Genomic DNA, 72089 nt, shown 5'->3' on the forward strand with positions numbered 1-72089 from the left:
TCACTCTGGCATTAACATGCATTCACAATAATGATAACAAATACAACAAGTCAAAGGAGATATTTTTTTGCAAGCAACATACGATTGATAATTAGCGAATATATCAACAAAAAATACGGACAAATTGACCTACACAGAGCAGCAGACATTTTTTACAGTTATAAAAGAACCAAAAGAAGTGTCCAAAAGAGTCTGTGTCTGAAATCATGAGTGTCTTTCAGCATGCGCCACCACCTTTGAGGGCACGTTCAAGGCAACAAGTGTTGAGAAAACTCCATTTAGAATAGAGTTCATTTTACATTTTGCGTGCCGTCTTCTGTAGCACTTCAGGAGTTTGCAGCCTTGTTCTGAAACGCTGAGTGAATCTTTCTTAAGTTCTGTCGGACTCTAACAAACTCCATCAACTGGGCCTCCTCCTGGACCTTCTCCTCCTGCTCCTTCTCCTTCTGACGAGAGAAAAGACGTATAAAAGATATAAAGTATTACCTTCAGAGAGGCTACCAGCTTTTAGGAATGACTAAAAGTAAAAAGCTTTCCTGCTACCTGACACAGGTGTTGTAAGTAAACTGGATGTATTACCTCAAGTTGTTTCTGCTGGCGTCTGAGCAGCACGTCCTCCAGGGGGCTCCTGCTCTGTCCCTCCTCCTCTTGGTCGCTCTGCACCCTCTTCCTCCTCTCCAGCGCCTGCTGCAGTTCTGACCTGCTGCTCAGTGCCAGACCCCTTAGCCCATAGAGGAAGAGACGGAGCTGATGTTAGATAAGGTGGAGAAGTCAAAGGACAAAGCTTTCTCAGATGAGCTTTTTTGACTGAAAGCTCTGAAGGCTGATTGTCACTTTATTATAGAGCTGACTAATCTCGGAACCCATCGACTGTCGTCTAACGACGACACAGCCTCTAGGAGTGACGGTGAATTTTGTGGGCATTCTGGTGTAGCCAGCGTTTAGCAATAAGGACTCAGGCCCAGACTTCCTTCTCCGTGTGCTGCATTGTTTACAGTCCAGTGAGCAGCTCGAGAAGCGACCGTGTGTTCAGATCAAAGTGAAATTCTCCCATCAGATGTGTCTGCTAAATAAACTCCGTCATCTCTTGGTTCGTCCCATCCCCCGGAGGAGCGCCCGTTCATCTGTCTGTGCTGAGTCTCAGTCTCACTGTAAACAGGAAGTTACACAGAGGCTGCACTCTGGCTTACTGCAGCGGGATGAAGCCCAAACAGAAACAGATTTTCTTGTGATCGACTTTAATTAACGGCTCTTCAGTTTGCTGAAAGAACAACATCATGATGCAGATTAGGAACAACATGAAGCTTTGTCAGGTCTGTCCTCAAGAGGAGAAGGAAACTACTTTAACATGAGACGGAGGGCGGAGCCACCATTTATGATGCATTCAAGGAAGACAGGAAATCTGAATGCTGAGCAGCCTTCGTGACAGCATCAGTTGAATTTTAGATCTAGAACAGGTTGTTAGCTGTTAGCTGTTAGCATGCAGATGTCTGTTTATAGAGATTAATAAGAAGCTAAATCGTCGTCAGATGATGCTAATGGGAGCCGGGATGTCATTAAGACGGATTACGCTCCGCCTGCTTTTGCTCTCCACACGGACTGTTCTTCCTGCATACGCTGCAGCCTGATACGTGATTGACCAATACTACTTGGACTACAAGCGTACTACATGCTTTTGTCTTGCAGGGATGAAAATAACGTTGCTTCAAATGACTTCATCTTAAATGACAAGAAAAAAGTGAAACGTGTGTCCATGTCAAGTTTTCTGTAATGTATTTTTGTGTCTAACTGCTGTGAGTCTGTGTCACATCATCCACGTTCCTTTCATCGTTTATTTATGTGTCGTTTAATCTTCTCTGACGGTGCAAGTTTTAATCAATGTTCTTTAAATGTGACCTGTTGATATCGTCCATCTAGTGGACATTTGAAAGTGATCGTATTTTTGACCTTGGATTGTGTTCTTTGTGTGAATTTGTTTGAGAAGGTATTTTGTTTTGTTTCTGGTTTAAATTTGTCGAGTGTGCGGATTAACAGATAAACAGGCAGCAACACAAACATCTCTCCCTTTCACTTGTTCAGCGCGGTGCTTCAGGACACGCTGATAGTGGAGCCGGATCAGTTCTCCTATTAACATATCACTTTACACAGATTCGTGCTCCCGGCGGCCTAACGGACTGCAGCGGCATGGAGAGAAGGTGTATGATTGCAAGTTTGAGACTCTCATGTATTCTTAATGACGCCTGCTTTAGAGAAGAATGGCTCAGGAGAGAGGCATGGGATGCATTCTGATGATGGACACGAAGCAAAGAGTGAAACAAAACGCTGTCAGTTTCATGGGACCTGATATTAGAAAGAAATCATGCTTGTTAGAAATTAAACCACATCGCAGTCCATCTGCTCATATTATAGACCCTTCTGTGCTGGTGCATGTCACCTACTTCTTGTGGGCCAGCAGCAGTTCCTTGTGAAGCTCGTTGTGAGTCCTGGACGTCCTGACAGGGTTTGACTGACCTGAAGAGGCCTCAGCTTTCACTCCATTATCTGAGAGAAAACCATTTAGATAAAATGATCAATGTCATTAATCAACACACTGTCTCTCCTTGGTTCCATCCATCCATTATCTACACCGCTTATCCTGTTCAGGGTCGCGGGGGGCTGGAGCCTATCCCTGCTGTCATTGGGCGAGAGGCGGGGTCACACCCTGGACTGATCGCCAGTCAATCACAGGGCTGACACACAGAAACAGACAAACTTTCACATTCACACCTACGGACAATTTAGAGTCACCAATGAACCTAACCAGCATGTCTTCAGATTGTGGGAGGAAGCTGGAGTACCGGAGGGAACCCACGCATGCACGAGAACATGCGAAAGGCCTAAACCGGCTGTGAGCGCTAACCACTGCACCACCGTGCAGCCCTTATATGTGGTCTTATAAAGCTATAACTATTTCTTGGTGAACAACAACCAGTCGGAAAACTTTGTACAGCTTCCTGAAGTTAATAACATTTTATCTGCAGATGTCAGAGACACTCTGTGTCAAGATGTGGCTCAAACATCCACTAAACATGAAGCTGGCTTACACTTTTCTGTGTGCAGGTAGTTTACTACATTGTTATCCTTCTTCCTGTCTTTATGCTAAGCTAGGCCAACGTGTCTTATCTATATGCTTAAACCTACGAATGCATTCTCAACCCCTGGTCTTTGGGGTAAAAGTCCTGGATTATCAGACCCACCCTTCGCCCAAACACAGCTCACTTAGCCAACTATATCAGTCTTTTCACTTCACCTGACTTCCTACATGCTGAGCGGCTGAAGCAGTGGCTCACAGTGATATTGCTGTCAATGGGTCGAAATTGTCTCGTGATTAGTGGTTTATAAACGTACTATAACGCAGCTCCTCACCGTGCCTTGACTTCAGCACCAACAGCAAAGATATGAGATTGGTAGTTTATAATTTTCTGGGCTGTTGCATAACTGAAGCATGTTTCTGAAGACAGAGGAAGGCTCTGCTCTAACCAGGTATTCCTCAGGTATCATGTTACAACATCCCAGAGGACTGACCTCTTCTGTGATTGCTGCTCTGCGGTTGATTGTTGTTTGTCATCCTGTTTCTTGAGGCCAGATGGACTTCCAGGTGTGCGAGATTATTGTGATGACATGAATCATTGAGGGACATGTTGGTCTGTGGTTGAGTTGTGTTCTGTTGGAGTAAGAAGCCCGGGCCGGGGACGGGAGGGTTTGGACGTTGAGGAAGACAGAAGGACGGTGCGTTGGAGGTGGATCTCAGTGCATGAAAAGGCTTGATGGAGGGCAGCACCTGAGGACCTGGCGTGGAGCCCCAGCTCCTGCTGCATGCTGGGTAGCTGCTGGAGGGAGGGGAGAGGAAAAAAGGGGTGATGACAAGAGGCAATCATCTCTTATCATGAGATTGAAATCAGAAACCAGGGCAGAAGGAGACACAGTGGTGCTGAAAGAGAGGAAGGAAGTCGTTGGCTGCCCCATAAACACTGTCAAGTCAACTATTAGCTAACGTCGGAGCTGCTGGGGCATTTCTGGATCAAGTTTAGAGAACTGATGCTGCCATTCCAGTCTTTCCATTCTCATTCAGGTATTTGCTGTTTTTTGAGTCTTTAGTCAGGAGACCCAGAGTCACTCAGACGGTTTTTAGCGGGAGCCGAATAACTCAAGAGCTGACCACCTCTCCAACACAAACAGAACCAATAATTCGACTTATTAAAACACTGAAAGCTTCACATTAAAAATCAGTGTTTCTCTGAAGCTCTTTGGCAGACGCGGCACGCCAGGAGATGCTGTGGGCTTGTTTGAAGCAATCCTTGCCATAGATTGCTAAGCACCTACAGTGTTCATTGTAATAGTAACTCCTCCGAACTGACCCAGTTATTAATATGCTAAACATTGAATATGTAAACACTGTTTCTCCGACACGCTTCAGTAGACAAAGGACGTGAAGAGAGGCTGGGAGCTGAGCTGCTGCTAGCTTGTTCGTAGGTGCTCTGCTTGTTTTTAGCTCCCTGAGGGTTTTACCATGAGCCGAATGCTCTGCAGAAGTCTCCTCTACTCTAAACCTTGGTGGTTAAAACTGCTAAATTTACTTATTGTTGAACAGTTAATTGTTTCTGTGGCCCTCTTCGGCAATGCTTTGAAGTTGCAAGCTGAGCTGTTGCTAACTTTAGCCTACTATCTGTCTTAAATCCTTCATTAAAGTGTAATTATATAATAAAAACAAAGATTACATAACTTGAGACAATAACATAGAAGTAAAGTACACTTGTGTCTTAAAGGTAAAACATGAGACTCGTTCAGGCTGATAAACTCTGAAGCTGAAATACAAGAAACCAATATTCTAACGTGTGTATTGATGAACTAAATCCCATGTGAGACAAAAGCATTAGTCGGGTACAACCTCAGTAAGCAAAGGTGCATAATTCATGTGTCAGTAAGTAGGTACATATGTAAATGACTTATAAACATGCTGCATAACAAAGATTGAAGATAAAACTGCCATCTATCTCTGTGATCTGGTGAGGAGGAGAGAGGCCGGAGAAAAGACAAGGTGTACGATTACAGAACAAGATAAAGATAATGAAAGACTTTCTGCATAACAAGTGTCAAACTGTGCAGAAGAATAACACACTAGTGGTTGCATTAACGGCACAGACGCCTTTTCCTTATAGAGAGAGTTAGTTATAACACTAATTATTCACATGAAGGAATTTTTACAAAAATAATGAATTCCATCGGCAAATTTAATCCTACAAAATAAGCTTGTTAAAATATATAGTCCTTTCTGCAGAGGAGGAATGTGTCGATGAGCTGCCTGTAGCTCTACAGACGTCACCTATGCTGCAGTACAACCTAAAGAAAAATGCACACAGGCTTCAGTCCTACCTGTGATGCTCGGGTCCTTCATGAGAGGCTGCTGTCTGAGAACATAAGCCATCGTGTGGAGCGGACAGTCAGTGATACTATTGAGAGCAGTGTTACATGAGAGGCCTGAATGTGGGACTCGCTTACAGTCCGGCCCCTCGTGTTCACAATCAACAGGCTGATACTGTTTAACAAGAAGGACTCAGCAGCACAAAGATGTGTGCTGTTATGCACGAACAGCTCAGTCATATTATTTTAGAAATACAAACAACTTGTGTTTTTATGTTTATATGCATATACTTGATCAAAATGTGATTATTTGTCTTTTCATTTTAATTTTAGAGCGTGTGCAGTAGAGATCAGCTCGTGGAGCCGTAGTATTGACAGACCTTTACCTTGTCCTTACCGTGTCGGAGCCCTCAGGTGGCCTTGGCGTGTTGGAGCCCTCAGGTGGCCTTGGCGTGTTGGAGCCCTCAGGTGGCCTTGGCGTGTTGGAGCCCTCAGGTGGGCTCAGTCTGCAGCAGAACAGCTTCTTGTGTCGGTCTGAAGCAGATGTTCACGCTTATGGAAAGTTCAATGACTGTAGTGTTAGTGTTAGTTACGTCTCCTCTCGCCGTTCCTCCTCTACTCTGCAACTCGGGAACAGAACGCTGCAGGAGCCCCATTTGTCAACAGAGCTGTCAATCATGAGGTCACACCCCCTTTTTATAGAATCAAATAACTAATTAAAAGTAAACTTGTGAGAAAAATGAACACTTGGACATAAATCAGCATGATAAGAACTAACTATAATGACAGAAACCATGTTTGAGAAAAATGTATTTGACGTGTATTTTGATTTTATAGTTTGACTCATGTCCCATCTGTTAACATGGAGGAGGTGGGCTTTATGAGCTATACTGCAGCCAGTCAGCAGGGGGCGATAGAGAGGGTTTGGCTTCACTTTCAGGGAGCTGTCATGTCGTCCATCTTTTTATACAGACTATAAAAACAAGTTTTTCAAGTTACAGGTGAGAAGTTATCTCATGAAACAAATGTTCCAATACAATATCTGATTTGAAACGTACATTAAACGATAATATCACTACAGATGTTTATGTTCTTTACTGTCTGTTGCTTCCGTGAGTATTAAAGGGAAAGACTTATTTGTCACTTTGAGTGAGAACAGCTGTATAAATGTCTCAAGTGTATTTTTGTCTGAGAAAATCCCTAAAAACATTATTGTAATCAGGTTCATCTCAGGTTAGAGTTTAATCTGCTAAACAACTAAAGTTTAAGGCCTGGGTTAATAACAAGGCAAGTCCATCTGCTATTGAGTTGCATTGTGGGAAGTGTAGGATCTTAAATATAATGTGAAGTGTGCTACGTACACATTTTAAAGCTTTCTCTCTAACTTGCATTGCTTCAATTTACCCCATGTATTTAAAACTCACAGACTGCTGATGACATAAAGGACCAGTGTGAAGGCTTTAGTGGCCTCTAGTGGTGACTTTGCAGATTGCAACCAGCTGACAACTGCTCTCCTGACTCCCCCCTTTCCAAACCTGTTAAAGAACCTTCAGTGGCAGTGAAACTGACAAACGACGGTCTCAAAATCCAGTGTTTGATTTGTCCATTCAGGGCTACAGTAGAAACATGGTCGCCTCTATTGAAAAAGACCCACCTCCTCTTTTCAGGTACCAAAAACACGCCAGTGTTTATTTTTTAGGTGATGCCTCATTATTTTTCAATATTATTTTAACTAACAACAAAGATGTTTTCTTCTGATTCCTTCAACAAGAATAAATCCAAAGTTAAATATTTGTTCTTTTAAATAATAAGATCTTCATTCTGTGGTTTCAAGTCTGAATGCTGTAGAATTGTGTCGTCATTTGAGGAAGTCTCCAGATGAAACTCTGCTCCCACTCGAGCCGACCTTTCAGGTCACGATTTGACAATTCAATCTGAGTGAACTTTGACACGAGACACTGAGAGGGTCTCCAGTTTCAGTTTGAGAGGAGGGGGGGGGACTGCAGGTGAAATAACATAAGCAGCAGGTAGAAAAGAGGCTGCCTCCTTCCAGTGAAGACAAGCTCAGTTACAGAGATTAAAGGTGGTTATATGTTTAATAAGAAGCGGCATGATTCCAACTGTCGAGGACTGCTGTTAGTCTGATAGCCATGCAGGCTCCTGCAGGTTATCTTCAGAACCAATCCAAATTATTTCTTGTTCCCTTCTTTTGGCTGTAACGTGAAAGTAAATTCACAAGGTGAGACTTTACCGTGTTTGTTTCAGTTGTGATGACGTAGGTGAGGACAGCGGACGAGCAGCAGAGGAGCAGCCCCGCCTACTCCCCAAATAAAGTATCCCGAGCCATAAAGACAGAGAGTCGCGTCAGTGAAGCTCCAATATGCTCCACGATCCGCCATTGCGATGTTGCAACTCTCTCTATGGCTGTGAAAGTACCGTCACTCACTCAGTCACATACAGACCCGTGTGTACAGCTGACCGGCAGTCAGGCAAAAAGGTTGGGAACCACTGAGATAGAGCTGTGGTTCCCAACCAATCCCAGTGGTTGATTGGTGCTAATTTTAGCCAATAAAGATTTGGAATGAATCACGTTATTGCTCTGGTGTACGTGTGTGCGGGCTGGGGGGGACTCAGCCTTTCTTAGATACAAGCAGAGGGGGCTCCAAGGAAAAAAGGTTGGGAACCGCTGAGCTAGAGGAAGTTATTTTTAATGCCCGTAAGCATTGTTTACAGCCTAAAGACCAAAAGTTTATGGCCAGAGGAAGGGGAAAAAAAGAAGAAAATATTCACATTTCTGAAGATCATATCAGAGAATTTGGACATTTTTAATTCAAAGAATTAATCAAAAAGATTATTTTTTAATTAAAATAGTTAATTTCATAGATAATCTCATAGTTAACTAATGGATTAATCGACAACACAAAAACATTTTTAAACCCTGAAAACCCCCAAACGTCCTCCCAGCTGGGATGAAACATTTGATATTTCATGAAGAACATTTCAGTCACAGCACAGAGAGCCACGACGACAACAACGCTGAGGCGGCTTACATATAATCTTACAAAGAACGAACCAAAAAGTTTTCCCCTCACACATTTACATTAAACGGATTCAAAACAAACACAAGTACAACAATTCCAGGTTTAAAAAGAATTCAACTTAAAGACACAAAAATACGGAAGCCCTAAGCGGTCATGAGATGTTATTTACTCAGTTTTCCCGTGATAACGAGCAAATATCTCGACTTATATATCTCTTTACATCGGTATAACAAAGCTGGTTTTCCCATTATAAATTACTCACATCATGGAGTAAATAAAATGTATGGTTGCATGTCCGCTTAGGGCTTCCGTACACTCAGATTTAGATGATTTAAAGTAAACACTAAAGATCGTACAAACATGTGATTACTGGTGAGTTTGAAGAATCATCCATTAATGAATAAACATGTTTCATAAATGCTTTTAAACACATGAAGCACGAGGCCACACAGTTAAACATGTAGTAAAACATACGATAACCAACAGACGACAAAGGATGGTGTAAAATTACTGCTTTACTTCTCTTGTTTGGAATCATTTGTACAAGGGAATTTTCTAAAATATACAACAACATGATCAGTTCATCACAATACAACATCCTCAAAGCAAATAAACACTGAAATTCAGTTTGTTTGGTGCTGCAAGCGTTAAGCTCTTATTACAAATAGAGTTCAGTCTAGTTCCGCCCTACTGTAATGTGATTGGCTGGTACTGCAAGACTTTGATCCAGGAAACTGTTTTTGTCTGTGTGAGAAATGGGAACTCGACTTCATATTTTAACCCAGACCATGACGGTTTCTTATCCTAACCAAGTTGTAAACCAGTTGCAGTTTAGTTATTTTAGGCACAAATACGACCTGGTTAGGTTAGAAGAGATAAGTGTACTCTGTCCTGGCTAAAAAGCTTCCAGGCCCAGACAGGAAGCTTTGAAGCAATAATTACCAGCCAGCAGGAGCTTGGAAAATACTGTTTGGGGTTAGGGTTTGAGTATCATGGTCCACTCTTAACAGGGAATGATCCCTGTTAAGAGTGGACCATGATACTCAAACCAGGAAACAGGAGGAAATTATTTTGCAACACTGAACAGATCACATGACACCGAACCATCTGAGAGGGAATGTGAGGAAGACTTTGACATCAGAGACAGAATTAGGAATTAGGAGCAGCTGTTTGGTCAACTGGTCATTTAGTAAGGAATTAAAGGAGCAACTTTATTTCTACAATAAAGCAATGTGTTTGCAGTGACCCATACTTGTGTGAAAGACGAGTTTAATGGTATGGATTATGTGTTAAATAATTGGCAGTTTGTTGTCTGTAAAATATACAGTGGAACAATCATTTTGCTGAGTTGTTGTCAAACATCTATGAGAACAATCCGCCTGGTTGTTCAAAAGGTTTAATCCAGATAATTATTCTACCTTTTTCTATCCAGGATCAGGATCAGCTCACTGATGTCCTGGTGTTTCAAAGATAACTGGATAGGATCAACCTGATCTAGAAACAGACCTTTAAAGATTACCAGTGCTCTCAATTGGACTTTGTCCACAGGGGGGCGCCAAAACCCACACAAAGTCAAAGATCCTGACGGCTGCTTTAATTTAAATATTTTAGGTTTGATATTGACGCTATTTGGTGGATTATTTTATGGGGACGAAATCCTTTATTTTTTCCACAACCTGCATGTTGCAAGTCTGCATCAAAAGTCTACATCATCTATTATGTCACGTTAGCGATTCAACAATTCAAAATATAAAAAACGTGTTCATAAACATCACTGTAAAAATTGTGTTTTGTTTGACCTACTTTAGTTTTATTACATTTGTTCCTGTGATCCAGTTTGAAACCTCCCTCTGCTTGGATCAGGGTAATCCTGATTTTTTTGGATCACGTTTTTCCTCCTACGGAAGCCCTAAGCGGATATGCTTCCACACATTTTCTTTACTCCAAGTTATTTCCGGTTGTTTTGTCCGGATCTCAACTTATTTATCTCGTTATCTGAGATAACAAAGCTGGTTTTCTCGTGATAACGGGATAATTTTCTGTCGATCTAGAAAACAGACCAACAGGCTGCTCACTGTGATGTTACTGAGCAGGACATGCCATGCTGCCTCACCCACAATGAGGGAAGTTGAGCCTGTTTCTGTTTGTTTTGTGCTTTTGCATCTCGAGTTAGAATCATCTGACGTTACGATGATGCAGCGTTGCTATCTCGAGATAAATACCATGAGACTTCAAGAAAACCACCGGAAATGACTCGTTATCACGGGAAAACAGAGTGATTAAATGTATGGATGCATGTCCGCTTAGCGCTTCCGTACACAACAGACTCAAACGTTTTCGAGAAACACAAACTGCAGGTTTTATCGGGATACATAAAACCAAGATTGGATCACCTTATCGTATCGGATCATTCTTTTTTTCTTTTGCACAACCCGTTCTGATACCGTTAATACGATCAGATTACCTTTGAACTGTGGGGCCCAGCAGGATTAACAATTAAACTTTCAGAGACAGAGATATGCTGTTAAATTAAAGCTAACAGATAAACCACCTACAGGAAATGACCGAGTAAATGCAAACTCTTTGTTTAAAAACAGATTGACCTGATTAAAGACAACACAAAAAGCTCCACAAGCAGGAACATACACAAATACGGAGCACGGGAAATGAACTGATTGGCATCTCTGAAGAAGAAGTGACACTCTTCTTCTCTGCACTTAAAGAGGAAGCACTATTCACATCTCACATCTCTGCAGGAACTCACACTTCCCCTTCCGCTCATACTGACATGTTCTGTCCACACCCCGAAAAGGTCAACATTCACATTACTCATGGTGTTACAGAGAAATATGTGAAACAGTGTGAGCCTTTAAACACCATATATGGTGTAACAGCTTTAATGGCACGTGTGATAATCTGTGTCAAACCTTCAGGCCCATCAAAGGGAGGGGGCGTGTCTTTAAAAAGGACAGTTTGCATAGTTTTAGCTGTCATTTCTATATATTAACCTTCAAACAACAAATCTTGGTTTTTAAATCCAACTATGGGACAAACACAACCAGGAAGTAGCTCCTCCGCCATGACGACGGTTAACTTTCAATCTGAAGTGGACGAATGTAATGTTCACAGAAAAGGAATAAATCACCAGAACTAGAGAAGAAAAGTTTTACAAACAAAAATATATATTTAAAATGTGTCTGTACCTCACAAGGCTCATGCAAAACATCGTCCACAACCACCCCACACCACAACTATTAATATATACTCAATACCCATCGTACAAAAATACAGAGCTGACAGTAAAAAAGGAAGAGCTCAGCTTTTTGTTCAATATTTAACAATACCTGTGTGACAGATGGATTACATGTACGCTAATCATCACAGTGGATTTGATTAAGTAAAAGACAAGACAGTGAAACAAGTGCATCCATCACTAGTCTAAGCAAACATGTACCCTGCATTCATGTGGTGTCGGAATCATCCGGAAGTTCAGGACTGGGGAATTCACGTTGTTCCGACTTGACCCCTCAGGTCGGAACAACAGCTTGGAAAGTCTGAGAATATTTCGGAACGTTAACAAACTTATATTACGCAGGAACACGGCAGGGTAAATGTCCGGCTGATGGTCAAAAACTTTCATGAATTCACACAATGCATGTCAATGTTTTGCACACGTGTAATCTGATATGGTTTTAGGTTGCAACAGTTGGTTGCTTTCAAAAGTGACGAAGATCACCTCTTAGAATTAACAGATATAAAAGCGTCCGTGCTGTTTCAACATGACACCTTTCACACCCTGGCAGCGGGACCATCCAGGGAGCACTTGACTATGGAGCAGGAAGTGCATCCTGGGTAATATTTTCTGCTGTTTCCAGGTTTAACATCCAAAGACAGCAGGCACTAGGTGACGAGACTGAAAGCATCCTGAAAAAGGCGTCTTGTTTAAGGTCTGAGCGAGACAATTTATACGATGCTGGAAGGCCGACTGGAGTAAGAGATGTAAAAACGTTTCCACTGCAGCTGATTAAACTTGGAGGTAGGATTTTACTGCTCTCGTAAGTCACAGTGACTATTTATGCTGGATGCCTCAGAGTCATGTTTATATTACAGTTAAAAAATCGTCTCTTTGGTGTTGGGGACACAGTGGTGGGTGACATACTTTAAGAACAGTCCATTCATTCAGCTCAATACCACAGACTGTATATAAGAAATGTAAGAAGCCTCTGGGTCTCAAACACAGACTGTATAAAAAGGTGGCCGACATGACGGTTCCCTGAAAGTGAAGCCAAACCCTCTTTATCGCCCCCTGCTGACTGGCTGCAGTATAGCTCATAAAGCCCGCCTCCTCCATGTTAACAGATGGGACATGAGTCAAACTATAAAATCAAAATACACGTCAAATACATTTTTCTCAAACATGGTTTCTGTCATTATAGTTAGTTCTTATCATGCTGATTTATGTCCAAGTGTTCATTTTTAGTTTACTTTTAATTAGTTATTTGATGCTATAAAAAGGATGATTGACAGCTCTGTTGACTAATCGTTTTCCTGCAGCGTTCTGTTCCCTAGTAGCAGAGTAGAGGACGAGCGGGGAGAGGAGACGTAACTAACACTAACACTACAGTCATTGAACTTTCCATACCTGCAACGTTGACCTCTGACCAACTCAAAGAAGCTGTTCTGCTGTTAAACACGCCGGCCGGTCGGTTCATTTAAGTGTGTTCTGGTTAGCGGAAGTGGCTACGGCGATCTCTACTGCGCAACTCTGGCTCCAGACGTCACCATCTCAAGATGGCAGCACCTATCACAGGGGCTATTGGGCATCAATTTCGCACAATGAGAGCAGACTGAGACGCGGCGTCCAGCTCTCTATGCAGTCACTGGTCTCAAAAGTGAAGCTAATTAAGTCTGCATTCTTTCCAACAGCCAGCAGGGGGCGATTCCACTAGTTGACTTGTAGTTAAGCTTGATTTATGACCTCTGAGTTTTTGGTCTCAATCTCTCTCAAGTCTGCATTTTTGTAAGTTACGGTCCCACTTGGAGTCAAATAGACGATAACACAGGGAATACTTTATGGTGGCAAGTCACTACCAAGGTGGCATGTCAATCAGGATAGAGGTGTAGGACTGTTTATCTATCCTGCAAACGTGCAGCTTCTAAACAGTAGTCAACACATAAAAGGCTGACGTCACAGTGGCTACTTCCACCTCGTATATACAGTCGATGCTCGCTCCACTGCCCAACCTGGAGTCCTGCTAAAGTCAACTTAAATTGAAGATCTTGCCACTAAGCTACAGACCAAAATTAATATATAATTCAAGAGACATAATCAATGATCCCTTTTTTTCTGCATAAGCACAGACAGTGCTGATTGATCATAACGTATTCAGTCCTTTGTTTCATAGACCAGTGACCAGCCCTTGTTAGTCTCAGGACTACCACTGTCTGACACACACGAAGCATTCAAACACACATGGACAAACTGACAGTGTAAGTGCAGCACAGAGAGCGACCGGTCCTGAGAGGAGGGGGGTGGGGGGGATGGGGGTGGGGGCATTAGGGTCACTTGAAGGCCGACTGCAGGTTTTTGAAAGCAGCCCGTCTCTGTTTCTGCTCCTCGGCCTGCTTCTTCTTGACCTCCTGCTCCTGGCGGATCTCTGCTTCAAACCGGTTTGACTCATTGATGGCCTGCACCTGTCAGACAAACACACACAGCTGTCAGGAGGGGACAATGCAGCTACAGTTAAGTTCAAAGCAAAGAGCTGAGAATCTAAATCTAATCTAAGGCTGGAGAGGGCGACGTAGGGCTTTGTAAGGAAGCAGCAAGTAGGCAGAGTTGTGTCAGCCCTGTTATTGACAGGCTCCAGCCTCGCCTGCACCCCTTACAGATAAGCAGGTATAGCTAACTGATGGAAGGATTCATATTAACCCTTTGTCCAAAGCCCAGACATGTATGAAAACCAGGCAGTAACAGTCTAAGGCACCAATTCATCCACTTCATCTTCCACTTATCCAGGGTCAGGTCACGGTGGCAGCAGACTAAGCAAGTTACAACCCTCTGCCTATTAACATTTTCCAGCTGTTCCTGGAGGATCCCGGGGCGTTCCCAGGCCAGGTGGGATTTATAATCCCTCCAGCGAGCTCTGGGTCTGCCCGGGGTCTCCTCCCAGTAATCAGTCCCTTAGAGATGCCATATCTTGAAGTTGTTTCAGTTTTTCTGCCTGCAGGTCCGCAGGTTCACAACACATATCACATATAATTAAATTTTAATCGGACTGTAGATGAAATAAGACCTTCTATCTTCAAACAGCTGCTGACATTACGTGCAGAGATTTGCCATATGTTCCACATTACACTTTTTCTTCATTACACTATAGCACACGCTGCAGCTGCCCTTACAAAGTATGCACTTTGCAGGCTGCACAGACACGCTACTTTGTCATACAACATAGTTATCTTTGATCCTCCTGCTCATGTTTCTGTTAAAGATCTCACGGTGCTTCAGTTGATGTTACTTGGTCAGAAGTAAATAAAGCACGCTGGCATCCTGCTAAATGTTTTTATGGCACACTAAACTGTTTGAATGGTTGTTGGAACCACCCTAAACATGAGTGAAATGGTGCACGGTGCTTATTAGTGACAGGTTCAGCTTGTAAATCAACTTCTGAAGCAGAGATGAGCGCTGACATTTTATTAACCAGCCAAAAACAATGTGGGAATCCGCACACGCCTGTAAGTCATTAAATAAGACTTGATGTTAACACGGTTATTTCTTCATGTCAGTTCATCCGTCTTAAACATTTTCATTTAGATTTTTTAGTTAGTTTCTTGTTAATAATCCGTTTTTTAATTGCATTTTTTCTTGTATTGTAAACAGTTGTGTTTTTCTTTCTTATGCATTTCTAATGGAACAAGACATGATCGGTTTGAATCACAAATCTGTCACCACAAGCCACACAAGGGTAACATTTCACTCAAGCAATACAGCAACCGAAAGCTACGTTCTCCTGTGTGTGACCTCCAGGATTTCGCTTGGTTTCTCTGTGATTGTTGCGGCCTTATATGCCCGACTTCACAGCAGCTGTTTTACAAAGTTGCTTTGCAAGTTGTGACGTTTTCAGGCTTTTTTTCATGTGTAACACATGACCCATCCACCGCGAGTGAGCTCCAATAAAGCCATCTATTGGCTGAGCAACTGTTTGTATTCATGACATCACTTCTGTGACAAGACGCCAAATAAAATGTGTAAAAGTTAAATGTAAGTCGGCATGAAATACCCATCTCTCCCTGCGTGTGCACACTACAATGCTCTCCAAGTGAGTAAGTGAGAATCCACACATTATTACATTTACACTGCTCTACTCGTTATTTTCGTTATATAACAGCATTGATAAGAGACGGGGGATTACTGTGTTACTGTACAAACAGTATTTGAGATCAGTAGTGACTCACATTTGTAACAGAGCCTCTGGTTGGTGGAAAGATAGGAACACAGCCTCTGATTGGTCAGTAGACTCAACACAAGGCATCAGGAAGTGGCGAAAGGGACGGCTAACAGCTTTCAAATGATCACCAGCAGACATTAAGTATTTGATTTAGTATTATGGTTTTACTGTAAAGTGCAGGGAAAAAAGTGATTCACGAAACTTGCAATATCACATCTTCCTAGAGGGACTGCTAACTGGCTGGTCTACACTCAGAACTCCACTCAGGACTTTAATATGCTGCTTCTGCTTTGCAGCTTGTGGAGACATTTTTGTTTTTAATGTGGAAAAAATGATATTTCTCTTCATGGTTTCCTGACAGACATTTGATTCCATCCGCTGCAGCAGAGTGCTCCTCTTCTTCTAAAACAACATAATAGTGTGTTGACTGTAATGAAACATCGACTGTGTTGTTATATAAGAAATTTGGAGTCGGCTTACTTTGGCTTCAAAGAATGTCTTGGCTCCTTTGACTCCCTCTTCAGAGACATCGATTTCAGAGAGGCGAGCGAGGGCGCTGAGGCCGCTGTCCTCTGCCAGCTCTCCTGCTGCTGCTTTCCTGAAGATCAGCAGGAACTGAGAGGACAGGAAGAACACAGAGACATTTATGCACACAGACGGAAAATCTCACATCCTGGGGCCGACTCATAATCTGGATTTCTTGTTTCACCTCTCTGAAGCTGAGCTTGTTGTCCAGGTCCTCGTCCACCTCCTTCATCATGTTCTTCAAGCCGAGATGCGTCTGTGGAGCTCCGAGCTTCTCCATCATCAGCTTCAGCTCCATCATGTCGATGTAGTTGTCTTTGCCAGCATCATACCTAAACAAAATAAATAAAGAAGAAAATAGGGATGTACAATTAATCGAATATTCATCCCGATCACGATTTTGACTTCCCACGATTAATTAATTGATTGACGGTGATATTGATGTTTAAAATGCTCCACCCGTAGAAAACTCTGCTGCACATCAAACCAAGCGTCCTCTAGAACTAACAGCCCCTCCACCAGGGGGCGATGGAGAGGTTTGGGCTTCACTTTTTGGGGAGCTGGCATGAGTGCCTACCTTGCAGCGGGAGTTTAGAGTGGAAGAGTACACAACAGAGACGGTGTTTCGGTTCAACGAGTGACCATGTTAACTGGAGACTTTGGTTGTCGTGGTGACAGCAGCTGTTGAAAACAGGAAGAGAACACGAAGCTGTCCTCGTGAATGCCTCTTTGTTGTTTTTCATTATGATCGCAAAATACGCTTCTGTGTTACGTCTTTGAAGTGTTTGTGCAAACGTGTCATGAGGGCACATTTTGAACGCTGCTTGTTGTTACGCTAAAACATGAAGAGAGAAGGTCACATGTTAAACCAAAACATCGGTCCCCCTGAAACGGCTCGTCAGCGCTTGTTTGGAGGGATTTCAGGTTTAGGGCAACAAAAAATAACATGCAAAGAGGTCATGAAACCTGCGTCTGTGTGCAGCATGATGAGTGTACGAAGGCCGAGAGGAAGAACGAGCTACTCCCCGTCCTCGTCCAGTGTCAAGTCAGACACCCATAAGAAAGACGCTGCGCAGCGCGACACCCTATCCACCTAAATCCCAAAGACACACTGAAATTACCCATGATGCACCAAACTCAGGTAAAGAACCTGATTTGAAGTCTTAGTTTGATGCTAAATTTGTATGAGCCTGAATGCAGCACAAAATGGAACCGAAAGCGTTGCTCTGTTTATTTAAATGTGAAAGTACAATAAAAAAATGTGTCCCTAAAATGAATTAATAATCATGATTAATAATCGGGATCTCAGTATTGATTAAAATAACCGTGATTATCATGTTGGCCATGATCGTGCAGCCCGAGCAGAAAACTAGTTTGTTGCAGCTCTGCTACTGCTGAAATAAAACTCCCACCTCCCACCATGTGCATGCTGTAACGTTTTTTATCCAGGTTTTGAAGTGTTTTTAAAGATATCTTGTTTCTGGCTGGCTCCACTGTCCCGGCTACTCTGGGTACATTTTACAAGAACCTCTCCCTACTGAACAAACAAAGCTCAGTTCCCCTGCAGGTAGTTTTGCCTTTGTTCCTCTGCTGTGAGCCTGCTGTGAGGAGGAGTTCCTGGAAGTGATATTTGGAGAGGAGGCCGTTCAGAGGGGACTAGAGTCAGACGTTAGGAACTAAAAAGGTGAAGCAGAAGTGATACAACTCGACTCAACAACACAGGAAAATGACAAAGATCAAATAAGCTCAACTTTAAATTCAAGCACTGCAAAAGAGCTACTGGGTTTCATCCAACAATTTCAGACAATCCAGCATTCGCACCCACGTCACACAGTGTTTAGTCAGCTGTGTGGAGATGAGAAAATAAGCATGGTTTGAACTTTTACTTTTCTGTACAACCAAGTGCATCTTTATGGATGCCAGGGACAGAAGCGGCTCACCCTGTTAAGTGCATGCTTTATGGTAAAGCTGAGTCCATGCCACAGCAGCCTAGATGGATTCAAACCTGTGCTCTTTCCTGCACTTCATCCCTCATCTCTCCTGTCTCTCTCCTGCTTGTCACTGTCAGTATATAGGAACAAAAATGCACCACAAAAATAATCTTACAAACATAATGAATTACTGTCAGGAGACTGTTGTAAAATGTACGCTGTTATCCATATTTTACTATAATTGCATCTCCCCCCCTCTTTCTAGCCCTACCTGAAGACATGTTTGCACAAGCTGAATATTAATGATTTATTTCCTTGCATTCCTTTTTCAATAATGATTCACTTACACAGACACTCACAGACACTGAGTTAGCAAGATCGATAGTTTTAAATTGTTAACCAACCATAAAGGCACTACATTTCCAAGTTTCCATGAGAAGAGACTCGGTGAAGACGAGGCCCCTCACTGCCCCTCCTCCCTGAGACACAGATCCACACTGAGCTGATCTGTGATTGGTGGGAAATGTTTACACAGGAAGTGATACACATCTTGTTTCCAAAACAGCGGTGGGTGTGCTCCACCTTAATGCTGGACTAGATATGATATGGATAAAAACAATAATCAGAGAGCAGTTCAAACTTCCTCTCTGACAGGAGATGTCTTACGGCTGTTTAGAGATGTCACATTTGCAGAGCTGCTTACTCAGAGTGTTTACACAGTACTTTGTAAAACCTTTATCAAACACAAAGAACAAACATTAGGTGCTTGTCTTCTGTTTCTTTAAAGTCTTTCTAGTATTTTTGTTTCCGATAGGACAGTGAGTGAGGATATATGGGACTGGGGATGACACGCATCCAAGGGCCACGAGTCAGAATCGAACCCGCAGCGGATGAAACAAGGACTTTGCCTCTCTATATGGGGTACCTGCATTAACAACTAGGCAACCCATTCTATAGTACTCTTTATCGAGACAGATATCCTGACATTTCTAATTGCAGTTATTTTCAATTTAGACCTATATTGCAAAGATCTTGTAACTAGTTCAAGATACAAAATTGTAGTGTTATCACATTTGTTGTGAGAACTATAACTAGCCTATAACCATATATTACAATATCAAAAAATATTATTATTATTGTGACTTAACACTTAACATTTATACATGAAGTTCCTTATCTATCTACATACCGACATCGGTGGTATTACCTTGAGGCTCTGTCTGCACCCTGCTGCTCCTGTTGTAGTTTTATATTTGTTTTTTCTCCTATTCTGTCATTGTATGTTTAATGTCATAAGCTGCTATTGCAAGTCAATTTCCCCTCAGGGATTAATAAAGTAATCAATCAATCTTTCTATCTGTCTGTTTGTCTATCTATCTGTAGGACCTTCTCTTTCTCTCTGAAGGTGAGCATCTTCTAAACATGTCATGTTTTCCTCTGACATCAGTGAAAGTTGTCTTTCTTTGGACCCCTGGATGGAAACACAACAGCATGTCATTGTGCAATCCTGAACAGTGTGATGACAACAAAACTGAACCTTGAACCAGGTGAGGTTTCTGCTCTCCGTTTAGTGCCTGAGTTGATAGCTGGTTCTATTTTGGACGCTGCTTCACTCGCTGTTTCGGTGTGAAAACATTTTGGCTCCATGGTTTTAATTTCAAATCTCTGACAAACATAACTGGTGGCAGATTATTTCAGTTGTAAATTTTCGTTTGATTTTGTCACTGTGAAAGTCACATTTTACATTTGGAAGCAGCAACTTGATCAAGAACGGGGTGAAAAGAAAGCTAGGTGCTTTTAAAATAAAGCATGGGCTAACATCTGCTGTCAGCTCTGTGAGATGCACAGCTGAGCTGAGTCTATCAGATTGCATTTCCTCTTTGGCAGACGGAGTTCATGTCTGGAAAAAGCTCAGTTCTTCCTGAATACTCCCCCTGAGTCAATAAAGCGGCTAAATCTGGCAGTCATGCGGACTTATTTAAAAGCTCTATTATCCATCCATCCTGCCACAGACTAGATTATAAAGTAGTGAAAGTAGTTATCGCTCTCTCTAATCTCTTTGTTGAGCTACTTTTGTATTGTAGCCTTTCCAAGTTGGTCTCTTAGTTTGGAGCAGTTCCACGACTATTTTTGGGATATTTGTTTTCTAAAGGGACTTTGGGAGTTACAGATTTCCCATGAAGGAAGCGGCTCAGTACTCCTCCAATCCTTCAGATTTTACTAGGCACACGAGTGTCCTCAAATTTTGTACCAACCCAAATCTGACAAAGCAACAGTCACTCCTAGTTTCTGTGGTTATTATGATTAATGTATGAAAATGGGCAGAATCCCTCCGATACACTTCTCACATTCCCTCTCCTAACCAGCTCTGTGCTCACCGTTCTGAACAGGACTGTAGGATCAAAAAGAGAACTTGACTAACTAACTGGACACGTCTGAATTGGCCTGAACCCTTTGAAGAAGGCAGTAAAAAGAGGATTTGCAAGTAAGTGGAGGATTTCAGAAGTGTGGACAGGCCTGAACACGACAGGAACCTGAAGAATCTGGGCAGAGCTGCACAGAGACAGCCAGAAGTCATGTACATGTGATAACAAAACCTCAGACTCAATCTGAGGAACAGTTTCTTTCACTGAAGACAATCTCTCTTCAGTTAGAAAAAATGCCATCGCCATATGAACAGAAGAGTCTTTGTTACAGAATGACGTGTTACAAGATATAGATGCTAGAATGCATACTTAATTTTGATCTAAATATTGTCAGCAGAGTTTCGTGAAATGTCAAAGCTTTGTCAGGGATTCACAGGTTTGTTAACAACATTTAAAGTAAGAGGAGGTGGTCAGAAGAGGTGCAATAACACTCCCCAGTGCTCACGTCCCACACTGACAGCTCCCTGCAACAAGGCGGCATGTTGAACGCTGGCTCACCCTGAATTCCTGCCATTCAGCTCTGACTCACTCTGCGGTCACAATGAAAGTAGCCTTAACAACAAGTCAGCACAATGGGTTTCCTATTAAACTAAACGACGTGTGGATAGAAAATAATGCATGTTACAATAAGCAATTGTGGCTCCAACAGTGACCACAGAGCTGACACTAAAACTAATGTTACACCACAGCCACTTCTGTCCGCAAGTGACGGCAGGGTTTTCACAAGTGTATTGCACCCCGGGGGCCTAAGCAGCTGGGATTTTTTTCATATATATATATATTTAAGATGTTTTTAAAACTCAGTGTGCAACATAGGCTAAATATAATGGATGGTAAGCTCACCAGAGACATGCAAGATAAAACCTGAACACACAATAGGAATCGTACGGTCTGAGATCAGTGTTCTTTCTTCTTATTGTGCAAAGAGTGACGTTCAACACTTGATACTTTTAACTGTCACAAGCTAAGTTTCACTAGCATTATTAGCACGACATTATTAGGAATTTGATAGCTACGAGTCCTTACTATACAGGTTATTTCTCAGGGACAGTGTACATTATAAACATGACTGTAAATGTACCAAAACTTACAAGTGTCAGACAACATTAGAGAATGGATCCCTTCAGAAATAGACCGATTTGTTAAGGTAAAAAGGTTTTTCTAAACCCGAAACAGTATTGTAACATTCTTTTACCTGAAAGAACAGGTTTAGTTTGTCTGAGTTATTGTGTACGTTCAATGTTTTAAAAGGTTAGCTTTATATTTAGGCAACACAGGTCTTCTGCAAGGTAAAATGACTGTTTTTGTCAATGGAGTCTGGTGGCTCTGAAGAGGGCAGTTTAGCTGACAGCTGTTTATATATTATGAAGGATCTAATTTTAAAAAAGGAAGCGATTCATTCCACGATGTTGTCAGAAACTGAGCTTTTTAGTGGCAATAACAAACACTTTTAAAGGATTTTGGACTAGCTCTGAAATGATTACTTAGTACCCTTTCTATTGTATTCTGAAACAATCTACAGAGACTATTTCAAAATCTTTAGACTTAGACATTAAGACCCAAAAATATTTATAAATAAAGTAATTCCTCTTTCACAAGCATGACTTCATTCATTTTGACACTTAAGTAAAAGTGTTTTTCTGATTGTTCTTGGCAAGCTAAAGAGGTCAATTCAGTTTTTATCTATTAACACATCAGGGCCATGACTCAAAACGATTTGCAATATCCTGTACACAATAAAAGACCTTATCACCGACCTGCATAATGTCCACGCCCTGCAACCTCTCAAGCTACAGAAATCCATGACTACATTAGATTTCACATAAACAACAGCTCCAAATACTGATTATAGCCTCATGTATACATGTTTAAGTTCACTTATTAAGCATTTATCCTGTAAAGTGTCGCACCAATCATCAGTTATCAGTTCTGTAAGTGAAGCTGTTAAAGCTTTTATTTTGATAGACAATAACAAGACTGTTTCTCACTCACTACTCCATTTAATGTGCGTTTTGTGTTATTCTGTTGTAATATTTCCACTCTTCCAGCACATGTGACGTAGATAAGCAACCTGCCAACTGCACTTCCTTATATGAGCAATCTTAACGTTACTTCCCTGTTAAGACTGACATTAGATTAACTATCCCTGTCCTGGAGGCATGTTCAAGCTTCAGCCTCCAGTCTTTCAGTATGTCTCTGTATTCATCCAGGCTGTCTCACACACAAACACACACACACTCACATTTTGAACATCTTCTCCATGTCTTTGATCTGGTGTCTGGAGAACTCTTTGAACTCGGTGTAAGCGTTGAAGACCTTCATGCTGGGCTGCACGTGCTCCCCCTGCCCCTCGTTCAGCTCCTCGCGCCGCATCAGCTTCGCCCCCAGCTCCGAGTCCGCGTTGGCCGTGCTGGATTTGTCCTCCGACCCATTCTGGTGTCCGGGGACGTCCACAGCCACCGGTTCCTCGGCTCCTTCTTCGATCTGAAGCCGACGGCTGAGCTTGGACGAGAGCTCGTCTGAGGCCATTTTCAAACTGGGTGGCTAATAATCAAAAGAGGGCGTTATTCAGCTAACTAACGTTACAGTAGAGAAGGCGTCAGCGTCCAGACTTACAGACAGCCTTCTGTTCCGTTAACCCCCTGCCCCCCTTTATATATTGCCTGTATACGGGTATTTAAGACGACAGTCGAACCACATAAATCACAAATACAAACGCTCCTCTAAGGCTTTGTTTTGATTTCCGGGGCTCAAGCTCCAAGTTCAGACAAATACCTCCACTCGAGGATGTTGTACATTGGCTCATTAGCTGCGTATCATTGTGTAGTGCTGTCACGCTGTGGCCCCGCCTTTTAAAGAGACACAACATATGCCCAACAGAGCAGCAACCTTGTGTACTAGTCAGTGGAAAGAGACATCTTGGTAAAGCCTTAGTCTCCAATCTTACATTCAAAGAACACATTAAAAAAAATGTTAAGTTCAACCTGGCAAATTTCTGTCATATAAGACCTTCTCACTTCATAGTCAGCAGAAGCTTATATGCACATAATGACGTTTTCTCACGTAGCTTAATTTTTTTACAACCTGTCACATACAACAGCGAGCATGTTAAAACCCATCAAGTCTCTCTTCAAGAAGACGGTCAAAATATAATTTCCATTACTGCAATATCATCAAGTTATCAAGTATAACATTTGAAACATTGACAGTTACCAAACTTTCACAGATGTCTGTCTTGTTTTTAAAGTTTTAAATGGGGTCGCCGCCCCACCATTAAATAATTTTATCCAGGAAAAACACAATAATAAGATAAATACCAGAGCAAAACTAAGTGCGACTGGAATGTACCTAAGTGTAGAGCTAAATGAAGTCAAATGGTGGTGTCTGTTAGAGTCACATATTCCTGGAACACATTACCAGCACATATCAGAGACTGTGATAACTACCTAACGGCCCATTGTCCTCATCAAATGCCTTTGCATGATTACAAAGTTCACTGACAATGGTCTTTCTTTGTGGTTATAATGTCCCCATGTGGAGTCGTATATATTCTGTAGATGTCAATCTCAGAGCAGAGTCCCAGAGACTTCACTGACATGCTTCTGTCAAACATTTCAGTGTATGAATACTCAGGGGGGCTGGACAGTCATGCCAACTTCAACAACCACTGGATCCTCCCTTTCATCCACATGAGGGGAACTGGCAGAGGAGAAGCTCATGCAGGGTAAATTTGACTTGGCTTAAGCACAGAAAAGCCAAAGAGGACAAGAACTGCTACCTCTGATGGAAACATCTGAGCATTATGCTTTGCTCCATGTTTTCCATCAATGCAACAGCAAAGATGAAAGGGATCTCCTACAGAGAACTGAACTTGTTCCAGAGCATGCTGGGTACATTAATAGCCAATGTGCTGTGCAGTTATTCTCAGCGATGCGGAAAAACAATTTCCTCAATATGCTCACCCCCTCTCCACATCTTCCTACTGAAAAATAATATGCACCACTACAATGTTGACCGAAACAAAGCTAAAGTTCAAGAACATAGTGGGAAGCAATTGAAAGCATTGAGCTACGATGCGAGTGAAGGGTCACCATGGCTAATCATGAATGCTCAGGGTTCAGGTAACGCATCTGTGAGAGACTTTAGATTTTGGCCTTTTTGGTTTAAATAAATCCTTTGTTAAATCTGAATTTGAGTCCTCTCCCTTTGTCTTAAAACTAAAACCTGACAGATTCTGTCAGGTCGATGACGAAGACAAACTGGCACAGAGACGGGGTAAGACGAGACTAAATACACCGGGGAGGTGAGGGTAATCAAGCACAGGTGAGACAAACAAGGAGCAGGTGAAAACAATAAGGACAAGGGCACATGCATTAATCAAACAAGCTGGAAAACACACAAAGACAGGAAGTACAACATCACAAGGGTAGTGAACAACAAAATAAAACTTTTGTCATACAGGCCGGACAGGCTCCAGAGCAAGTTTGTTTTTCTGTGTTCTCAATTTCAAAGTAGATTAATTAAATTAACTCAGTACATAGTCAGAGGTGCAAGCTGGCACCCTCGTGTGGCCCCATGCCTGCTGACTCACACGAGGGCCGGACAAAAAGAAGTTAAAAAAATAAGATTCATACAGTAAAACGATGAGGCATTCTTGGATGCATTGCACATGAATGTCTAAGCTTTAAGCCCTAATGTGGGCTTGACACCTGTACTGATCAACAACAAGGAAAAACATTAAAACAATTATTCCAGTATTACTCTATCGAGGTTTAACAACCGGATAGCCAGTGTTGTGACCAAGCCATCTTTGCTCAACTCTCAAGCAAGTCTCAAGTCATTTTTTCTTGGGCAAGTCAAGTCGAGTCAAGTCCTTAGTTAAGACACTAAGTCACTTTTTTTCCACCCAAGATACAGCGCTCTTACCTGTAGTATCCGGCCTTTATAAATAGGTCAAGGACAAGGTATTAGCAGCCCGTCTAATAATGATATCATTGGCCATTTTAAGGTTATAACCTATTCAAAAAGTATGACAATGAATTGTATCTGTGTTATCTTGGCACAGACACAGTCATGATGATGGTCTGCTCTGAGACCGTATTGAGTAGTAACAAGTACGACTGATAAGGCTTCTCTTTGGGGAAAAAACATTAGGTAGCGGGGATCTTTGATGTTGCGTGTTGCCATAGCGAGGAGTTTGACTGACAGCCGGCCATCCAATCATGACAATCACATACCGGGGAGCTTTTTGAGTCGTCAGGATGTGGTCATGTTGGATAATAATTGCTTTAGCTTTATCAACCACGCGCTTCTCCCAGACTGAGCACAAGTCTCTCTGCTGGACAACACTGTTTAGGCTATTCTTGTCCTTCACAGACAGGTAAAAGAAAAAATTAAAAGACTTTCAATAAATGACGTGTAAAAAGTACAAAGGATGCAACACCACCATCTTTACCCCTGCTGCCCCTCACAACAAGCCTGACATCTCCTTGGAGAACCAGAACCAGAGCCTCCCGAGCTTAAACCAGACCGGGATGACCAACAACACCAACCAGACTTTAATGAAGCTGATTCAAACTTTGTGACTCTGAAACAGCAGCAGTCAGACAAACAGAAGTCACCTAAATGCACCACAGGCCCGTCATGTGGAGGCTGTGGTGTCGTACGACAAATCAGTGAGTATTTACCTTTTGAAATGAGAGAGCAGACGGTGCAGGCTGCCCCCTCTGCTCCTCTCTGGTCACCTTTCTGGTCTCATCTGGTCTGGACTTGTTTCCTCTCCTCTCTATAAAAGACAAATTACTTTCAAGGAGACAGAAAAGTTAAGCAGGTTAGTAAGTAACAGACTTATTGATTAAAAATATTCTCCGTTTTTATACCCAAACTCTTCCCCCTTATGTGACGACTGTAAACAAGACACCGGGACACTTCCTCATCAGTTTTGGTGCTGCCCTAAGTTAGCCTCCTTCTGGTGCCTTGTATCGACTATATATCAGCAGCATTCAATAGAACTATTGATCCAGATCCACTTCTTGCCATCTTTGGTTCAGTAGTGACAAACCCGTGTGTTGACAAATATTTAGGGCGAGCTGTTTCCCTCTGCACATCGCTGGCTGAACGCCTTATTCTACAATCGTGGAAGTCAGAGGCCGGTCCTTCATTTCAGCGACGGCTCAGAGATCTGGGAAATATGTTACATTTAGAGAGAGTGTGTTACAAGCTGGACAACAGAGACATTCTTGAAACTATGGCAGCCCATCATGGACAAATGGACCACCACCTCCAACACAACTCTCTTAAGCCACCTCACTACGCACTTACATTGAGGAGGCAACTGTATTGTAGATGTTGGTTCTTCAACTACACTTTATGTAAATAGAGCTGTCTTTGACCTCACCTTGTTATATGCTGATTTTGTTTTATTCTTTATTATCTGATATTATTATTATTATTACATCTATTATGAACTCTTTTGTTTCACTTGAATGACTCTTTTATTTGTTGCTCTTCATACATCTGTTCTACTTTTCAGCTTTGAATTATTCTCTGTTTTATTTGTTTTTTTGTTACTTATTTATTTCACCTGAAGTTACATGTCTTGTGTTCTTTATGTGTCATGTAATTTCTGTTCTGTTAAAAATGAAAAGGAAAAAAAAAACAGTTTTTCTGGATTATTTGACTGACTGATCTAACTTTCATAAATAAGGGATTCACCAAACGTCCCTCTTTAAAGTTATGATTTTGTTTCTCTATATTTGTTTGTCTGCAATATTTTTATCAATTCTAGTTTTAATCATGCTACACACCATGTGTGCAGAAAAAAAATCCATTTGTGTACATAGTGTGAATAGTTTCATTACTTTTATTTTTGTTACTGTTATCCTTTATATTGTCATATTTTTTTCTATCCTTTTATTGCCACCTGTACTTTTTCTCTAATTTTAATACCTGAGTACTTTATCTAATTTAAATAAACTAGTAAATTTCCCCCGTGGGGGATCAATAAACTTTATCTTATCTTTATCATTTTCCCAATTCACAAAACAATATTGTAGATTAAAAACAAAAAAAAACGTGTCTAAATATCTTTAAAGGTATTTGTCATTGTTTAAATAGATTCAATATATAATTGATTTTTCATTGTCAAGTTGATCTTCAGCAAGTGATTCACTTTCAAAGCCCAGCGGAGCTATTTCCATGATGACTCGCTCGTGTTCAGCACCATCTAGTGGACAAACACCTGAACTTGCACTAATAAATCACACTTGCACTGTGTATTAATCTTCCAAGAAACAGTAAACAATGACTCAAGAGTCATAAAACCTTTAAAAATGTTGGTTTAAACAGTTTTAAATAAAGTAGCTTAAAGTCAAAAGATCAAATTCAAGTGTCTATGTCAAGAGAAATGTCTGAATAACAGTTTAAAACAGTTTCTAACGGCGTACAAAAACTTTTTGGAGACACGAGGTTTGTGCGGGACAGCATGGCATTAATGTTTCAGAAATATTCCTCCTCATTCCTTGTGAAACTGTTCCCTGTGTTGTCTGAAGTCGCACACGTGAGACTTCAGACAGCTCTGATTCTGGTCCAGATATTAACTGAAGGTTGGAACAAGTAATGAACGTTGTAGGCCTTGTATTTAAGTACAATTAATACATTTTATTTAAACATGTAAGAGAGTAAGAATATTCTCTTTGTGAGTGCGGCTGGAGGAGGCCGAGGCCGGAGCATCAGGCTCTGTTTGTTCAGCTCCATCAGAAGAACAGTTCACTCATCCTACAGGCAGGGAGGTTGTCTCCTTCACAGCGCACGCTGCCTCCTCAGCTCTGGACTCGTTTCCTCCTCGCTTCCTTTCCTCTCTATAAAAGACAAATGATGGACAAGGTCAGACGTTAGTTAATTAAGAACTTCAGTAAGGAGGAGACAAAAATCACAGTGTAAGAAATCTGATGAGTTAGAATAAAGTAGATTTACCTTTTTTTGTAAGATTGCTGACAGTGTGTAATGTCTCCTCCTCTCGTCTCGTCTCAGCTCCTCTTCTCTCTCTCTAAAACACAAACAAGAGGAACAACAGTGAATAACTTCAGCACTGAGAAACAAAAGTTTCTGATAATAACAAATCAATTAGTATTTACCTTTTGAAATGAGAGCGCAGACGGTGCAGGCTTCCTCCTCTGCTCCTCTCTGGTCACCTTTCTGGTCTCATCTGGTCTGGACTCGTTTCCTCTCCTCTCTATAAAAGACAAATTAATTCATAGAAGAGACAATAATTTAAAAAAAACAAAAAACTTCAGACAACAGAAGAATACTTTAACTTTGTGGGAATGTCTGAAATGAATTAGAATAACGTAGACTTATCTTTTTTTTTTAAAGATGGTTCACAGTGTATGCTGTCCCCTCAGCTCCTCTCTGGTCCCGTCTCTTCTGATCTGGTCTGGTTCTCCTGGTCTGGGCTCATCTGGTCTCTCCTGGTCTTGTATTCTTTCCTCAATCTAAAATTCAAATGATGGACATGAAAAAGAGACATTCGGTAATAAAGATCTTCAGCAAACAAAAGAATAACTTCACTGTCTGGTAAGGGATAAAGTTAGCTTAACTGTTCAATCGCCGACACAATTTGTTCATACTATTGCATTTTGGCTCATGAGGGTAAAAATGTCCAACTACGGACTTCTATGTGAGCTCTTCATTTTTCGGCGATATTCGTCGTTGTGAGTTGTAGGCCCCCTACGACATTAGTGTGGATCTGAGCTAGGTTGGTTGGGGGTTGGGGCTCGGGTCGTTATTTAGCTGGCGCAGTGTTTTTCATAAGATGGCACGGTGGAAATGGGGGAGAGAGACAACACCAGACGTGATGTGTTGTGTAGCAGAGAGCAGTGAGAGAACACAAAATTGCATGCCGTGCTTATTCCACCTTCATTTAAGTTACATGCTTTGTGTATCGGTCCTGGCTAGTCAGTCGTGCTGCTAACGTCAGTTAGCTAGCTGGCTAGCTCGCGGCGTCGGTAATGTACAATGTGTACGGCGGAAGCCTTGACCAACACCCACAGAATAGCTCTTGCCTGCCATGCTTCCACCTCTCGAACCACCCAGTCCTTCGTGATATTAACCGCTCACAACATCACGGATGCCTGGCAGCTGGAGTCTCGTATACAAACGCGAGTCTCAAACAGCTGTCGATTGTGTGATTGTTTTGAAATGCATACAAAATAGGAGTTAACAGTGTTATTTGTGTCCAATTATGTTTGAAAAGACAAGTTTCTGATGAATACAGAGGGAGCTGGCCTCAGCCTACCAATTTTATTGAAGTTAAAGTAATTACATTTTGTATAACTTGAACAGATATCCACAATGCATTCCCTTGGCACTGCCTGGTAGGGTTCGGTTTGGTCATGTTTGGCGCTCTGCTGTATGTAAATTTAAATGTCTTGTGTTTTTAAATAGTTCTTGTTTCTCCTGCCCCTCATTCAGGCTCAAACTGGTGGAGACCTGTCCATACAGTCCACAATTCCAGCAGTAACAGGTATTTTCTCCTCATTTCTGCACACTGAACAGCATTTACGTGAACTGGAGTAAAAGCTATATACATCACTGCCATTGGATCACAAAACAAATTCATTGATCCCTGCCTTTTCACTGTTAGCAAATTGATTTGCCCATTTCAGTTCAGACATCTTCTCACTGAAATGAGCAAATGTCTAATTCACCTTAACCTATTTCCAAACACATGTTGGGCAGTCTGAACCAGGTAATTACACCTTTGCAGGAAGGAAAGTGAGGTGTACCTGGACAGAGAGTGACCCAGTTAATGCAGGACATAAACTGGGTTCTGAGTAATTTCATTTTGCAAATTAAGACCACGTCAAAGCCCTGTGTGGAATCCCCCACCCCAAAATTGATCTTTCCTGTCTCTGTATCGTTAGACACAAGACGTGACTGCACTTTGCTCTGTTGTCCTCAGAGGCATTCCCATTGTGGTCGGTGACGACTCCAGTGAATTCTACGACGCGTGCTATGTAAGTACTGTACTTCTATGCAAGAAGTTTGGTCTGCATTTGTTGAAAAATCTAACCCAGTGCTCACACAGAGAACAAAGATGTTTTTGTATAGCGACTTGTGCTCCAGTTCCTCCACTGTTCATGACAACAACTTGGAATTAAATACAAAAAGTACAACTTCTTCCTTGCCTTTTAGCACCGTACGGTGTCGCCAAATAGAACTTGGAGATTTTCAGTTTAAAGTCACTAATTCATTTCTCAGGAGCAGGAGTCTGGGGTGAAGAGTCAGTGCCACTGTTCCAAAATGTACGTGCCCGTCTTCCATAGCTTTGGTTTAATGATACCACATACTCATTTGGCTACAGATTAAACATTCAGCATGAATGTATATTTAGAGCTCTATTCTCTAGCAAATAATCCAACACCCAAAGTGAATGTATCAGTAAGAGGAGCCAGTCCTGTGGCTTGCAAACACATTTTGTTGTACTTCAGGTTTCAGCACATCCTATCAAAATAAAAGACACCAAATCGAAGTGCCTAATCTCTGCTCTGATTTGAGCGGGAGTCCATCGCTGCAGACAAAACTGTGTTTTAAAGTCCTTTTAAATACAAAAGTAACTGGACAGATGTACAGTGAACCAAATTAATCATACTTTCTATTTCCTGGGAAATCCTTTGCCGGCAGTCTGCTGAAAGTCTTGGACGCACCGATATCAGCGGTCTCTTTGTATGTTCACTTGTGCTGCTCTTCCAGGCCTTCACAGCAGCCTTCTTCAGCTCTTCCTTGTTTTGGAGTCTTTCTATCTTTAGTCTGCTCTTTAGCATTTGGAATGGAGCTTGGTCAAATTAGTAGCATTTAAATGACACACAGAAACATTTAGTAGCCAAGTGTCAAATTATTATTGAACCCCTAAAACGTGGGCATGTTTAAAGGGCTGTATCACCCACACAGTTTTCTATATTGATGTAAACCTACTCAAATTAAAGCAGAGACTTGGCCCTTTAACACAGTATCCATTATTGTATGTCAAATCGAATGAGCCGAAGTTCAGAGAGAACAAAATATGTGTCACTGTCCAAATACCAACCATCTTGACTGTGACTTGTTTTTTAAATAACGTGTTTCTTTGCAGGATACAACAAAAGGTCAGGCCCTGGCATCCCTCACAGTTGGTGTGCTGATGGTCCTCAGCAGGGGTCACGCTCAGCATACCTCCAAACCATCTCTAATGCCATCGTTCTTGAGGGAGGTATTGTCATGGACAATATGACGGACTTGCCTCGGGCAGTTTGCCTGTTACTTGGGCTTACATATGCTTTGCATGAGCAAAAATGCATGTCAAATAGACTCCAATTCATTCAAACGGTGATGCTTGGGTACCATAGCGCCACCAATTTTCAACCTGTCCTGATCTTATCAGCCAGAGTAATTAAAACACCTCAGTGGGTGTACAGGGGCTTTAAATACTGCTGTGTAACAGCACTTCTGTTATTTGAGAAAAGTCAACCACTTTTGGAAACAGCGCTTTAGTTATGTGAAAAGTTAAATGCTGTTGTGACACAGATCTTGTTCTTCTGGGATAGGCTCATTGATCTTATTGATGATGTAACACATGATGGCAGCAGCAAAATGAACTCAGAAGTCTACAGACACATTTTGTCTGCCAATTTAAAGAGAGATGCAACCAAACTGATCAGGAGAGCCTTCATCATGCAGCAAGACAACGACCCAAAACACACTGCCCAAACAACCAAGGAGTTCATCAGGGCAAAGAAGTGGAAGGGTTTGGACTGGCCAAGTCAATCTCCAGACTTAAACCCTATTGAACATGCATTTCACCTGCTAAAGATGAGACTGAAGGGAGAACCCCCCCCCCAAAACAAACAACAGAAAGAGGCTACGGTGAAAGCCTGGAAAAACATCACAAAAGAAGAATGCAAAGGTTTGGTGATGTCAGTGGGTCGCAGGCTTGATGCAGTAATTGCAAGCAAAGGATTTGCAGCTAAATATGAATTATTATTCACTTCTATACTAATCTACTTGAAGTCTGTTCCTATATTTTTGTTCATCTATAGATTTGGTGTTGTTGTGCTGAAATGCTGATCTCTTGTCTCATATTAATCTTTTGATGTCAAACCTAAATGTTTTCAGTGTACAGCAAAAATAAAGGAATTGGCCTCGTTCCAATAGTTTTGGAGGGGACTGTACATCACTACAATTGGATCACAAAACAAATTCATTGATCCCTGCCTTTTCACCGTTCGCAAATTGATTTTCACATTTCAGTTCAGACATCTTCTCACTGAAATGAGCAAATGTCTAATTCACCTTAACCTATTTCGAAACACATGTTGGGCAGTCTGAACCAGGTAATTACACCTTTGTAGGAAGGAAAGTGAGGTGTACCTGGACTTCAGGTTTCAGCACATTCTATCAAAATAAAAGACACCAAATTGAAGTTTGTGGACTGTGGAGAGGTCTATGTATTTTATCTGTCTTATCTACCTGTCTTTCTTTCTGTCTGTCTATTCATCCATCCACCCATGCATGCATCCATCCATCTATACATCCATGCATCTATATATCTATCTATCCATCCATCCATCCAACTATGCATCCATCCATCTATACATGCATCAATTATGGATGGATGGATGATCAATTCATCCATCCATCCATCCATCCAACCATACATGCATCCACCGTCCTGGCCACTTCCTTACCGCTTCCACTGGCTCTCTGGCTCAGCGGTCTGACCTGCATGGTGAGTAGGCCCATCGTCCCAGCCTTCCCTTACCGATTCCCTCTGGCGCCAGGGCTCAGCGGTTTTGAACCTTTGTGGTGCCCTGGCTCAGCGGTCTGACCTGCATGGTGCAGTGGCCCAGACTGTGGAGAGGCCTGTGTATGGTTGGTTGGTTGGTTGGTTGGTTGGATGGATGCATGCATAGTTGGATGGATGTATCCATTCCATCCATGTATCCATTCATCCATCCAACTGGCTACAAGATAATTTCCTATTTACAAGGTGAACGTGATGAAATCATATAGGATTTGCATGACATTCAACACCTTAACATTTGTTAGATTCCGTCATGTTGAGATAACGTGAAACAATGTAGTCAGAATGTGGTTTCTAATTTCCTTGGTGGACTCGCGAGATCACAAACCATCTGGCGTGTCAGGTAGGTTTCCAAGCGTGCCCGGGAATATCGCGGCAGTCATCGCGAGAGGACGGTATTGAAGAGTAACACACTTGGCGTGCGTTGCGTTCATTTGGAAAAGGTAAGATACAATCTTTTCTCATCCATCTGAATGCAAAATGACGTGCATAAAGTCACCAGCAGTTTGTCCATCATTTTCAGCGATATTTGGTCACGCTTGTCCCTCCGGCCCCAACGCCCATAGAGCATGCGAACATGCTGAGCCGGCTAGCTTCCGGTTTCGCGCTCTGCTAACTTAAATGGGATAGACTCATTTTAAATAGTGCAGCTCTTCTAGACTTTTCAAATGTTATCGGAGCGAATTTTGATTGCGAAATAAGTCATTTCGCGGGGGCTGTGATGCTCATTCATGGATATTTACTGACTGTTGCATGGAACTTGTGGGTGGGTGAGTGAGTGATTCTTGCAGCCCGAGGCAGAGGCTCCGCTCCGGGCGGGTCTTATGCTCTGAGCTGGGAGAGCGAACAAGTGCCGAGGGAGTCTCGTATATCACGGGGCAGACCCGTGCCCGGGCCCCTAGTGTAAAAGCCCAGTGAACGAGTTAGCTGGGATGAGGAATCGGCACTCCCGGTTTACTGAAGTGAATCTCCAGTTTCGATGGACTCATGACTTGCACATCACTAGTTTGCATTGAATGTGCTGCTTTGTGTTGCCACTACGCAACACAGGTGCGTCAAAGCTCGCAAGGCTCCCGAGGTTGCAACGGCTTGTTCACATTACATGCATGAGCTGTGCGTGGCGTTACCTGCTGGTTTTTATTCCGGCTTACTTATTAACAGGTGAAATGCATATAAGCTATTTCAGTAGTTTGTCCTGCTACACTATGATGCCATTTTCAAAAATTGGGGGAAATCCTTGAGTTTGATGTTGGAGTGTGACAGGCTGGTTTATTCATTTGATAATGACATATTTCCAACCGTTTCTAGGCATCCTGTTAATTACTGCTTGTGTCTTCTGTCCCTCCAGCTTAGCAGTGACTGTGCAAGGTTCATCCTCAACTGGTTCAAATCACAGGTATGAATACACATCATTTACATTAAAGTGAAATTTATTTTAGGACATTTTTTTCAAATGACTACTTTTTTTTTTTTCTCAGGGGACTGTGATTTCATAATGCCACATTCATTTCCCAGCTCTTTTTATTTTGATTTCTTATATTCAAATGAATGGGGCGTTATCACAGATTCAGACCATAACAACAGCAGAGGGATGGCACTGAATCACATACAGCAGCACTCTTCTTCTACTCTTGCTTCTCCTCGTCCTTTTCTTCTTCTCCCCCTCCTTCTCCTCTTCTCCCCACTCCTCCTCCTCCTCTTCTTCTTCTTCTTCTTCTTCTTCTTCTTCTTCTTCTTCTTCTTCTCTTTCTCATCTTCTCCTCTCCTCCACCTCCTTCTCCTCCAACTGGTGGTGGTAGTGCTGCCCCACTCTTGTTGCTTTGGTCTGAATCTGTGATAACCAGGCCCCATTAATTTGAATATTAGAAATGGAAATAAAAACAGCTGGGAAATAAATGTGGCATTATGAAATCAAAGTTCCCTCGTTTATTTCAGGATTTATTTCATAGCCATATTTAATGGACATGGCATTCCATACTTTTGCCCTCATTGCTCTGTTGAAATCAGATCTACCCTTGTTAAAACAGTTCGTCTTTTCTTTCCTCAGTCAGACTGTCGTGAAATGGCTGCTCCAGTGAAACTCGGAGTCATTCTTGGAGAAAACGATTCCCGGAGATTGATCCTTCCAGATGGGATGCCAGAGTCTGTCAGTGAACTTGCACAGCAAATAAAGAGACAGTGTGGAGTAGATGGGGACTTCAGGCTTCAATTCATGGATGCTGAGTTTGGGAATGAATTCACCAACTTGGTCTCAATATCAGACATCCAGGACAAAAGTTCCATCAAGGTCATCTTTAACTCAGTTGCACCTGCCCAGCCTCTTCCCTATTCAGTTGCTGCCACCTCCCTGCTCCCTCCCTACTCAGCTGCTGCCACCTCCTGCCCTCTAGATGACTCCTCATCCCTTTCATCTGCTGGTAAGCTCATTTGATACAGACATATTGTCTTCTCCTGAGTCCACCTCCTCAAGATCCACTGCATGGCCCATTGTCTTCCCCATGCCCCGGTTCTCTTATGATACTCAGCTACAGCTGGACAGGGCCAACGCTGCTTTCAAAGAAACTGGAGCTTTGTTGAATCCTGATACTAAACTTCAATCTGCCATTCTTGATGGCTTAGCTGAAGCGATCGTCCAGTACAAAGTGTACCTCTCTGACAGGGAGTTTGATGAGGTAGCAGAAGCTCTTGTAACAACACATCCGTGTTTGAAAGAGCCAGGTTCGGTCACCGGGTATGGCTGATGGAAGACGAGTCTGAAGTATAAACTTGGTAACTACCGAACAAAGCTCAGGCGGCTTGGATGCCCTGAAGTTACTGTGAATGCCTTAAAACACAAACCTGATGGCAAATGCAGTCCTGCATATGGTGCGAAGAAGCCGAAAAAAGCCAAAGTGATTTACTGCCCACAGCCATTCCCCCATTGGGGATCATTGTGTCAGAGTGAGTGGCAGCGAACATCTAAAAACCTAGAGTTCATTGCTAAATATCTCAAAATCTGCTCTGATCTGCCCTTGTGCAAAAATGCAGTTTTCAAGCACAAAATAAGCATTGACACTGTATACTATTATGAAGGCCTACAATAAGCAGTCTTTCACGGAGATGGCACGTGTTCTTACCACATTGGACACTGTGTTTATAGTCAGTGCTGTAATGCTGCAGTCGATGTTGAATTGTTTGCTTTAAAATAATGGCATTGCTCAAAGCATTCAGAGACAAACCACATCAACTATATAAGGTGAATATTTCAGTTCTGTTTGAACAGCCTGCAGTTAATTGCTGCAGTTTAAAGGATTATTTTGTCAACTTTTACATTTATATTTTCATGTTTGAAAGTCTTGTAACCTTTGTTGATGTCAAATAACATAGTTGATATGTTAACTGTATAGTTTGTGACCCTCTCCCTGCAAAAAGAGAATCCAATAAAGGTGCCATATCTTTCATGTAAGACAATATTTGCTTGTTTTGATTTCTATTTTGATGCACTTTTTATGTTTGAGCATTAAATATGATTAGATAAGATGAAATAAGAGTATTACCTGAATGGAGCAAGGCCGTCCTAATGTTGTTTTTCTTGCGGTGGTAAGTCGAGGTGTCTTCTTGTTATATACCTGTATTACCTGTTGTCCATTTCTGGTTGTTGCATCATGTGTCAGATGAATGATGTAGATATTAGAGCCAGTTACACGGTGAGCCACTAGTGTGTGTTGGTCTAATATTAGACCAGGCGCAAGGAACTGCCCTGCAGACCAGACTCCACTGGGACCTGATACCTTCATTAAACATAGTGGGAGGCCGCTCTGTTAGCTCATGCTCGCTGAAGTGGTGAGCAAAGGTGCTGAGGCAACAATTAAACAGCATTTGTTATACAAGTCTGTGAGGCTATAACTGTACGACAACTTATTGAGCTTGTGTTTCCTTTTGTGTCACATTTGAGTATTTGTAATACACATGGGCTACTTTAACATCTTCTATTCCTCATTATGAACGCTCAGCTGAATTGTCCTGGGGCGTAGGTCACCAATGTTAGCCCTCCTGGGTCCCGACTAACTTGGCCTCTTTAAATGGTTAACCACTGAGGGCTTGTCTGTGAGGTTTGTGTCTCTGTTACCCCCAGCAGACTCACAGTCATTTTGGAAACCTGCTGTCTCTCCCCAGTGATGTGTTGTCTCTCAAGGTGGTCAAACACTGACGGATGGCTTATTGATGAGTGGACCAGGACATACATTCCTCCAGAGGCTTTGTTTGAGCAAATCAGGTTTGCCTGAAGAGACTGAGGAGGGGGTTTGGGAACACTCAGACGATCTCAGGCTGGACTCGAGGGGAGCTTTGGGCTGTGGTTGCATCTGCGTTTGTCACCCGGAAATTGATCTAAAGAGCTTGGAACACTGACCAATCTGGATTTATAGAAGGGTTTAAACAGTGAGACTCAGGTTATCAGTATGGATACTTTAAAGCAGAGCAAACATCCATGGATTCTTTATGAGAAAGAAGCACCACACAGCAGGTTTTGGTGAGTTTGCTTTACATTTTTCTTATTATCCTGATCTTGATCATTTAATCTTCACCTCTGTTAATACATTTATATGGCCTGTTACTGCATACGAAGCCTGTTTATCAATTTTGCGTGTCATAAGCTGGCTTTATTTCAAAATAAAATTGTGGCATCTATCCTAAAAGTTTTCTTCGGTCTCTTATTTCTACTATGAGGTACGTCTGCATCCCTCTGCTTCAGATTCCCATATTTTCTCCAACATGTCTTTCAAACACAACAGCCTTCACTTTCCCTTTCTCGCACCTAATGCACTTTTATTACTTGATTATTTTACGGTTCCATTATTCCCCTTTGGTTGTGACTAATGTGTACGACGTTAAAGAGCCACTCATGCGTGTCCTGATGGACCAGGAAAGGAGCTCACAATGCTGAGGCATGTGTGATGGCCTCCCTCCGGAGCAGCGCGGCTCCATTCGGTCCAGGCCTCCGGAGCAGCGCGGCTCTATACGGTCCATGCCTCCGGAGGGTCCAGGCCCCCGGGCCGTGTGGGGCCGCGCTGCACCGGAGGCCCGGACCCTCCAGGCCTCCGTGGCAGCGCGGCTCCATACGGTCCGACCTGGGGGGGGTCCGGGCCTCCGGTGCAGCGCGGCTCCACACGGCCTGAGGGCCTGGAGGGTCCAGGCCTCCGGAGCAGCGCGGCTCCACACGGCTCCACACGGCCCGAGGGCCTGGACCCTCCAGGCCTCCGGTGCAGCGCGGCTCTATAGGGTCCGACCTGGAGGGTCCAGGCCTCCGGTGCAGCGCGGCTCCATACGGTCCGACCTGTGGGGGGGGTCCGGGCCTCCGGGGCAGCGCGGCCACACACGGCCCGGGGGCCTGGACCCTCCAGGCCTCCGGTGCAGCGCGGCTCCACACGGTCCGGGGGCCTGGAGGGTCCGGGCCTCCGGTGCAGCGCGGCTCCACACGGCCCGGGGGCCTGGAGGGTCCAGGCCTCCGGTGCAGCGCGGCTCCACAAGGCCCGGGGGCCTGGAGGGTCCAGGCCTCTGGTGCAGCGCGGCTCCACACGGCCTGAGGGCCTGGACCCTCCAGGGGTCCTGAGGGCCTGGAGGGTCCAGGCCTCCGGAGCAGCGCGGCTCTATACGGTCCAGGCCTCCGGAGCAGCGCGGCTCCACACGGCTCCACACGGCCCGAGGGCCTGGACCCTCCAGGCCTCCGGTGCAGCGTGGCTCTATACGGTCCGACCTGGAGGGTCCAGGCCTCCGGTGCAGCGCGGCTCCATACGGTCCGACCTGTGGGGGGGTCCGGGCCTCCGGAGCGGCGCGGCCACACACGGCCCGGGGGCCTGGACCCTCCAGGCCTCCGGTGCAGCGCGGCTCCACACGGTCCGGGGGCCTGGAGGGTCCGGGCCTCCGGTGCAGCGCGGCTCCACACGGTCCGGGGGCCTGGAGGGTCCGGGCCTCCGGTGCAGCGCGGCTCCACAAGGCCCGGGGGCCTCCGGTGCAGCTCGGCTCCACAAGGCCCGGGGGCCTGGAGGGTCCGGGCCTCCGGTGCAGCGCGGCTCCACACGGCCCGGGGGCCTGGAGGGTCCAGGCCTCCGGTGCAGCGCGGCTCCACACGGCCTGAGGGCCTGGACCCTCCAGGCCTCCGGAGCAGCGCGGCTCTGTACGGTCCGACCTGGGTCCAGGCCCCCGGAGCGGCGCGGCTCTGTACGGTCCGACCTAGGTCCAGGCCCCCGGAGCGGCGCGGCTCTGCAGCATACGGTCCGACCTGCGTCCAGGCCCCCGGAGAGTGTCTCCATTGTTGAGGATTTCCGACCTGCACAACTCCTACTTATAACCTCGGTTGGGAACACATCGTGACGTCTTCGATGAGGTCACGAGCCGAACATGTCATGACGTGTCATGACGTGTCCGTACTCGTCACTATATGATGGAATGTTGTGGAATTTGTATAAAAACACTCCGTGTCTTTTTCAAATAGATGTCATTTTTGAACGATAACATAATTTTGACAAGATCTGGATTTTAAAAAATCTAATCCGTACTAAATTTAACATAGTTAGAAATAAGCTTTATGTTCAATTTATGCAAAATTGATGTGACTGTATTATTGCTGTTGCTCTGTCGCCACCCGGTGGATTATAAGCGCAACTGCATGGGTAGGGCTCCGTGCTGGCCACAGCACCTGCACTCAAAAAAGGGAAATTGGCTGGCTATTACATTTACAAAAGTGTAACATGTATTTTGTACAAGATAATTTCCTATTTACAAGGTGAACGTGATGAAATCATATAGGATTTGCATGACATTCAACACCTTAACATTTGTTAGATTCCGTCATGTTGAGATAACGTGAAACAATGTAGTCAGAATGTGGTTTCTAATTTCCTTGGTGGACTCGCGAGATCACGCGAGATCACAAACCATCTGGCGTGTCAGGTAGGTTTCCAAGCGTGCCCGGGAATATCGCGGCAGTCATCGCGAGAGGACGGTATTGAAGAATAACACACGTGGCGTGCGTTGCGTTCATTTGGAAAAGGTAAGATACAATCTTTTCTCATCCATCTGAATGCAAAATGACGTGCATAAAGTCACCAGCAGTTTGTCCATCATTTTCAGCGATATTTGGTCACGCTTGTCCCTCCGGCCCCAACGCCCATAGAGCATGCGAACATGCTGAGCCGGCTAGCTTCCGGTTTCGCGCTCTGCTAACTTAAATGGGATAGACTCATTTTAAATAGTGCAGCTCTTCTAGACTTTTCAAATGTTATCGGAGCGAATTTTGATTGCGAAATAAGTCATTTCGCGGGGGCTGTGATGCTCATTCATGGATATTTACTGACTGTTGCATGGAACTTGTGGGTGGGTGAGTGAGTGATTCTTGCAGCCCGAGGCAGAGGCTCCGCTCCGGGCGGGTCTTATGCTCTGAGCTGGGAGAGCGAACAAGTGCCGAGGGAGTCTCGTATATCACGGGGCAGACCCGTGCCCGGGCCCCTAGTGTAAAAGCCCAGTGAACGAGTTTGCTGGGATGAGGAATCGGCACTCCCGGTTTACTGAAGTGAATCTCCAGTTTCGATGGACTCATGACTTGCACATCACTAGTTTGCATTGAATGTGCTGCTTTGTGTTGCCACTACGCAACACAGGTGCGTCAAAGCTCGCAAGGCTCCCGAGGTTGCAACGGCTTGTTCACATTACATGCATGAGCTGTGCGTGGCGTTACCTGCTGGTTTTTATTCCGGCTTACTTATTAACAGGTGAAATGCATATAAGCCATTTCAGTAGTTTGTCCTGCTACACTATGATGCCATTTTCAAAAATTGGGGGAAATCCTTGAGTTTGATGTTGGAGTGTGACAGGCTGGTTTATTCATTTGATAATGACATATTTCCAACCGTTTCTAGGCATCCTGTTAATTACTGCTTGTATCTTCTGTCCCTCCAGCTTAGCAGTGACTGTGCAAGGGTCATCCTCAACTGGTTCAAATCACAGGTATGAATACACATCATTTACATTAAAGTGAAATTTATTTTAGGACATTTTTTTCAAATGACTACTTTTTTTTTTTCCTCAGGGGACTGTGATTTCATAATGCCACATTCATTTCCCAGCTCTTTTTATTTTGATTTCTTATATTCAAATGAATGGGGCGTTATCACAGATTCAGACCATAACAACAGCAGAGGGATGGCACTGAATCACATACAGCAGCACTCTTCTTCTACTCTTGCTTCTCCTCGTCCTTTTCTTCTTCTCCCCCTCCTTCTCCTCTTCTCCCCACTCCTCCTCCTCCTCTTCTTCTTCTTCTTCTTCTTCTTCTTCTTCTTCTTCTTCTTCTTCTCTTTCTCATCTTCTCCTCTCCTCCACCTCCTTCTCCTCCAACTGGTGGTGGTAGTGCTGCCCCACTCTTGTTGCTTTGGTCTGAATCTGTGATAACCAGGCCCCATTAATTTGAATATTAGAAATGGAAATAAAAACAGCTGGGAAATAAATGTGGCATTATGAAATCAAAGTTCCCTCGTTTATTTCAGGATTTATTTCATAGCCATATTTAATGGACATGGCATTCCATACTTTTGCCCTCATTGCTCTGTTGAAATCAGATCTACCCTTGTTAAAACAGTTCGTCTTTTCTTTCCTCAGTCAGACTGTCGTGAAATGGCTGCTCCAGTGAAACTCGGAGTCATTCTTGGAGAAAACGATTCCCGGAGATTGATCCTTCCAGATGGGATGCCAGAGTCTGTCAGTGAACTTGCACAGCAAATAAAGAGACAGTGTGGAGTAGATGGGGACTTCAGGCTTCAATTCATGGATGCTGAGTTTGGGAATGAATTCACCAACTTGGTCTCAATATCAGACATCCAGGACAAAAGTTCCATCAAGGTCATCTTTAACTCAGTTGCACCTGCCCAGCCTCTTCCCTATTCAGTTGCTGCCACCTCCCTGCTCCCTCCCTACTCAGCTGCTGCCACCTCCTGCCCTCTAGATGACTCCTCATCCCTTTCATCTGCTGGTAAGCTCATTTGATACAGACATATTGTCTTCTCCTGAGTCCACCTCCTCAAGATCCACTGCATGGCCCATTGTCTTCCCCATGCCCCGGTTCTCTTATGATACTCAGCTACAGCTGGACAGGGCCAACGCTGCTTTCAAAGAAACTGGAGCTTTGTTGAATCCTGATACTAAACTTCAATCTGCCATTCTTGATGGCTTAGCTGAAGCGATCGTCCAGTACAAAGTGTACCTCTCTGACAGGGAGTTTGATGAGGTAGCAGAAGCTCTTGTAACAACACATCCGTGTTTGAAAGAGCCAGGTTCGGTCACCGGGTATGGCTGATGGAAGACGAGTCTGAAGTATAAACTTGGTAACTACCGAACAAAGCTCAGGCGGCTTGGATGCCCTGAAGTTACTGTGAATGCCTTAAAACACAAACCTGATGGCAAATGCAGTCCTGCATATGGTGCGAAGAAGCCGAAAAAAGCCAAAGTGATTTACTGCCCACAGCCATTCCCCCATTGGGGATCATTGTGTCAGAGTGAGTGGCAGCGAACATCTAAAAACCTAGAGTTCATTGCTAAATATCTCAAAATCTGCTCTGATCTGCCCTTGTGCAAAAATGCAGTTTTCAAGCACAAAATAAGCATTGACACTGTATACTATTATGAAGGCCTACAATAAGCAGTCTTTCACGGAGATGGCACGTGTTCTTACCACATTGGACACTGTGTTTATAGTCAGTGCTGTAATGCTGCAGTCGATGTTGAATTGTTTGCTTTAAAATAATGGCATTGCTCAAAGCATTCAGAGACAAACCACATCAACTATATAAGGTGAATATTTCAGTTCTGTTTGAACAGCCTGCAGTTAATTGCTGCAGTTTAAAGGATTATTTTGTCAACTTTTACATTTATATTTTCATGTTTGAAAGTCTTGTAACCTTTGTTGATGTCAAATAACATAGTTGATATGTTAACTGTATAGTTTGTGACCCTCTCCCTGCAAAAAGAGAATCCAATAAAGGTGCCATATCTTTCATGTAAGACAATATTTGCTTGTTTTGATTTCTATTTTGATGCACTTTTTATGTTTGAGCATTAAATATGATTAGATAAGATGAAATAAGAGTATTACCTGAATGGAGCAAGGCCGTCCTAATGTTGTTTTTCTTGCGGTGGTAAGTCGAGGTGTCTTCTTGTTATATACCTGTATTACCTGTTGTCCATTTCTGGTTGTTGCATCATGTGTCAGATGAATGATGTAGATATTAGAGCCAGTTACACGGTGAGCCACTAGTGTGTGTTGGTCTAATATTAGACCAGGCGCAAGGAACTGCCCTGCAGACCAGACTCCACTGGGACCTGATACCTTCATTAAACATAGTGGGAGGCCGCTCTGTTAGCTCATGCTCGCTGAAGTGGTGAGCAAAGGTGCTGAGGCAACAATTAAACAGCATTAGTTATACAAGTCTGTGAGGCTATAACTGTACGACAACTTATTGAGCTTGTGTTTCCTTTTGTGTCACATTTGAGTATTTGTAATACACATGGGCTACTTTAACATCTTCTATTCCTCATTATGAACGCTCAGCTGAATTGTCCTGGGGCGTAGGTCACCAATGTTAGCCCTCCTGGGTCCCGACTAACTTGGCCTCTTGAAATGGTTAACCACTGAGGGCTTGTCTGTGAGGTTTGTGTCTCTGTTACCCCCAGCAGACTCACAGTCATTTTGGAAACCTGCTGTCTCTCCCCAGTGATGTGTTGTCTCTCAAGGTGGTCAAACACTGACGGATGGCTTATTGATGAGTGGACCAGGACATACATTCCTCCAGAGGCTTTGTTTGAGCAAATCAGGTTTGCCTGAAGAGACTGAGGAGGGGGTTTGGGAACACTCAGACGATCTCAGGCTGGACTCGAGGGGAGCTTTGGGCTGTGGTTGCATCTGCGTTTGTCACCCGGAAATTGATCTAAAGAGCTTGGAACACTGACCAATCTGGATTTATAGAAGGGTTTAAACAGTGAGACTCAGGTTATCAGTATGGATACTTTAAAGAAGAGCAAACATCCATGGATTCTTTATGAGAAAGAAGCACCACACAGCAGGTTTTGGTGAGTTTGCTTTACATTTTTCTTATTATCCTGATCTTGATCATTTAATCTTCACCTCTGTTAATACATTTATATGGCCTGTTACTGCATACGAAGCCTGTTTATCAATTTTGCGTGTCATAAGCTGGCTTTATTTCAAAATAAAATTGTGGCATCTATCCTAAAAGTTTTCTTCGGTCTCTTATTTCTACTATGAGGTACGTCTGCATCCCTCTGCTTCAGATTCCCATATTTTCTCCAACATGTCTTTCAAACACAACAGCCTTCACTTTCCCTTTCTCGCACCTAATGCACTTTTATTACTTGATTATTTTACGGTTCCATTATTCCCCTTTGGTTGTGACTAATGTGTACGACGTTAAAGAGCCACTCATGCGTGTCCTGATGGACCAGGAAAGGAGCTCACAATGCTGAGGCATGTGTGATGGCCTCCCTCCGGAGCAGCGCGGCTCTATGCGGTCCGACCTGGACCCTCCAGGCCTCCGGAGCAGCGCGGCTCCTTAGGATTCGAGGGCCTGGAGGGTCTTCAGTTTAGGTTCTTGTCCTAAACTGAAGGCCTTTCTTTGCTCTGATGACTCTTTACAGACACCTGAAGGCGCTGCTAAGAAACACTCACAGCCTAATATTTGAACCATAAAAGGAATATAACTTCTACATCCGATGTCAGGTAGAACACAAGATACTGATGTGCTGTAATAGCAAATTACTACGGTATGTGTAAAGGCGAATCTAGTTTTAGTTGAATTTGATTTGGTTGAGTAAAGAAACAAGTAGACTACTTTTTTTTGTAAAAGTGTCTTTGGATAGTCATGTTTGGCTTAAAGAGACTTTATTAATGTGACCGTTCAGAGACGTCGGTTTTCAGTGTGAGCCATTTGGTTCCATTATTTCCACATAGTGTTCACGTAGAGAAATATATCAAATGATTTTATTGTCAGACAGCCAATCTGAAGAATGTTTAAATTGCATTTCATTGTTATTTTGAAGCAGCAGAACTTGTTTAATGTTAGCATCTTGTTCATGAACAGAAGTTGGATTTAAAGCTGTTTAATGTCACGTTGTGTCTTAAAGTCTTTACGTTACTCACGCTGGTTCTGAACAACATGAGTTATCTTAGATATATTGCTGTGATTCTCTCTGTTCTTCTGTGTGACATGAAGTGAACTTTGAAGTCAGCGCTGAGCAGCTATCCTGACTTTTAATCTAGCTTTAATAAGTCTGATAGCACATCCTATCAAAATAAAAGACACCAAATCGAAGTGCCAAATCTCTGCTCTGATTTGAGCGGGAGTACATCGATGCAGACAAAACTGTGTTTTAAAATCCTTTTAAATACAAAAGTAATTGAACAGATGCACAGTGAACCAAACTAATCATACTTTCTATTTCCTGGGAAATCCTTTGCCGGCAGTCTGCTGAAAGTCAAAGTGTAACTTATAACTTTTACACAGAGCTCTCATAATTAAACAACAATAATAATAATGAATACTTCAATATTTGTGAGTGTGTGTTTGTATGCTGGGGGGTCTCCCCCGGGAAATTGTGAGTGTCAAAACCTTTATTTCCTGTATTTTTGGTTTATTTTATGCCCCAGTTTGTGATGGAAGTGTCTTTATTTATAAATGAAAACAATTAATATAATGTCTGGCACTACTGGTAGTAAAATGTTGTCCATGCAGAAACCAAATGAAAGAGAGAGACAGCTTTGCCTCTTCACTTAAGCTGCTATCTCTCTGCCTCCCGACAGATTTGACCATAATAGGGGGATTCACTTTATATTTTATTTCCTGTTTGCCAAATGTTATTTTAGGTTTTGCCGAAATGCAGTTGCATTAGATTTTTTCTCACGGTGAGTCATAGTGAGTTTTAAAACAGGCAATGACTATGAAATAAATAATATTCAAACGCACTGTACACTGACAGACTGCTGGAGAGAGCGAGGGCGAGAGAGAGAGAGAGAGAGAGAGAGAGAGAGAGAGGGCACATACCGGTACATTTAAGAACAGAACTGCGGAAATAAAAGGAAAACTAGTTAAGATGATAAACCTGATGTAGCTCTGTGTACCTCTCATGTTTATCAATGAAGTGTTTGAACTAAACTGCAGCGTGGAGTCTCTGTTAACAGAGACAAACGGAGTGACAGTGTCAGACAATGTCCGCGTTTAATAATCGCCAGAGTCACGGAACATATACGAGTCTGTCCAGTCTTAAAAGCTTGGTTTTCTATACTGCTCTCATTTTAAAGCAGTCAGTCGCGATGTTTATCTGAGTGACAGATTTGATTGGCTGAGTAGCGTCACGTGTGATGATTTACAACCAATGCATTGGTCTGCGAGGTTCTTGGACCCCCAAATCACAACATTGGAAGGGCCGTTTTGGCTTCGATTCAGGGTTTGAGCAATGCAATTGTTTTAAAGCTAACAATGCAACATCGACAGCAGCATTTCAACCACGCACCCACCTTCAGCTCATGACATTTTTCCTTTGATAGATAAAAGGACGAATGACGTGGCGGCACATGCGCAGCTGATCCGCGCTGTTGGTCAGTGGCGTCATTCTGACGTCATGATTTTCTAAAAACCGAGGTTATATATAGGAGCTGCGTGAGCCATGAGAGTAAGGAGAGACTGATATAATACATAGACCTCTCCATGGATGCATGCATAGTTGGATGGATGAATGGATACATGCATCCAACTATGCATGCATCCATCCATCCATCCATCCATCCAACCATATACAGGCCTCTCCACAGTCTGGGCCACTGCACCATGCAGGTCAGACCGCTGAGCCAGGGCACCATAAAGGTCCAAAGCCTCTGAGCCCTGGCGCCAGAGGGAATCGGTAAGGGAAGGCTGGGACGATGGGCCTACTCACCATGCAGGTCAGACCGCTGAGCCAGAGAGCCAGCGGAAGCGGTAAGGAAGTGGCCAGGACGGTGGATGCATGTATGGTTGGATGGATGGATGGATGCATGCATAGTTGGATGGATGAATTGATCATCCATCCATCCATAATTGATGTATGTATAGATGGATGGATGGATGGATGGATGGATGGATAGATATATAGATGCATGGATGTATAGATGGATGGATGCATGGGTGGATGCATGAATAGACAGACAGAAAGACAGGCAGATAAGACAGACAAAATACATAGACCTCTCCACAGTCCGGGTCGGATCACATTCCACCATGCAGGTCAGGTGTGTTTTGGGTCGTTGTCTTGCTGCATGATGAAGGCTCTCCTGATCAGTTTGGTTGCATCTCTCTTTAAATTGGCAGACAAAATGTGTCTGTAGACTTCTGAGTTCATTTTGCTGCTGCCATCATGTGTTACATCATCAATAAGATCAATGAGCCTATCCCAGAAGAAGCCATGCAAGCCCAAGCCATGACATTATCTCATCTGTGACACAAGATACTGATGTGCTTTATTATACAACAGTTAGCTTTAATTATCCCTTTAAAACAATGCACTGAGAATACTGCTTTTGTTGATTCAGCTGCCATAAAACATTTATTTTGACAGGGGAAAAACATCAGCCACCCAATATGAATACAGGAAAACTGATGAACAATATCACACCAAATGCAAGTCTGCGATCACAAGTGTGTGCTATTGCCCCCACTGTAAGAGCATTCCATGGAACAGATCTCCATGCCAATATAGCCGGCACAGCTGCAGCTGGAATTTCACAAAACAAATGTGTCATTTCAGTAAAGTGATGTTTCTCAATAGTATTTCACTTTTCTCAACAAAAAAAACAAGATCTGTGTCACAACAGCATTTAACTTTTCACATAACTAAAGTGCTGTTTCCAAAAGTGGTTGACTTTTCTCAAATAACAGAAGTGCTGTTACACAGCAGTATTTAAAGCCCCTGTACACCCACTGAGGTGTTTTAATTACTCTGGACAGGTTGAAAATTGGTGGCGCTATGGTACCCAAGCATCACCGTTTGAATGAATTGGAGTCTATTTGACATGCATTTTGGCTCATGCAAAGCATATGTAAGCCCAAGTAACAGGCAAAATGCCCGAGGCAAGTCCGTCATATTGTCGATGACAATACCTCCCTCAAGAACGATGGCATTAGAGATGGTTTGGAGGTATGCTGAGCGTGACCCCTGCTGAGGACCATCAGCACACCAACTGTGAGGGATGCCAGGGCCTGACCTTTTGTTGTATCCTGCAAAGAAACACGTTATTTAAAAAACAAGTCACAGTCAAGATGGTTGGTATTTGGACAGTGACACATATTTTGTTCTCTCTGAACTTCGGCTCATTCGATTTGACATACAATAATGGATACTGTGTTAAAGGGCCAAGTCTCTGCTTTAATTTGAGTAGGTTTACATCAATATAGAAAACTGTGTGGGTGATACAGCCCTTTAAACATGCCCACGTTTTAGGGGTTCAATAATAATTTGACACTTGGCTACTAAATGTTTCTTGGGTAGCTGTGTGTCATTTAAATGCTACTAATTTGACCAAGCTCCATTCCAAATGCTAAAGAGCAGACTAAAGATAGAAAGACTCCAAAACAAGGAAGAGCTGAAGAAGGCTGCTGTGAAGGCCTGGAAGAGCAGCACAAGTGAACATACAAAGAGACCGCTGATATCTGTGTGTCCAAGACTTTCAGCAGACTGCCGGCAAAGGATTTCCCAGGAAATAGAAAGTATGATTAATTTGGTTCACTGTACATCTGTCCAGTTACTTTTGTATTTAAAAGGACTTTAAAACACAGTTTTGTCTGCAGCGATGGACTCCCGCTCAAATCAGAGCAGAGATTAGGCACTTCGATTTGGTGTCTTTTATTTTGATAGGATGTGCTGAAACCTGAAGTACAACAAAATGTGTTTGCAAGCCACAGGACTGGCTCCTCTTACTGATACATTCACTTTGGGTGTTGGATTATTTGCTAGAGAATAGAGCTCTAAATATACATTCATGCTGAATGTTTAATCTGTAGCCAAATGAGTATGTGGTATCATTAAACCAAAGCTATGGAAGACGGGCACGTACATTTTGGAACAGTGGCACTGACTCTTCACCCCAGACTCCTGCTCCTGAGAAATGAATTAGTGACTTTAAACTGAAAATCTCCAAGTTCTATTTGGCGACACCGTACGGTGCTAAAAGGCAAGGAAGAAGTTGTACTTTTTGTATTTAATTCCAAGTTGTTGTCATGAACAGTGGAGGAACTGGAGCACAAGTCGCTATACAAAAACATCTTTGTTCTCTGTGTGAGCACTGGGTTAGATTTTTCAACAAATGCAGACCAAACTTCTTGCATAGAAGTACAGTACTTACATAGCACGCGTCGTAGAATTCACTGGAGTCGTCACCGACCACAATGGGAATGCCTCTGAGGACAACAGAGCAAAGTGCAGTCACGTCTTGTGTCTAACGATACAGAGACAGGAAAGATCAATTTTGGGGTGGGGGATTCCACACAGGGCTTTGACGTGGTCTTAATTTGCAAAATGAAATTACTCAGAACCCAGTTTATGTCCTGCATTAACTGGGTCACTCTCTGTCCAGGTACACCTCACTTTCCTTCCTGCAAAGGTGTAATTACCTGGTTCAGACTGCCCAACATGTGTTTGGAAATAGGTTAAGGTGAATTAGACATTTGCTCATTTCAGTGAGAAGATGTCTGAACTGAAATGTGCAAATCAATTTGCTAACAGTGAAAAGGCAGGGATCAATGAATTTGTTTTGTGATCCAATGGCAGTGATGTATATAGCTTTTACTCCAGTTCACGTAAATGCTGTTCAGTGTGCAGAAATGAGGAGAAAATACCTGTTACTGCTGGAATTGTGGACTGTATGGACAGGTCTCCGCCAGTTTGAGCCTGAATGAGGGGCAGGAGAAACAAGAACTATTTAAAAACACAAGACATTTAAATTTACATACAGCAGAGCGCCAAACATGACCAAACCGAACCCTACCAGGCAGTGCCAAGGGAATGCATTGTGGATATCTGTTCAAGTTATACAAAATGCAATTACTTTAACTTCAATAAAATCAGTAGGCTGAGGCCAGCTACCTCCGTATTCATCAGAAACTTGTCTTTTCAAACATAATTGGACACAAATAACACTGTAAAACTCCTATTTTGTATGCATTTCAAAACAATCACACAATAATGCTCGACAGCTGTTTGAGACTCGCGTTTGTATACGAGACTCCAGCTGCCAGGCATCCGTGATGTTGTGAGCGGTTAATATCACGAAGGACTGGGTGGTTCGAGAGGTGGAAGCATGGCAGGCAAGAGCTATTCTGTGGGTGTTGGTCAAGGCTTCCGCCGTACACATTGTACATTACCGACGCCGCGAGCTAGCCAGCTAGCTAACTGACGTTAGCAGCACGACTGACTAGCCAGGACCGATACACGAAGCATGTAACTTAAATGAAGGTGGAATAAGCACGACATGCAATTTTGTGTTCTCTGACTGCTGCTCTCTGCCACACAAAACATCACGTCTGGTGTTGTCTCTCTCCCCCATTTCCACCGTGCCATCTTATGAAAAACACTGCGCCAGCTAAATAACGACCCGAGCCCCAACCCCCAACCAACCTAGCTCAGATCCACACTAATGTCGTAGGGGGCCTACAACTCACAACGACGAATATCGCCGAAAAATGAAGAGCTCACATAGAAGTCCGTAGTTGGACATTTTTACCCTCATGAGCCAAAATGCAATAGTATGAACAAATTGTGTCGGCGATTGAACAGTTAAGCTAACTTTATCCCTTACCAGGCAGGCACAGAAACCTGGCGCTTAATTACATGTACGCAGCAAACCTGTGTGTGTAAGGGGAAAAGAATAATTCACCATCAGTGTAGCCAGCACAAGAACCACTGTGAAGGCGACAAGAGTGGCCACTGCCGTCCAGCTGCACTTCCGGATGTCCGAGCATGTTTAAGATTAACGTGAAGCGCCAAGTAAGGCGGAATGATCTGCGCATGCCTGACTGTTGAAAAAAAACGAAAGCAGTGGCAGACTTTCGCAGAGGAAATAGATCCTTCACTATTCTGTTTGTTTAACAGAATCCTGCTGAAAACGATCAAAAACAAGCCACAAAACAAACAAAAGATCAAGATAGACCAGGGGTACTCAATTAAACTTGAAAGAGGTCCAGTAAGAGAATTTTTTCTCAAGCAAAGTGCCGGGACATCATAATGTCTGACCTGCGTTATGATTCAGTACCATACATTTATACATCTTGAACGTCTTTCAAATCAAATAAAGAAAATACAATTAGGCTAAATAGTTTTTACAACAACGCTTATAACTTTTACACAGAGCTCTCATAATTAAACAACAACAATAATAATAATAATAATAATAATAATAATAATAATAATGAATACTTCAATATTTGTGAGTGTGTGTTTGTATGCTGGGGGGTCTCCCCCGGGAAATTGTGAGTGTCAAAACCTTTATTTCCTGTATTTTTGGTTTATTTTATGCCCCAGTTTGTGATGGAAGTGTCTTTATTTATAAATGAAAACAATTACTATAATGTCTGGCACTACTGGTAGTAAAATGTTGTCCATGCAGAAACCAAATGAAAGAGAGAGACAGCTTTGCCTCTTCACTTAAGCTGCTATCTCTCTGCCTCCTGACAGATTTGACCATAATAGGGGGATTCACTTTATATTTTATTTCCTGTTTGCCAAATGTTATTTTAGGTTTTGCCGAAATGCAGTTGCATTAGATTTTTTCTCACGGTGAGTCATAGTGAGTTTTAAAACAGGCAATGACTATGAAATAAATAATATTCAAACGCACTGTACACTGACAGACTGCTGGAGAGAGCGAGGGCGAGAGAGAGAGAGAGAGAGAGAGAGAGAGAGAGAGAGGGCACATACCGGTACATATAAGAACAGAACTGCGGAAATAAAAGGAAAACTAGTTAAGATGATAAACCTGATGTAGCTCTGTGTACCTCTCATGTTTATCAATGAAGTGTTTGAACTAAACTGCAGCGTGGAGTCTCTGTTAACAGAGACAAACGGAGTGACAGTGTCAGACAATGTCCGCGTTTAATAATCGCCAGAGTCACGGAACATATACGAGTCTGTCCAGTCTTAAAAGCTTGGTTTTCTATACTGCTCTCATTTTAAAGCAGTCAGTCGCGATGTTTATCTGAGTGACAGATTTGATTGGCTGAGTAGCGTCACGTGTGATGATTTACAACCAATGCATTGGTCTGCGAGGTTCTTGGACCCCCAAATCACAACATTGGAAGGGCCGTTTTGGCTTCGATTCAGGGTTTGAGCAATGCAATTGTTTTAAAGCTAACAATGCAACATCGACAGCAGCATTTCAACCACGCACCCACCTTCAGCTCATGACATTTTTCCTTTGATAGATAAAAGGACGAATGACGTGGCGGCACATGCGCAGCTGATCCGCGCTGTTGGTCAGTGGCGTCATTCTGACGTCATGATTTTCTAAAAACCGAGGTTATATATAGGAGCTGCGTGAGCCATGAGAGTAAGGAGAGACTGATATAATACATAGACCTCTCCATGGATGCATGCATAGTTGGATGGATGAATGGATACATCCATCCAACTATGCATGCATCCATCCATCCATCCATCCATCCATCCATCCAACCAACCATATACAGGCCTCTCCACAGTCTGGGCCACTGCACCATGCAGGTCAGACCGCTGAGCCAGGGCACCATAAAGGTTCAAAGCCTCTGAGCCCTGGCACCAGAGGGAATCGGTAAGGGAAGGCTGGGACGATGGGCCTACTCACCATGCAGGTCAGACCGCTGAGCCAGAGAGCCAGCGGAAGCGGTAAGGAAGTGGCCAGGACGGTGGATGCATGTATGGTTGGATGGATGGATGGATGGATGGATGGATGCATGCATAGTTGGATGGATGAATTGATCATCCATCCATCCATAATTGATGTATGTATAGATGGATGGATGGATGGATATATAGATGCATGGATGCATAGATGGATGGATGAATAGACAGACAGAAAGACAGGCAGATAAGACAGACAAAATACATAGACCTCTCCACAGTCCGGGTCGGATCACATTCCACCATGCAGGTCAGACCGCCGAGCCATGGAGCCAGTTGGATGGATGAATGGATACATGGATGGAATGGATACATCCATCCAACTATGCATCCATCCATCCATCCATCCATCCATCCATCCAACCAACCATATACAGGCCTCTCCACAGTCTGGGCCACTGCACCATGCAGGTCAGACCGCTGAGCCAGGGCACCATAAAGGTTCAAAGCCTCTGAGCCCTGGCACCAGAGGGAATCGGTAAGGGAAGGCTGGGACGATGGGCCTACTCACCATGCAGGTCAGACCGCTGAGCCAGAGAGCCAGTGGAAGCGGTAAGGAAGTGGCCAGGACGGTGGATGCATGTATGGTTGGATGGATGGATGGATGGATGGATGGATGCATGCATGCATAGTTGGATGGATGGATGGATGGATGCATGCATGCATAGTTGGATGGATGAATTGATCATCCATCCATCCATAATTGATATATGTATAGATGGATGGATGCATAGTTGGATGGATGGATATATAGATGCATGGATGTATAGATGGATGGATGCATGGGTGGATGGATGAATAGACAGACAGAAAGACAGGTAAATAAGACAGATAAAATACATAGACCTCTCCACAGTCCACAAACTTCAATTTGGTGTCTTTTATTTTGATAGAATGTGCTGAAACCTGAAGTCCAGGTACACCTCACTTTCCTTCCTACAAAGTTGTGATTACCTGGTTCAGACTGCCCAACATGTGTTTGGAAATAGGTTAAGGTGAATTAGACATTTGCTCATTTCAGTGAGAAGATGTCTGAACTGAAATGTGAAAATCAATTTGCTAACAGATCCAATAATAATAATAATAATGGATGTATGTATAGATGGATGGATGGATGGATAGATATATAGATGCATGGATGCATAGATGGATGGATGTATGTATGTATGGGTGGTAGATAAGACAGATAAAATACATAGACCTCTCCACAGTCCGGGACGGATCAAACTCCACCATGCAGGTCAGACCGCCGAGCCATGGAGCCAGTGGAATCGGTAAAGAAGTGGCCAGGACGATGGATGGAGGCATGGATGGATGGATGGATGTATTTATAGATGGATGGATGTATAGTTGGATGGATGGATGTAGATAAGATAAAGTTTATTGATCCCCCACAGGGGAAATTTACTAGTTTATTTAAATTAGATAAAGTACTCAAGTATTAAAATTAGAGAAAAAGTACAGGTGGCAATAAAAGGATAGAAAAAATATGACAATATAAATGATAACAGTAACAAAAAAAAAAGTAATGAAACTATTCACACTATGTACACAAATGGAATTTTGTCTGCAAAAAAACATTTTTAAAGATAAAAACACACATGGTGTGTAGCATGATTAAAACTAGAATTGAGATAAAAAATATTGCAGACAAACATAAATATAGAGAAACAGAATCATAACTGTAAAGAGGGACGTTTGGTAAATTCTGAAAGTGTGATTTTTTTTACAGTCAAATAATCAAGAAAAAAAAAGTCTCCTTTTTTTTATTATAGGGGGTAAACAAAACAGAAATAACACGACACATAAAGACATGTAACATAAGGTCAAATAAAAAAATACAAATACAACAGAGAATAATTAAAGGCTGAAAAGTAGAACAGATGCATGAAGAGCAACAAATATAAAAGAGTCATTCAAGTGAAACAAAAGAGTTCACAATAGATGTAATAATAATAATAATAAGTGCGTAGTGAGGTGGCTTAAGAGAGAGTTGTGTTGTAGGTGGTGGTCCATTTGTCCATGATGGGCTGCCATACTTTCAAGAATGTCTTTTTTGTGCAGCTTGTAACACACTCTCTCTAAATGTAACATATTTCCCAGATCTCTGAGCTGTCGCTGAAATGAAGGACCGGCCTCTGACTTCCACGATTGTAGAATAAGGCGTTCAGCCAGCGATGTGCAGAGGGAAACAGCTCGCCCTAAATATTTGTCAACACACGGGTTTGTCACTACTGAACCAAAGATGGCAAGAAGTGGGTCTGGATCAATAGTTCTATTGAATGCTGCTGATATATAGTCGATACAAGGCAGCAGAAGGAGGCTAACTTAGGGCAGCACCAAAACTGAAGAGGAAGTGTCCCGGTGTCTTGTTTACAGTCGTCACATAAGGGGGAAGAGTTCGGGTATAAAAACAGAGAATATTTTTAATGTTAAAGATCTGACAGGACAAATATGACATGAAATCAGATTATTTTAAGTGAAAGGATGTATTTTCTCACAGAGATATCGTCATCAGAGAAAACAGAAGGATGAACATTTTTCTAAGCTCCCTTAAGATTAGTCTTTAATCAGTGATTAGCTATCAATACGTCTGTGTTCCTACATTTCTTATAACTGAAGATTTACAGCTCTTTAGAGTATGAACAGGATTTTGAAAAAGCATTAAAGGCCTTTTAAAAAACAGGATAAAAATTAAAAAAATATTAGATTAATCTGTAACAAAACATTTTCACATCAATCAGCCTGAACAAAGATTCATCTTTAATAATCAGAAGTCTTTGTATAGTTAATTCAAATCAAATCTCCCTTCATTAGCATCACATTTCATCACTTAATAGATAAATATCTGTACAAAGGAAATATTGACACATGAATGTACTGTTTTAAAGTTAAAGGTAACACTGAAATCACTTCTATCATCATACGTGCTGAAGCAACATTCAGCTTCTGTTTCACTGTGAGTCAGAACTCTGAACAGGAAGTGTTCAAATCTTTATTTCACTTTGTTTCTCAAGCAGTTTGAAGCAAACAGTGTTTCATTACAAAACAAGCTTATTGAAGCAGCCCGAAGAAAAGGGAACCGACTGATCCTTTAAAGGTTTTTAATCTGAAGGTTTAAAGTCTGTGAAAAGTCCATCTCAGTTCAGATAGTGAGAAGTTTATTTAAAAGGTTCATGCAGCCGTATATACAGATGAAAATCACTGCGGCGTTTGCTGCGAGTGCGTACACCAGTGTGGTGGTCCAGAAAGCAAACAGGTACACAGTTTTGTGACAGTACGACACCGCAGCCTCCACACGACGGGCCTGTGGGGTGTTCAGGTGCTCTCTGGTCGTTTGACTGCTGCTGTTTCTGAGTGACAAAGTTTGAATCATCTTCATTAAAGTCTGGTTGGTGTTGTTGATCATCCCAGTCTGGTTTAAGCTCGGGAGGCTCTGGTTCTGGTTCTCCAAGGAGATGTCAGGCTTGTTGTGAGGGGCAGCAGGGGTAAAGATGGTGGTGTTGGGTGTGTTTGGGTGGAGGGTGGTCTTGGTGTAGTTGGGTGGATAAACAGAATAAATCAGGTAACTACCTGTGGAGGGAAAAAGACAAATCAATGACCTACGACCTTTAGAGTATGTAAAGGTTATGTAAAATCTCCAACAGATCAAAATAAGGAAATGGATCAATATTATTCCTCCGTTATATCACCGAGATTCTAATTCATGTGTATTCAGTCCCTGCAAGAAGTTGCGACGTTGCATTCATGCAAATTCACGTAAACTAAACCAATTCCAATGTCGCCAATCACCTCGACTTTTCCACAAACTTGACCAATCATCTTATTTCCCCGCATGCATCGTCATGTACGTCACCAAACTCAGGTCTTTGATATTCAGATACTGATCCCCTGAGGTCTGCAATGTCTGAAATAAGGAATCTTTTACTTTCTTTGAATATCTTTGGAAATAATCGATTATAGTTGAAGCCTTTAAAATCGCTTTTCCCATCTGGTTTCATACACTGGAGTCGCCCCCTGATGGCCATTAGAAAGATAGCAGGTTTAAAGCTTCACTTGTAACCAGAGGCTATGTCCACTTCATATTTACAGTCTGTGATATTAGAGGATGACAACGATTTAGATGCCCTCCACTGTGACTCACCGTAGAGGAACCATATGAAGGTGAACAGGACCAGGCTGAGGAGGCACACAGTCCAGATCAGGTGATTCGGTGCAGCCGGACAGAGGAGCTTTGGCAGAGCGAGCAGGCCCATCAGCAGCAGGGCAACGATCCCACACACCATCACATACACTGGGATTACAGGTGCTGCTGGACACTCATGCAGGTACACCACACCTGCAGAGACAAGACATTTGGACACACAGCAGATGTTGTGCAATATGTTTGACAAATGAAAATCAGCACTGAAAATTATGTTTCAATTACTATTTGCTCTAATTTGCTAAAATGCACCAATCAGAGCACACGGTTGCACTGCCCCAGGTGTCCGTAGGGTTCCAGTACCCATACCTCCATACTGTTCTGTATGCAGGAAAAATATTTAGTTGCTCCCAAGACATGCAGGGCAAATGCAAGATTAAAAAAAATCAAAGGACGCTACATTTGGTCATGTTTACAGTTTGTTAGCCAGCGTGTTTTTCTGGCATTTCTGACCCACAATCCTCTGCACAGCGGAAGGCTTGCTGCCAAAAGACCACTGCACAAAATATGTTTTTCTCTGGTTGTTCTATTTACAGGTTTGTGTTTGAGTAAAATAAACATTTCTCCTACTTCCAAATCAAACATTCTCATTGAGATCTTTTATTTGCAGAAAATGACGACTGGTTGAGAAAACCAAAAGATGTTTTTCAGAGCTCGAATAAAGCAAAGAAAACAAGTTGATGTTCATGTTGAAACAACAGAGTACGAATGTTTTAACTCAGGTTAAGAGTTCACAGATCAGTGTCTGGTGGAATAACCTGGTTTTTAATCACAGTGTTCATGTATCTCTGCATGCTCTCCTCCAGTCTGTGTCAGTGCTGCTGGGTGACGTGAGGCCGCTCTTGGAGCAGCTCGTCTTTGTTCGATCATCTGACCATCTGTCTTCCTCCTGATCACATTCAGGAGGTTTTCAATGGGGGTCACATCTGGATTGGGCTGGCCATGACATGAAGAGAGGGATGCTGAATTAAGGAACATTCGGAGTGGTCTTTTATTTTTTTACTGGAGCTGTATATGCCAGAGTTTGTTTTCAGGTCGAACACAACCAGGCCGTGACACAGAAGTGATTCTCAGTTGTATGTGTGCTGCATGCAAACTTAAAAACCATTATTTTGAAGGCACAGTCATTTGATCATCTGTAATATATATTATATACTGTATATAATATTATTATCTTATCAATCATCAAAATGCTTCAGTTTATCCAAATAATGACATTCCCATCAGATTCAAAGCCAACAAATGCTAACATGCTAACATGCTAAACTAAAATACAGACATTCAAGATATATTAACAATAACAAATCTTTCCTTGCATAATAACTGTAAATATTTAAGACTCAATCAAAGAAATAGGGACTTAATTATTTAAGAGTAGAGTCAGAAATCAGTTTGCTGATTTTGTTCACTTTAATTTCAAAGACCTGAAATGGTTAACTTTGTTCCTCCTTTAGCCTTTATTTCCTGGTCACATGCAAACTTGAGCTTCTTCTTTTCAACAACCACAAAAGATGTGTGCTTCAATGAGATAAACCACACACACAGCATGACATTTCACGTTAACCAGGGGCTCAATAATGATTCATAAAAGAAAAATGTGAATGTCCTGAATGATAAGAACGTGGCTGAACACTCTCAGCTTACAACATGTTGGATATTTGTGGTCATTTTTACTAAAAATGTTGAGCGAGATAACAGTTTTTAAACATTTTAAAACACTAACTTTTACCACTTTAGATGTAGTTTAATGTGCCTATAAAAGTCAAGATCATAAAAAGAGTCAATTACAGATAAGACGTGTCAGAGGCTCACTTACCTAAAGCGATCTCGGTGATTGGGAAAGCTGCCACGAGGAGAGCGGCGCATCCTGCAGGAGGATATAGAGAAGTTTAAAGGTCAATGATAATAAATGTAGTTGCTTTAATTCTTTGCTTCTTTCTTTGTGGTAACTTACCTGCAACGAACACACCAGCGCTACAACAGTAACATAAACAGTTGCCGAGGATGTTCTCTCCCATTCTGTCACAGATAACCAGCTGGAAGAGAGAGATGCTCCGTCACTACAAGTGAACACATAAACACTCATTCATTTATTCAGCTCATTATTTGTTTATGAAGTAAAATGAAAAGTTAAGTGAGAGGAAACCTTACCGTCTGTCTTCAACAGATCTGATAAAACATCTGAGTGTCAGGCTGGTTGTTGGCCAAGTTAACATGTCTCAACTCTTCAGTGTGACGGTAAAGAAACACCTCCGGGGGGGTAACATGTAAGAAAGGATGTTCCCCTGTTGAGTCAATGCCACAATATTACTGCATTACTAACACTTCCGTTACTACTGTTAACAAAACTGTTCATCTCATGCTGAGGGGAGGGAAGCCACAAAAAGGTTTGATGTTTAAGCATAAACTGAACTCACAAAGGGGACGTGACATCACCCCTTACTTTGGGGACTGTTGTTGTTAAGCCTGAGTGTGGCATCATTGTTTGTGGGAGCCAGAAGTGACCATATTTAGATAAGATAGATAAAATATCAATGTGTTAGTCTGTTAGTCCAATAAAGCGCGCAGCAGGACAGATTATTTGTCTGATATTTACATGAAAATATCTCCAAAAGGTTCCAACAGCACAAACACGGCCCAGAGGTTAAGTTCAGTGACTGAATTAGCTGAGGGGTCACCAAACAGACAGCTAGCAGCTCCCACCTGGCACTAAAATGATGCATCACTTTAAGCCTTAATATAATGTGGACAGGTGAGTTATATCAAGATTCTCCCCGTACAGTTGTCATGAAGAGAGAAATGAGCTACAGAGACCCAAACTGCTTGTTGTACCAGGCTGTAAACATATATATATATATATATATATATATATATATATATATATATATATAGCAGTAAAGTTAGTTTTTTTTTATTGATCAACAATGCATGTACAAACAACATGCCATTGATCTCTTTCCAATATATATAGCCTATAAAAAGGCACAGGGGCATATTCAAGACAGTATGAAAGGATAGACAATTGCAATAAGAGAAATAAATTAAACAACTTAAAGGTATAATAAGAAGGATTTTTCCTCGCATTTTGTCAACAACACAATCAAACTGGGCCCCTCCACTTGGGCTCTTCGTCACCAGAAGCTCACTCTGAGCTCAGAAGCTAACCCGCCGACAGCATCACAGTTACCTTTGCGCTAGCATGCTAACCGCCGGTTAGCTTGTCCTTCCTAGTTTGAGGCACCTACCTGCCTAACAGAAGGAAGGCCAACTGTGCATCGCTCTTTCGCCATGTTCGCCGGTCTGAATGGGGCCCAGTTGCTAATTTGAACCACTCCCACACTCACCTGTACGCTGTGATTGGCTAAGGGAACCACAACAGCGCCCCCTCCTGAAAACGTCCCGTGCAAAGACTGGTCTGCACCATACAGTCATTGGTCTGCACCTATGGTCTGCACTCACACTCACCAACACACACGTATAGATACCCATAAGTGATTATTTATATCAAAGACTGTATATACAGTCATTGATTTATACTATATTATATTTGTAAAAATCTATATTTTATTTTTCTCGGAAAATCCTACCTATTATACCTTTAAAGACTTCGGGCTCTTCTTGTTAATGATATTCTTTTACAAGACGTTTCTTTGCATTTTCCTTTTCCATCACTTAGAGGGCCTTTATGTTCCACAGAAACGCATTAAAACATATACAGAACGTCACGTTCATGTACCTGGATTTGTATTTATAATTTCCTGATAATGAGAACAATATTGACAGGATGATAGCTCATATGGACAGCAATGGTAGCTCATATTGATGTTGTTTGAATATTATATGGTTTTTACATGATAATACATTGGGAAAAAATGTTTTCTGGAATAATGATGTACCAATAGCAACCTTTTAAAATGTGTATTGATGCCGTATTAACACACACAGTTCTGCTGATTTATTTTAGTCTGTCAACCCTGCTGCAGAGCAGGGGGCTCTTTACTTCACACTAAAAGCAGCAGAACTCAAATTTATAGGAGAATGTTTGAATAAAAACAGCATGTTGCTAACGACTCCCACCCTCTGCACAACATGCATGGACTAAATATCTATCTCATATCTTCAGGAGGTTTTTTTGAATAAAAACATGTTTATTAGCATGTTGCTAATGCATTTTAGTGCATTTTTTAACTGAGTTCTAAGAACCCGTCTGACAGCATGGAACAGTGAGTTCTAGATGCAAGTTTTTAAATTGAGCAGTTCAGTGGATTTTGGTCAGTTCCCCATCAGCACTGATAGAGAGACACACACATTCGAGAGAAGAGAGAGAGAAGATTATTGTTTTAGATTTCGTCCGTTCTTGTTTGTTTTTCATTTGTAACCTTGAAGGTTCATTTTCAACCTTTCACCTGAGAGACACCTGACTTTGTGAAAATGTCTGAGGTTCAGGTTGGTCAAGTCCTGCTCAGCAGCTCGTCTGTTTACCTCGTTGTGCAGTTTATTGGTGAAGGCCGCTTTGGCAAAGTGGCCAAGTGCCTGAACCTTGTTACATGTGAGATAGTGGCTGTTAAGATCCTGAAGATGGACCCTGAATTCATCCTGGACGCTGAGAAAGAGGTAGATCTTTAGACTTACTGTGATTGTTACGACAAACAGAACACTGCAGATGTTGTCTGCTCCGTCAGAGGACGTTCAGTAAAATAAACTGTTGTCATGTTTCCTGTTTTCTCTCCAGATCTACATGTTAGAGCTCATCTCTGTCCTCGATCCAGACCGCACTAACGTCACCAAGTTCTTTGAGAGGTTTGAACATCAGGGACACACTTGTCTGGTGTTTGAGATGCTGGACACAGATCTGTATGACCTGATCTTATACCAGGACTTCAAACCACTGTCTCTGAAGGAGATCCGGCCGATCGCTCAGCAAGTATGATATGGAGCCATTGATCCGTTGCTCTACATATAAACTCCTTACACAGCAGATCATGGAGAACAAAATCCAAAGTTTGTCTGTTCTTGTTTTGTCCCTGCAGCTGTTGGTCGCCCTGGACGCCCTGAAAGGTCTCGGTATCCTGCACACTGACATCAAACCCGACAACGTTATGCTCGTCAACCGGCAGCACCAGCCCCTCAGGGTGAAATTAATCGATTTTGGTACAGCCATTCCGGTCTCCAAAGTCCGGCCTGGGCTGATGTGTCAGCCAGTTGGATACAGGTGCGTTCATCCTGCACAGCTCATTGGTTAGCAGAGTTTGTGTCATTGATCTAAACGTTCACGTTGTCCTCTTGTCCTCAAAGATGGCCGACAGATTTCTCATCTTTGGCTCTTGTCTTCTCTCCTCAGGGCTCCAGAAGTCACCCTCGGCCTGCCCTTCACTGAGGCTATCGATGTGTGGGGAGTCGGCTGCGTTCTGGCGTACCTGTACCTGGCTGACAACCCTTTCCCAGTCAGCTGTGAATATCAGATGGTATGTAAGCTGCCTCACACAAAATGGAGACTTTCTGCAGAATATCAGCTGACGTGATTGTGTGTGTTTTGTCTGCAGATGAAGAGCATGGTTGAACTTCTGGGTCAGCCGGAGGACCGCCTGCTCCGTGCTGGAGGATATACCCACTTCTTCTTCAGGGAGGAGCAGGCTGCTGACGGTCCAACATGGAGGCTGCTGGTAGAGTACCCATGTTCCTCTTTGTTTGAGCTTGTTTAATCACTTCATCTGAGTTCTTCTGGTTCTCATATATATTTTGTTCCTTTAGACGCCTGAAGAATTCACAGCTGCTAACTCCATTAAAGTTCAAGAAAGTGACTGCTTCCACAAGCTGCCCGGCTCTCTGGATGCCCTGGTTCATGTAGGTACTCTCTGCTGTGTTTGACTAGTTAATAATCTGTCTCTGAGAGGTTTGGGGCTAAATCAACTGACCTGAATCTTTTTTCATGTCCAGTTCTATCCAGAAGGGGAGGCTGCTGAGTTCGAGGACAGGATGGCCTTTGTGGACCTCTTGAAACATCTGCTGCATCTTGACGGGGATCAGAGAATCTCTCCCCATCAAGCTCTGCAGCACCCGTTCATCACCATGTCCCACCTGACCGAGCCCGCTGACAGCAGAGACTAGTAAGTGACTGTCTGTTCAAACTGGTAACACAAGAGGCCGGACTGTCCGCTTCATTGTATGACTGATTCACTGATCGATTGTCTTACTTTACGCAGTGTTTCCACCTCCCGAACCATGATGAGCATCTGCCCAAACTCTGACCAGGAGTCAGCCGCTGGTTCCTCTGGCAGTGATCGACACTCTGTTTCCAGTGATGAAGCTTCAGCTGCTGGATCCTCTGGCAGTGATCGACACTCTGTTTCCAGTGATGAAGCTTCAGCAGCTGGGTCCGTCGATGGAGCTAAAGACTGTGTCTCCTCTGACGATGGTTCAACCAGCACAGGGTCATCTGACGGAGTCTCAGCCATTTACTCCGATGAAGAAAGTTGGCGCTCTCATGAAGGACTACAGACTACAGAAGATGTCCCGTGTTCTGATGGAGAAGTGCCTTCTGTCTCTTATGAAGAAGATCCAGCTGACTTGTCTGCTGTTGAAGCCATAATAACAGACTCCCCTGCTCCGGCCTCAGCCTCCTCTGGCCGCACTAGAAAAGTGATGAAAAGGATTCGCAGATTCTTCAGACGAATCACTGCGGCCTTTTGTTGTTGCGGTCGTGCGGAGGACTGATTTTCTGTTGTCTTGATAAATAAATGTGTACATTTTACTGAATTACAGTTCAAAGACTTGCTTTGTTACTTGCTACAAAGTCGACTGTACAATAAACGTCTACTGACATCAGTAATGGGTATCAGCCTGTACAATAGAATAGAATAGAAAAGGTGCAATTGTGCAATTATGCCATTTAAAACAAAAGGTAACACATTTAGTGGCACATTTAAAACTATTAAACATGCTTAAAACACAACATACACATAATAAAAAACAGATGCAATAGAGCAGAACAGGAAACACTTTTATTTAATAGATTTTCCTGGATGGTGAAACCTTCTACAACTTTTTATTTGGTGATTTTAGTGGCAGAAACATTTTAGATAAAAGTAAAAGTAGAAATATTTGGTTTATCAGCGGGTTGGGACATTTCTTTTCTGACCTTCACTTGTTTTTATCTTGAATGCTGAGACTATAGGGAGTGTGTAACAGCGCCATCTTGTGGATGAACTCAACTAAATTCTGATATAACTGATTTTGACTCGGACGTCACTAGGGGGCGCTGCAGGCAAAGAAATAAGACGAACAGAACCACAAACTAGTTCTCATGCTTCCATTTCTATTAGATTTCATTGACTGAATCTCTGCAATCAATTTACAGCAATTTAATAACACCATAATTATTAACACTCAACAACCACAAAAGATGTTTGAATAAAAATGTGTGCTTCACTGAGATAAAAACCACACACAGCATGACATTTCACGTTAACCAGGGGCTCAATAATGATTCATAAAAGAAAAATGTGAATGTCCTGAATGATAAGAACGTGGCTGAACACTCTCAGCTTACAACATGTTGGATATTTGTGGTCATTTTTACTAAAAATGTTGAGCGAGATAACAGTTTTTAAACATTTTAAAACACTAACTTTTACCACTTTAGATGTAGTTTAATGTGCCTATAAAAGTCAAGATCATAAAAAGAGTCAATTACAGATAAGACGTGTCAGAGGCTCACTTACCTAAAGCGATCTCGGCGATTGGGAAAGCTGCCACGAGGAGAGCGGCGCATCCTGCAGGAGGAATAGAGAAGGTTAAAGGTCAATGATAATAAATGTAGTTGCTTTAATTCTTTGCTTCTTTCTTTGTGGTAACTTACCTGCAACGAACACACCAGGGGTCCGTTTCACAAAGCAGGTTCAACAAACTCTGAGTCTAACAATGAACTCTGAGTTGATCTACTCTGAGATAGAAAACTCTGATTTTTCGGTTCCAGAACAGCTGATTTGAGTTAGTTTGACCAACTCGGAGTAGTTTCACCTGGAGTTAAGCGCGTGCACCACAACTATAAAAAGACAGCATCAGTGGAGCCCCGATTCGACGAGTCACCATGGCAACGGGGAAGGGGAGGGCTGCGTTTTTCACCCCACTTGAACTGGACATTTTAATGCGCTCATACGGCGAGTTTGAACATGTTTTTAGAAAGAAGTGCAACACCGCTGCAGCTGCAAAAGAGAGGGAGATGGCGTGAGAGAACATTGCTGCTCGGGTCAATGCGTAAGTTTAAATGTAGTCCTTTGCAATCACAATAATATTACAGGGGAAAACTGCTCCAATGGTAGCCTATTAATTTATTTCATTTAGGTGCAATCCCGCGGGGGAGAAGCGCACTTGGCAGCAGCTTAAGATGAAATATAAAAACATTGTTCAAACAGATAAGACCTCGGCATAACCTCATGGGGGTACCTCATTCTGATCATGTTTTACATTGTAAAGTAAATATTAAGTGGCTGTTTGACTGTGCAGTTGTTTTATCCCCAACATAATGCTGTTTTCACAAACATAAATGTCTTCTCATCTATATCATGTTCTGTTAAATAATTAAGCCTATTTAAACTAACACAGACTTCTACTCAGCCAACAGAAAGAAGGCAGATGCCCGTAAAACGGGTGGTGGCCCAGCACCGCCACCTCTAACGGAGGCAGAGAAGCTGGCCCTAAGCCAGAATTTAGGAAGGCCAGTGGCTGAGGGGATCCCTGGAGGGAGCTCATCCTCTGAGCCCACCCCTCAAGACACAAGTGCCTTTATAAAATGTAATATGCCTAGGCCTATATACCTTTTTTAAGCCTATTCATACAAATATGTATTTCCCTTTCATGTCTTTGTTTTTCCTTTTTTCCAAACAGATTCTGATGGTGCTATCTGCCTGGTGGAGCCCCCTCACACCACAACATACCTTGTAACTGTAAGTAGGCAATACTCCAAATATTTTGCCAAATGGTAGTTTAAGTATACTGAAACATATCACTCATCCAGGAAGAAGAGTATGAGGAAACTGTGTCTGCTGCCTTTACAGAGGGGGATCCAGAAAGGCCTATAGAGGTAACATCTTGATATGTTACTGATAGTTCTCTTCTCATTCACATTTCTTAACATTCTGGTGGAATATAGAGTGTGACATTTAGCCTACACTGAAGTATTAACACATTCTCATCCTTTTTAACAGGGCATGGCTGGGCAGCAGCAGGAGGGTCCCTCAACTTCCACTGCACAGATTGAAGCAGTGAGATGGATGTTCAGTAAACACCAGAGGTTCATTCTGTGGAATTCATGTGCAACTGTATAATTTAATGTCCTTATGTTTTCCCAGTTACCAGTAAAAGACATTTACAAAATTCACCTGCTGAAAAAATTTACAAAAACCGACAAAGAAATGCAATACTCGGACCGCCAGATTAGGAGGGCAGATCTAGAAATTGAAATACTGGAGCACAAGTTAGAGGTAGGTGCATGGTCACAGCTGAATTATGTTAATTATGTTAACTAGTGGAACATTAACTAAACTAGCCCTTGTATTTGTAGGAAATAAAGGAAACCAAATGAAATTTGTATTATGTCTTTATTTGACTGCTGTGGTGGTGGTGGTGGTGGTGGTGGTGATGGTGATGATTAGTCTCTGAAGTGGTTATGGCATATGGTGTCTCTGACTGCTCTGCCGTCCTGCATAGCTGGCAGGTGGATGGGGTCATCATCAAGGTCTTCAATTTGTAGGGCAGGGTGTTGCTCTCCTCTAATAGTGGCAATATCATGAAGAACAACACATGCCACAATAATATCACAGGCCCTCTCAGGGGTCACCCTAAGGTGACGTAGGCACTGGAAACGGGCTTTCAGCAGGCCTATGGTCATCTCCACCCGGGCTCTTGTCCTGCAGTGAGCCCGGTTGAAGTTCTGTTGGGGGCCTGGTTCAGGGTCAGGGTAAGGGGTCAGCAGCCTAGGTTGGCATGGGTAACCCCTGTCACCCAGCAGAAGGCCATCAAACTCTCCTGTAATGTATAGTGGATACATTAGAGTATATTAAAGGAGGGAGACAAGTGAATTATTTTGTGCAAATCTTTAGGCTGCTTACCACGTTGCAGTCTGTTGCTCAGGTTAGACTCGCGATAAATCCTTGAGTCATGAACAGACCCAGGCCACGTGGCCTCCACATTGGAAATGATGTATGCAGCATCACATATGATCTTGACAGTGCAGAGAATGACAGATGTTGAACTATGATGCACTCTTTAACATTTTGAAACAGTATTCAATCTTCATGTACCTGCACATTTATACTGTGAATGGACTTCCTATTCACATAATCTGCTTCATTATGTGAGGGAGCCGTGATGGGGATGTGTTTGCCATCTATGCAGCCAATCACACTGGGAAATCCTAAAAGAAATTAAAATGACAAATCCCATTCTGAGGTTGCAGCACAATGTCATTAACAGAATATAATTTAAAATTCATTTAACGGATCTCTACATCATTCACCTGCAATCCTGTGAAACTCCTCCTTGATGGCTCTGACAGGTTTATGTCCAGGGAAAACAACGAAGATGGATAACAGCCGTTTCAGGGCGAGGCACACTTTTCTGACCGCCCTTCGGGTGCTCTTCTTGTAAATGATATTCTTTTACAAGACGTTTCTTTGCATTTTCCTTTTCCATCACTTAGAGGGCCTTTATGTTCCACAGAAACTCATTAAAACATATACAGAACGTCACGTTCATGTACCTGGATTTGTATTTATAATTTTCTGACAATGAGAACAATATTGACAGGATGATAGCTCATATGGACAGCAATGGTAGCTCAAATTGATGTTGTTTGAATATTATATGGTTTTTACATGATAATACATTGGGAAAAAATGTTTTCTGGAATAATGATGTACCAATAGCAACCTTTTAAAATGTGTATTGATGCCGTATTAACACACACAGTTCTGCTGATTTATTTTAGTCTGTCAAACCTACTGCAGAGCAGGGGGCTCTTTACCGGGAATAGTTCCGGTATGGCGCACGTAGCAACACGTGTGCCTGCTGGTAGCAAAGTTTGCTCCCGATTAAAGCCTGAGATCTTTAGAACTACAGATGGAAAGTGGTAGTGGAAGACGAATTATTGAACTTTCTCGTGATCAAAATGAAGACGCTGAGCCAGGATGAGATTGTAATGCTAGTCTCGAACAACTTTTCGTCTGAGTGGATAGAGGAGTCCAAGCGGCTTCTCTTTGAAGTCTGTCCGAGAACGACGCAACGCTGTGTCGCATAAAGGTCCTCAGAAGGATATAAACAACATAAAGGCATGCCTGAAAGTTCTTAATGAGAGCGGGGAAGATGTCCCAAGATTTGTTTCACACTACTTAGATGATCTCCCGCCTGTCTCATATGGTAGCATCGACGTATCGGCCCTGCTTGGAAGGATTGAATAGCTTAACAGAGATGTCTCCAGCAGGAAGGGGGCTCTAGAAGCTCATGTGGCCGTGTGCGAGAACCTGCAAGCGGTTACCACGGATGTTGTGCAGCGTATGACGGCGCTGGAGAAGCTCCGTGGGCCTGCGGGCCCTGAAAGCACCACCGGAGCGGCTCCGGAGGAAGAGGTGCAGAGTTTAGCTACTGCTGCACCGCAGTCAACACAAGACACTACAGCAACGAGTGCTCCACCAAATAATCAATCTCAGTGGAGCACGGTTGTAAAAGAAGGCCGTCGTTTAATGCCAGTCCCTGGAAATACCAAGCCACAACCAAAACCCCGCACTGTGCGTGACCCACAGAAACGCGAGAGGAAACATATGGCGGTAGTTGGCACTGGGACAGTGAGCAACATTCAAGTGGTTAAAACCAAGCTGGTCAGTGTGTTTGCAACAAGATTCTGCCCTAACCTTGAAGCTGACACTCTCTATGATTATTTGACTGAGAAACTGGGCAGAGCAGTTACGTGTCGCAAAATTGATTCGACACGAAACAGATTCAGCTCGTTCCATATCACCGCTGAATGCAATGAAGTGGCTGAAATGTACGACCCGCTACTCTGGCCAGCTGGAACGTATGTCCGACGCTACCACGAGGCTCGTCGGCCCTCATGGCAGCCTCAACCTGGAGCCTCTTGACACGTGACAATGGTCAGTAAACGCAACACAGACAATAACACAGCTGACCTAAAAATTCAGATTGTGTCATATAACGCACGTGGCCTTCGCATTGGTCACAGTGCTGAGGATAAATCACGTCGCCTTATTATTGACAAGCTCCTGGAGAACTGTGATGTACTGTGTGTTCAAGAGACAGTTTTAGCTGTACAGGACTTGGAAGGACTAAATTCATTACATTGTGATTTTTATGGAGCTGGTGAATCCACCACTGATCTCAGTACAAAATTAATCCAGGGGAGGATACCGGGGGGAGTGGCTATCCTTTGGAAAAAGAAATACGATTCTGTGATCAAAGTGGTTAGATTGGATGTAGATTGGGCTATTGGAATAGAGATAAATGATATAAAGTTTATTATTTTAAATATTTATACTCCTTATGAATGTTATCAAAATGAGGGCGAATTTCTCAATAGATTAGCCTTTGTTAACTCCTTTATTCAAGATAATGCTAGTGCTAGCTGCATCCTTGTTTTAGGAGACATGAATGCAGATATTTCTGATGAGAACTCTCTCATCAGAAGGACATCTAATGCATTTCTGCACAGACGGAGGCTTAACCCTCTCAAGCAAGTTTTTTTTACCTGAAAATAGTTTTACATACATCAGTGAAGCATGGCATACAACTTCATGGCTGGATCATTGTGTCTGTACATCGGATGCACATGCCTCCCTGGATGCCATGGAGATCTACTATGACTATGCCGTTGCTGATCATATACCTTTTTCTATATCACTGAATGTGGAAAAAATACCGATGGTATCGGCTGAGGTAAATAACACAATTTTGGGAAAATTGGATTGGTCTAAGATAACTAAGGACGCCATTAAGGAATATACCATTAGGACTGACAACCTACTCGGAAATATTGAATTACCTAAAGATGCAATAAGATGCTGTAATGTGAACTGTGGGAACCCACAACATGGGAATGATTTATGTGTTTTATATGATTCTATTGTGGAGTCACTTCTCATCTCCAGTAAATCACTTCATAAATCTCAGTCTAAGGGATACAATGTCAAACCTGGCTGGAATGACTATGTGGCAGAGCTTCATGTAGTAGCTAGAAAAGCATTCAAAGCCTGGGTTGAATCGGGAAGAGTCAGACATGGCCCTTTATTTGAACAGAAGAAACGTGCTCATGCAAATTTCAAATATGCCCTGCGATTTATTAAAAGGAATGAGAAGTCTATGAGATCTGACTCACTGGCCAAAAAGATGCAAAATAATAGTGTTAAGGATTTCTGGAAGGAGGTTAAATGTATGAATAATTGTAAAATGTCCTTACCGACAAACATTGATGGGGTTAGTGGTGCTGATAATATATCTCAGATGTGGCGACAACATTATTTTGAATTATGTAACTGTGTTGGAAGAAATCATTTTGAAGTGGGTACTGTTGATACAGATGTAGATATAGTTATCAATTTAGAAGAGGTTCACTCAGCAGTCTTAGGACTAGCTGACAATAAATCGTGTGGAGCTGACAAGATAACTGCTGAACATCTAAAATATGCCAGCAAAAAACTTTGTTTGTTGCTTGCTATATGTTTGACAGGCTTACTAAGACATGGAATTCTGCATGACTCTATCCTGTCTGTATTATTAGTACCTGTAATTAAAAACAAAGCAGGCAAAATAGACAGTATGGAGAATTATAGGCCTATTGCATTAGCCAGTATTGTATCCAAAGTACTGGAGAAAATCCTCCTTAACAGGTTAGAAGATTACATATTCACAAGTGACAACCAGTTTGGCTTTAAACAGAAACATGGCACTGACATGTGCATCTTTGCTTTGAAAGAAATCTTGGATAAATACAGAAACAGTCAGAACTCCACAATTTGTATATGTTTTATGGACGCCTCTAAGGCCTTTGATCGCATAAATCATGAAAAACTGTTTGATAAATTGTGTTTTAGAGGGGTCCCAAAATGGCTTCTAAGAATTCTGGTTTACTGGTATGCTCATCAGGCCTTTATGATAAAATGGGGAAATTCTATGTCAGGACCTTTTTTTGTCAGCAACGGAGTGAGACAGGGCGGAATTTTGTCTCCCTTTCTCTTTAATGTGTATATGGATGACTTGTCACAGCAGTTGAATGCATGTAAAATGGTTGGCTCTATGTTAATTAATAACCTAATGTATGCAGATGACTTGG

The 72089-nt window shown here is 42.6% G+C and overlaps 3 protein-coding genes across 3 annotated transcripts in view; all 3 read right to left on the reverse strand.

Moving 5' to 3' along the window:
- Positions 1-326: 326 nt before the first annotated feature.
- Positions 327-3607, reverse strand: LOC138590402 (protein FAM107B). The gene is made up of 4 exons (XM_069661032.1): positions 3565-3607; positions 2439-2541; positions 580-721; positions 327-446 (listed from the first exon to the last, which is right to left on the reverse strand). Exons 1-4 carry the CDS (start codon positions 3605-3607, stop codon positions 327-329), a joined length of 408 nt encoding a protein of 135 aa, XP_069517133.1.
- A 5331-nt stretch (positions 3608-8938) lies between these two features.
- efhd2 (EF-hand domain family, member D2) lies at positions 8939-23558 on the reverse strand. Its single transcript, XM_069659981.1, has 4 exons — positions 23011-23558; positions 16596-16743; positions 16367-16501; positions 8939-14135 (listed from the first exon to the last, which is right to left on the reverse strand). Exons 1-4 carry the CDS (start codon positions 23295-23297, stop codon positions 14004-14006), a joined length of 702 nt encoding a protein of 233 aa, XP_069516082.1. The 5' UTR covers positions 23298-23558; the 3' UTR covers positions 8939-14003.
- A 43842-nt stretch (positions 23559-67400) lies between these two features.
- LOC138590410 (putative nuclease HARBI1) overlaps positions 67401-72089 on the reverse strand; it is a 21166-nt gene continuing 16477 nt past the window's right edge. Inside the window, exons 2-4 of the mRNA XM_069661047.1 lie at positions 68053-68165; positions 67861-67972; positions 67401-67777 (exon numbers count right to left, since the gene is read on the reverse strand). Coding sequence (XP_069517148.1) covers positions 67401-67777; positions 67861-67972; positions 68053-68165 — 602 coding nt within the window. The remainder of the gene's footprint in view (positions 67778-67860; positions 67973-68052; positions 68166-72089) is intronic.

The sequence above is a fragment of the Semicossyphus pulcher genome, unplaced genomic scaffold (genome assembly GCF_022749685.1).
Source record: "Semicossyphus pulcher isolate SPU_LCO1_2020_fin unplaced genomic scaffold, fSemPul1.0.p SCAF_13, whole genome shotgun sequence".
NCBI lineage: Eukaryota > Metazoa > Chordata > Actinopteri > Labriformes > Labridae > Semicossyphus > Semicossyphus pulcher.

What these genes read in the sequence shown, in the direction of transcription:
- LOC138590402 (XM_069661032.1), bottom strand. Translation starts at nt 3,607, where the DNA reads ATGACAAACAACAATCAACCGCAGAGCAGCAATCACAGAAGAG. An exon ending in GAGCAGCAATCACAGAAGAG is followed by an intron (nt 2,542 to 3,564) that starts GTCAGTCCTCTG and finishes GTTTTCTCTCAG; the next exon opens with ATAATGGAGTGAAAGCTGAG. An exon ending in GCCAGCAGAAACAACTTGAG is followed by an intron (nt 447 to 579) that starts GTAATACATCCA and finishes TTCTCTCGTCAG; the next exon opens with AAGGAGAAGGAGCAGGAGGA.
- efhd2 (XM_069659981.1), bottom strand. Translation starts at nt 23,297, where the DNA reads ATGGCCTCAGACGAGCTCTCGTCCAAGCTCAGCCGTCGGCTTCAGATC. An exon ending in ATGGAGAAGATGTTCAAAAT is followed by an intron (nt 16,744 to 23,010) that starts GTGAGTGTGTGT and finishes TATTTTGTTTAG; the next exon opens with GTATGATGCTGGCAAAGACA. An exon ending in ACAAGCTCAGCTTCAGAGAG is followed by an intron (nt 16,502 to 16,595) that starts GTGAAACAAGAA and finishes CTGTCCTCTCAG; the next exon opens with TTCCTGCTGATCTTCAGGAA.